At 52.0% G+C, this 56,627-nt stretch overlaps 1 protein-coding gene across 1 annotated transcript; it reads right to left on the bottom strand.

The window, feature by feature from the left end:
- Positions 1 to 25,609: 25,609 nt before the first annotated feature.
- Positions 25,610 to 30,949, bottom strand: CALML6 (calmodulin like 6). The gene is made up of 5 exons (XM_044445313.1): positions 30,881 to 30,949; positions 28,488 to 28,662; positions 27,432 to 27,576; positions 27,106 to 27,206; positions 25,610 to 25,665 (listed from the first exon to the last, which is right to left on the bottom strand). Exons 1-5 carry the CDS (start codon positions 30,947 to 30,949, stop codon positions 25,619 to 25,621), a joined length of 537 nt encoding a protein of 178 aa, XP_044301248.1. The 3' UTR covers positions 25,610 to 25,618.
- Between the last annotated feature and the right edge of the window lie 25,678 nt (positions 30,950 to 56,627).

Here is a 56,627-nt window from a genome sequence, read left to right as displayed (position 1 = left end):
GAAAAACCTGTGGGAAATTTAGCACTGGAAAAAGGAAAGGTGAAAGGGAACCGGATGCTTACTGGTCCTTCTGGATCCGGTGGGTTAAGCAACTTACGTGGGACTTCAGCGTTTACAGCCCAAAACCTAAAGTAAGCCTTTTAGAGAATTATCATCTGTTCTAATTAGCTTCCACGCACAACAGTTGTTCCCTGGCTGCAACTGTTCTCAGGAATCGCCTCTTCAGCACACAATCCTTGCCTCACACGCAGCTCACAGAGCAAATGCACTGCAGCCACAGCTGCTGCCAGTGCAAGGAACAGCTTTTAAGGAAACAAACATTCTTGAGCCACTGTGGTGTCGAGGTTAAGAGCGTGGGACTGGGACTCAGGCGATCCGGGTTCGAGTCCTCACTCAGCCATGGAGCCAGCTGGGTGACTTTGGGCCAGTCACAGACTCTCAGCCCAACCTACCTCACAGGGTTGTTGTTGGGGGGAGGAAGAGGAGGAGGAGAAGTCAGTTGCCTTGAGCCCTTTGTAGGAAAAAGGCAGGATATAAATCGAAAAATAAATAAACACGGCCCTGTCGCATCCCTGGGCACCAAGCTGTCCTTGTCTTACCTGCATGCTCCAAGCCACCGATCCCACACGTACGAGGTCACTTCCGGCCATGCCTGGTTGCCTAAAAGCGCTCTGTAGGCCGTGCCACACTGCCGTAACCCTAGTGCATGATCTCGGGAAGACCGCAGCCTGTTCTCCTGCTCGGTCGGGTGCACCTGACTCGCACCTGCGTTTATCAGAGCAACAACACCAAGGAGTCGTTTGAAGGAATGACCCGTTCATCTTTAGTTCCAGCTTTTGAAGTTTGCATGACGTGCCATCCAGTCGTCATTGACTTAGGGAGACCCAGTGAATGAACGAACGCCCTCTGAGAGGTCCTTGATGGCCCTGCTCAGCCCTTGTCAACGCAAGGCTTCAGCTTCCTTGGTAGAATCAACCCATCTTTTGTTTGCGCCTCCTCTTGTTCGGCCTTTGAATAGCCTTGTTAAAATCAACCGGACTAACTAGGGATCCAGCTGAGGGTACGTATAAATCTTTCCTGGACCACTGTAGGAATATCAGGCCCCACCTTCTGGATTTGGTTATGGACAGTTTCATCCATACGACTTTTTATCTTTAAAACAGACTCGGACTGGGTAGCCCTTTAAGGAAAGGATGCAGAGGACCGCCCTTGGTAAGCAGGCCACCCTGTAGCAGGCCACTCCAGGTTTACAGTCACAAAGGTGCCCTTGTGGATGTACATAGAGGACTGGTAAGTATTGGGATGAAGAGAACGGAAAATGCATGCGATGCGCTCTGGCCTTTAGGGGAAAGGACTGGTGAGCAGCTTACCTTTTCCTTAAAGTCGCAAATACTCTTAGGCTCTTCTGATTAAAAGGAAGCGTCGGGGAGACTAGTGCTGACTGCCTCAGTGAATGGAAAAAAGATCTCTATCAGCAACGGATGGAATATGACCCCGCTCTTTGCCGGTGTCACAGGGCTGTGAAGAAAGCTGGCTTCTGACCCCACGCAGTGCTGTCTTTAGCTTAATCTTTGCCCCGTAAAGCTCAAGGCTGGAATGTGGCCGACGGGTCGTGTGATGCAAGATACTCGCAAGCCAGAGGATCGTCTCAGCCCCAGATCTTCATTCTTGGCAAATTGGCTAGAAGGCAAACGATCGGCTCATCACTCGGTTGCGTTTACCCATAACTGGAGCTCGCCATCCATTTGAGCATCTGCAGGAGTCTAATAGGGCCTGTCACAGCCCTCTTCCCCAGTGCGATGTCCTCCAGGTATTTGGGACTTCAGTTCCCATCAGCCCCGGCCAGCATGGTCAATGGTCTGAAACCCTGGGAAATGCAGTCCAAAACTTTGCCTCTGATCTCCCCTGGATGAGCTGGCTTTGTGCCCCCGTGTGCTCCCCCCCTTGAATCTTTTTGCCTGTGGCTTTTTCCCGAAGTCAAAGGCTGCCTTCTCCCGTATGAACACAGGCGTCTTTGAGAGATGGGGCCCTTTAAAGGACCTTGGTATGTGTTTCCATGCATGTGTTGTCTGAAGTATAATATCGCATTTTTATGGTTCTGAATCTGTGGAAAGTGCCCAGAAAGCATTGAGCATCGAGCCACAAATAAATACAAGACATGAAAAGAAACGCCAGGTAGCGCTGCAGAATCTGGCTCTTTGTGATGGGAAAAGCCCCGCTTCCGCCTTCGCTTCTTTCTCCCTTGCAAGGGACTGGTCCCTGTGCTCCGATTTTTTTGGCTAGAGGCTGCTCCACATACCTGCTGGGGTTAACCTTTCAAGGGGAAAACAGGTCAGGGCTGTTGTGGCATCAAGCACAGCCCAAAACAGTCTTTCCCATCATGGTGCCTGCCAGATGTTTGAGATTAGACCAGCCTGAATGCCCATGGGAAGCAGGTAGCTCTTCCTTCGGGAGAGATCAGCGGTGCAAAAGCCACCCCCAGCCTAGTTTCAGCACCATGGAGAGCTCCCGTGAACCTCAAAAGAAAAGTTGCAATGGCTAAGGAGCTCCCCTTTACTCAACAATGCCATCTTCTTAACCTGTGTTGGTTTCTTAGGAGCAAAGCAAAGGAGGAGAAGTCATTTGGAGACCCCTAACGGTCTTTGATGCAGCTGAGCACTGGGACCACAGACCCTCCTCTGAAAAGACCCTTCCAGTGTCGTCCTATACACCTCTACCCAGAAGTAAGTCTCATTTTGTTCAGAGGGCTTTGGGATTGCAGCCAAGAGTGGAGATGGGATTGCAGCCAAGTAAACATGGGAGCCCTAATGCACAGGTACCAAAGTGCAACTTCCTTTAATCACTTCTGTGAATAGCTTATTTCAAGTTTTACTTGACTAAGCATGACTCAGTTTGCATTGGTTGTATGTAAACACCTTTGAGCTGAGAGCACACTTGGTTCATGTGTTGAGGCTATTTTGTTTCCGGTATGCTACTGAAAAGAATACTGTGCCCTTACTTTTTCCTCCAAACAGCAGGCAGCGAGTTTCATTTTATTTTAAACTCTTCCAATTCCTTTAAGTATCTTGCTGAGTCACCTTCATGGTGCCTTGGGCAGCACGTCCATGTCATGCTCCTCTTCTCCAAAAAAAAAAAAAGGTCATTTCAAAATGGCAGTCCGTGCTGGCAAGATTAATTTACTTTCGTCGAGGAAACACCAGTGCGCCTTTGTCCAACTTCCCTTGTTCGCCAACACACAAGCAGAGCATTGCAGAAGCAAACTCGTCTCTCTACGCAGCCGCCCCGCAACGCCCGCCCGATCTCCACCGCCTCTCCTGAGCCAGGTGAGTCTGTGGCCAGGCTTGGGTGATGAGCGTGAGAAGAAGGCCCAGCAGGCGCACACCACAGGATCACCTTTACTCCCCTTGTGGAACCTGTCTCCCCAGGCTGCCTGGACTCGGCCAGGTACATGGGAGGACGGCTTGCACACTACTCCAGAACCTGTGGCTTGTTACAGGGATCTGGAGAAGGGTCACTCCACGCTGCGCTGCTTGCCAAGTTCAGACAACCTGGGAATCACGCACTGTGCAGGTACTTAGGCGAAGCCCTGGCATGCAAAGAGCGGGGAAAGACTTCATGGTTTCTCTCTGGCTGGCTCTGAACTGCTCTCCTCCCCTCTTCCCTTCACTGGTGGTGCGGGGGGGGGGGGGTTTTCCACTTGCCCAGCCTCTCATGGTGTAGCCAATTCTCCCTGTCTCCAGTCCTGCCACCAACTCTCACCCCCCATTGATCGTTTTCATGATCGCTCCTCACAGGGCTTTCATTTGATTTGCTATTGCAGCTTTAAGTAAAAACAGGGTTTTAAATCTGCATTTCATTGTTCCCCCGTTAAGCATCGTTTTTTGCAGGGAGGCGTGTCTATTCAATGCATGTGTGCAAACTTACTTTCCAGGGACAGAGCAAAATAGTGCGACTTCCAGGGGGCTGAGTATAAAACCTCCTCCTTTGGACAGTCGGAGGGGAAAGATGATCTCTAGGCTTGACTGTCACCTCATGTAAATGTCAGGCTATTGTTGGGTAGTTATTCGCAACAGTGGGTCCACCTGTTCTGTTGTCGCTTCCCAAGCATCCCCTGGAGGGAGTGCCCTGAGATCGGAGGAGAAGGACAAAGACGCACTGGAGTTCGTATCCGCACTGAACTGCGAGTATCAGAGCAGAATTTAAGTATCCAGGTGGCTGTAATGCCCTTCCGCGTGCACCAGTGTTTGTTTACCTTCACGGTTCAAACCCCACCCCGAACCCGTGTTGAGGATCGTGTCTGTGTATCTGGGTTAAACAAGAGGAGATACCATCAGGATCCGGAAGAGAAGACGTGATCGCTCAATCCGGCCAGGCCAAGGCCTCCACATCCCATGGTTCACCTTGAACCTTCCCTGCGGTGACCTCTTTGCAGCCTTGTTCTCACTCGGCCCCGACTTCAGCCCGTTTTGGCCTCATGCCGTTCCTTTTGCTAGATTCGAGTGATAATGTCCCAGGAGGGTTATAACTGCTTGGCTGCCAGGGCAGAGGAATGGCACCCCCGCCCTCACACGGCTGGCTGGTTTCCTGTGGGGAGGCAGCTTTTAAAACTACTGGAGTAAACCAGCCCTTTTCTAGTAGCAGCAGAATGCAGGCAGGCAGAGCCCGGAGAGCGGCTTTGCTCTGGGCACACCGCCAAGGAGTTGCCGAGCTCCCGTGCAGCCCGTGTCCCTCGTCCCCTTGCTCTCCAACGGCACAGCTGCTGTTCTGGCCATGTGGAGCTGTCAGCCTGTGAGGGTTTGGTGTGCGTGCCATGGGGCTCTTGTGCCGGCCCTTGCTGGTGACATTTGGGATGGGGTTCCCACGGTCCTTGGTTATGGCTCAGAGCCGAAAGCATCTGGATGGCCCCATGATTCACGGGGAGGCCAGTCCCACAGCCGGGAGCCCCGGCCACCAGAGGGCGAGGAGCGTCTTTGCTCTGGGAGATGTCGGTGGACAACCTGAGGGCCTTTTAGCTCCTCCTCATGATGGGTCGTCCTCCTTAAACTAGGTCCGGACCGGACAGAACAGCCTCTCGGGCAGATGACACCCTCCAAGGGGTGGGGTGTTCGCCAGCAGCCCTTGCGATAGAGGACTGTCCACTCTGGTGGAGCGGAGGAGAGATGCACCACCACCTCCTTGGCTGGAAGGGCCCTCTTGCCAACTGCTTTTCTCAAAGGCACGCTTCCTGCTCTGCTCACTCTGCCAACCAGGAACCAAGCATTGGCGGACAATATCTCCTGGCGGTCTTCCTCATTCAGCCCGGACTGGAGAGTCCACCCTTGATGGTGTCCTCCGACTCTGAAGTCCAGCCTACCAAGGCCTCTCCTTCCTGTTCCATTTTGGGCTGCCCTTGGAACACGGAAGCCCATCGCTGGAGACTGAGGGCGCAGGCCTGTTTCCACTCACCCGAGCAGTCGGGAGCGGAAAGGGCCACATTCCACCGGGGAGCTGAGCCAGTTCTCCTGCTTCTGGGGATGGAGCGCAAGAGCCACACAGCGCGGGCTGGCGAGTTCCCTTCCGCCTCTCATGCAGTGCAGAGTTGGCGTGCGCGGGGCCATGTATCAGAGGCATTGTGAACGGCTAGGAGAGTGATAAGGGCTGCAAAGAGCAATCTAGCAGCTGGTGTCGGGAGCAATAAGGATTTCGGATAACAATGGAGTATTGTCTGCAAAGGGCCTTGGGTGAGTCACGTAGGCCAGTGCATCACCGCTCGGTCCTGATGCACCTGAGCCCTGTTTTCACCTTTGTCCAGGCTCGTTCTCTCATTCTCTTTCCTTGATCCTCTTTTGCAGATGGAGGAGTCCTCCAGAGGCCGCAAGACAGAAAAATCAGGCTCCTGTTCTGCATTGGTGGGTCCCGGGTTCTAATCCTTCTTTCTCTGGTTAGAAAAGGTTCCCACTTTGATTCCACGCAATCCTAGCTGCCTGTAAGAAACGTTAAAGCAAGTGGGATGCATAGGGCACCCTGTTCAGCAGCAAGGCAGGCGCCTACAACCAAATCAGGAGGCTCCAGCAGCAGATGGTGGGGTCAGGGGAACGTCTGAACTAGGCACTGAAAAGATGGCAGTGGAGGCAGCCGGTGGGCCTCACCGGGGAGAGCGGTCCCTAGCCAGGGGCCACCACCATGAAGGCCATGCCCTCCTACAAACCTGGGGCCAGTCCATCCATGAAGCAGAGTGAGCTGCCCTCGCCAGGTGGCAGGAGCCAAGCGCCTGGCCTCCCCCCACTCCTGGCAGTGCTTTGGAGAGCCCCCCACCTTGGCATTTGCGGCATCAAGAGGGCAGGTGGGGGACCCGTGTAGAGCAGCAGGTCACGTTCTCCTTCCTTCGTCACCTGGAGACCTGGGCACGGTGCTCTCACGAGACCTACAGGGCTCCCGTGAGAGCCCCGAAATCTCCAGGAAAGTTGGGTCTGCGTCGGGTCGATTGTGGAGTTTGGGTGGCAGAAGGGGTGGGGTGGGGTGGGGTGGGAGGATCCGTCAACACCAACACTCCCCAGGCAACAAGAGACCTCCCTGCCCATCAAGCAGGGAGTCAAGCGGTGGCCAAGGAGGGCAGGGCGCACATACAGCCGCTCGGTCTGTTGTGGCCAAAACAGAGTCTTGTGACCCGCGTTCAGGTCCTCGAGTGCATACACCGCTACCCTCCATTGACAAGTGTGAGCTGGAGGAGAAACCGTTGGGCCAAACGGTCAGGAAATGCTGCCAAACAGCCGATGGTATCTCTACTGCGAAAGCGGGAACCTGGGCCAGATAATGACCATTGCAAATTAAAAGTCGCATTCCCTCAAACAGGATCCCTTCCCTGCCCTTATCTTGAATAAGTTTGCACAGAAATGTCACGGGCCGTACTTCTCGCATCTCACGATCATATTTTGTGTTCAGTCCTCACACGTTGATCTGGTCAAGCCTTCCGTGGCTTGGTGCCTTCTTGCTTGGGCTTTTCCCTTTTCAGATTAGGGGACCCCCCTGCTCCAACGAACGGGGAGGTGGCTTTGTGAACAAGCAAGCTGCGCGTCTCCCACGCAATCGGGAAAGCAGCATGGGAGCTCTGGGTTGCCACCAGAGTGTGCTTTCCTGCCTAACGTCTCCCAGGCCGGCACTTCGGAGAAAATATTTTGTGCTTTGATGGCACAGGCACTAGCCAATCAGCACTCGTGGGGCCGGTTTCTGATGGAAACCAAGAGAAGCGAGTGACGAAAATGCCTAAATTTGAAGGTGCTGTCCATGGTCCTGAACTTAGGATCTGGGTTCAGCACCATGGAGAGCTTTAAGGTTCTGCCTTTAACATGGATAGTCCCTCCAGGGGACCTTAAGGATGCCAGATTGCCACTGAATATATGGGATGCTATTCAACAGAGACCTATCCAAGGCCACTGGACATAACACTGACCCCTGAAGACTATCAATCCCAATTCTTCACCGCATTTTGTGTCTGCAAAACACATTTGAACCTGTCCATGAGGACTAGACGCTTCGATTGGAAAGGAGCAAGAGCACCTCAGCAGAACCAGGCAGTGAACTGGAAAATTCCTGGCTCGAGATAGAGCAGGGCTGGGAATCTGCAAGTGCCACGGGAGAAGCCCGTGGCTAGCAGGAGATGTTATATTCCTACCCAACTGGGAAATCGCTGGTTCTAAAAGGGGAGAAAATAGCTCCAACTCTTGTTTACAGTCTGAAAACACAACTTTATTTTACAGAACTTTGCCCTCAAAGGCAGAGCCAGGCAGATGGGTGGTGGTGGGCCGCAGACGTCCTGTTCCCAGCCCCAAAGATGGAACAAGCCAGAAGCACTTCCGGTTGGAGGAACAGCTGGCAGGTGAGTCTTGGCACTGAAATCAGGCCGTTCCAATCCAAGCCCCTTACACTGTATTCAGGTTGCCACTGGCCAGTTAGCTAATTATGCGGTCAGGGTATAATGGTCTCTTTTTTTGGTGTGGGGGGATCCTTTTTATAGGGTAAAAGTTATTCCTTTGCATGGCAAACCAATCCTGTTGCATTTGAGCCCCTTCTGGCTGATTCCACTGAATGGCATCCTGGACTTTGGGCCAGAAGCTTAAGGGGCCCCGATGGACAGAGGGGGCATTAAGAAGCAGTCCCCTGAGGCTGGCAACCTACATCTTTCTTTGGCAGCCCTGATCTCTGGAAAGCCAGCTGGACCCGGCTGCTTGCTGAACTAAACAGAGGCCCTGAAAACCTCCATTGCATCTGATTCCCCCGGGATTAAGTTGGCTTTTCCATTCGAGGGTTTCTTCTGAAATCAAATGCCCTCTTCTTTCTTGATCATACATTCCTTTTCACAAACAAGAGTGTCCTTGGGAAACCTTTCATGACACACACGCATGTAAATGAGTGTATACAAACATGGGCATTTTGTTTGTCTGGCGGACATAACCCCAGATCTTTTCAGGAACTTGGAGATGGAAAAAGGTGTGTGGGGGGGGGGGGGAAGCAATTTTGGTGTAAGAATTTCCCCCTAGATTTGAGCAGGATTAATGTACATTCTTGAGAGTCAGGGTCCCTTTGGTCAAATGGATCAAAGTTTCTAGCCCTCATGACTGGGAAAAACATGAGTGTTAGCATGTCTGCTCAGTGTATGGGTCCACTTCTTAGGGTACTTTTTATTTAAGCTGGACTTGGATGGGAGAGACAACTGTCCTTCGTAAAGGAATAAACCACAGCAGAGGGTGGGGCTCTCCGGTGGCCCTATTTGGCTCTTTGCCTCCCCCAAGGCTTAGCAGAAGCCAAGTGAATCATGCAGAATATGGAAAAAGCAGAATGAGTTCTGCAAAGTAAGCAAAATACAACCGTCCAGAATTTCCACACTTTGCAACATTCTGCTTTTTGCGTTGCAGAATTTGGGCGGTCTTCCTGTGCGAAACTTTCCTCTAGCATCTACAAGTTTTGCACTGGGCTCGCCTGACCCACACGGATGGGGTTCCACTGCATTTAAGACCGCAGTCCTGTTTCCTTCTCCTCCGAGCAGAGAAGGACATGCCATTTCCCCTCCATCGTGTTCCTCTTCAGGAAAGAATGCTGGGTCATCAAGAATGGTCTTCTAACCCAGAAAGCAAATATTCCAGTACTTAAATAGGTGTTTTGCAAGGGGCAGGTATAACAGCCTTATCAGTTGAGGTGGCCTTATCCCAGCCTTGCAATCGCACAACGTAATGCTCCGTGAATGAACCCACTTCTTTGTGAAATGATCACTTGAGGGCTCGAACCCTGACCCTATTGGCATGCCCCAGTGGGACCGGCAAACGGGGTCTCTCAAGACATCAGGAGGCATTAAAGGGGTCCCCAACCCCACATGTTGCCCAGCTTAGAGAGCTCAAGAGATTTGACGTAGCATGCACACATTAGAGAGAGAGAGAGAGAGAGAGAGAGAGAGAGAGAGCGAGAGCGCAGTAGAAGTAAAATCTGGCAGGGCAAAACTACAGCAAGGGCGGGAGACCAGGAGTTCAAGCCTTTCCTCCCCTTTCGGAGTCCTCTTTTGCTTTGGAGCAATGGGAAGGGGGCCAGTACCTCAGCAGAGGAGGGAGGGGTTGTTATTATACTGCTAGGCTGCTGCTAATTAACAGAGGGGTGACAGACTCGTCTAATTAAATGTCCCCCCCACCCAACAACACACACACAACACATTGGATCCCCGGATTTAGAAAGCTAGCACATCAGGAAGAAGGCTAGGGTGGGCTCCTCCTCCCTGAGACACTACATTTCTAACTGCGGGGAGGGGACGGAAAAGCAGGGGTTGAGGAATGGATTGAACTGGCTGGAATTCTGAACAGCAGCGCTTCTTACCGCCAACGTTTTGTTGCAGGTTGCCTTTATGGTTCTTGCAGTACGCCACTCGGCGCAGAAAACGTCACAATCACACACCCGAGAGAGAAAGGATGTTTGCTTGTGCAAAAGCAAGCATTGCATGGCCGTGTCTCTGCGGGGCTTGAGCTGCAGTGGGTTTTCCTTACACATGATCAGCTGACGGTAATGCCATCACCACCTGATGCATGCAAAGGAAACTTCCCTCTTTGCGTCATCCTAGAAAGGGGTTGTGGTGTGCAAGGGACGTGGGCAGGCGTGAAACGTGGGCCTGGCCCCACCAGCCCCCTGCGCCAGCCCTAGTTTTACTAGATGGGTTGCGGAATTCCTTGCCAATGCTCTAGCGGAAAGTGCAAAGGCTCCCTGGTTTAATTCCAGTATTTCTAGGCACGGCTTGCAAAGATCTGTCTAAAAGCCCCGAGAAACGTTTCCAGCCAGTGCGGATTCTTCCAGCTCTTTAAGTTCCTCAAATCCTAGCAAGGGATGGGAGAAAAGCTCTCCCCATTGTCAGTTCTGAAGGAAACCAGACCTGTAATCCTTATGCCAGGAAATGGAGCAACAACCCCAAATACAAACCGAGTTGTGTTGCTGTTGTCGTTGGTTAACAATAGCGGTATTAAAAGAATGGCAGCGTTGTGCCATCGCAGCAAATTAGATTGAGAAGGTAGACAAAGGAACCCCAAATTTATGGTGGAGCACAAAACCTTGGATGGAGCATTGGAAACAGAACTGCAATCTGGATGCATCTTGTTTTGCTGTTTCTTCCTTTGCTGAACTGGAAACTTGGAAGGGTTGTGCTTGAAGATTGTCTGAGAACCCTGAGGGCCAAAATGCATATGATCTCTTCTGTTGGTGGGGGCGGTGGGGGGGGGGGGGAGCAAAGATTATTTGGAGTCCTACCTCTGCAATTCTGTGATACTGAACTCTGGAGCCAAACTGGGGGGCTGGGGGGGGGGGAGGGTTGACATGCTCCCAGCTTATCCTGATTCCTATTCATGCCCCTGGTGCTTAATCTAGAAACCTGAAGTTTGATTTTAAAAAAATCTCTTGATAAAAATCCCTCTTGGTAAAAAATCAGGGCATGAAGCACAGTTTCTCTGGAGAATGCTATCACTATTCGGGGCATGGAGGGCACAAATGCATCCAAATTTGGACATTCATTTTTTTGGGGGGGAATAGGATGCCACCCCAAATCCCATTTGCAGTTCGGTTGAATGACAGATCTATAAATGTGGCGTTGAGACAAAGTTTGGCTGAGGAGCTGGATAGCTGGCTGTGTGCACTGATCTTCTAGAAAAGGCTGGGTGTGATATTAAAAAGAAAAAAAAGAGAGAAAATGACAACATTGCAACTGGCAAGTCCAAGGTGTGAGTGTGGGGTGTTCAGAAAAAGGGGGGGGGTATCTGTATGGCTCTGGGGAATGTTTTAGGGCATTTTGACCTTGCAGGAAGGGGAGAAAAAACTACCCCAATTCATTCTGTTCTGTTCGTTTCCCACCCACCCCGCCCAATGCCAGGAAAGCATCCAATGATTACCAGGGAGGCAGAGCCACCCGGGACCCCCCACCCCCAAATTGCAATGCTAAGACTGGATTTCACACCTCCACCCCCAACACCTCTGAAGCTGGGGTTCCTCTGGAGCAGAAAGCCAGCCTCAAAACTTTCAGCAGCCATCTCTTTTCCTGGGGCATCCGCCCATCCATCGGCACGTCCATTCCCAATCCTAGCAGCCTGCCTGAGAATGACCCTCTTTGTTGTGGGTGGGGACTCGGGAGAGAAGCCAGGCATGTGTCAGCGATTCGGTCAGCTGTCCTTCGGGATCTCCGGCCGTCATCCTTCCTGCGAATCCGCCGATGATGAGAGAAGGAAGGGGCGTCAGCTCTTGCCTCCAAAAATACTCATTTAAGCAACTGGAACAAGTGATCTCATGAAGAAAGAAAATAATGTTGCGCTCAAGCAATCACGCTGCTCAAAGGTAAGAATGAGCTGGCCCAATTCAGTTCCTGATGAAGGCATAACCCTACTTGGTATTTTTCCTCCGGGCTCTACATGAGTCACCCGATTCGCTCAGTAATTCTGACACAGCAATCTTTATAATGTGGGCTGTTCTTGTTGCTCTCCCCCAAATGCACATGGTGTCTGAGCATTGCAACATCTGAGGAACTTCTGTGGCCGTTTTTCAACGGCGGGATTTTAATGGGAGATCTGGCACTAAAGTTTACCCGGTTTGCTCCTCTGATTAAGGCCATGCAGGCATCTGTTATTCCGATGCCTGGACATGTGGGTTCTTACCAACTGTGCTTTGTGAAAGGTGCTTATTTTAACAGCTATTTCGGGCACCAGCCTACCTTGCAGGGTTGCTGTGTAAGGCCAGCTGAGATAATTAAGCAACTTGTCTCAAACGCTGCAGAAACGCATCAAGTGCAGGTGGCATTGAAGTATAATAATAAAATGGTTAATGAAGGCTTTTAATCATGAAATGAGCCCTGGTTATACGTTTCCAATAGCCTCACTGGATAACCAGCAGTAACTTCTCATTGAGAGTTATATTTTTCCTGCATCTGAAGAAGTGGATTTAATCCACAGAAGGTGCTGCTATCATCATTTGTGTATTTCTAAGGTGGCCCCACAGTCCTTGCTGATCTTCCTGGACAATGTGAAAGCGAGGAGTTTTTCCCCCTTTGGGGAACTCTGTAAATCATGGCTTAATGGTTGAAATCCTGCATTGGCAAGCCAGGCCTCGGTTCCATCAGTCAAGAAGGCTGCACATTTGTTCTGCGTTCTGATGTTATCCAGAAGTTTGCCTGGGGTCAGGCTCCAACAGCGAAATCCAGCGGCAGTGGAAAAAAGCAAGAAAAAGTCTTACTCGGTGACTCCCTGAGGCCCAGTGCCAACAGCTTTTATCAGTCGCGATGGTTTCCTGTTCAGGAAAGAAAATTGCAGATCAAAGTTTACAGTGGCTCAACCAATATTCTAGAAATAATAGTGATATCGCCCCACAAGCAAAGCAAAGCAAAGCCTGCCCATGTTTTGTCAGGGTTTGGGGGATCGTCCATGTGTGCAGAGTTGTGCTGCTGTTGGAGGTGCCGGGGACTGGATGGTTTAACGACACGATCTCAGTGTTTATGCTGATTCCATCAGCCACAGGTTGCGGAAATGGGGATACTGGGGATCTTCCCACTTCCTCTTAATCCCAGCATGCTGGAAAGGTTTCAACCAGGATGCTGGAATTTGTGTGGCAGCTGTGAGATCTTCTTTCTAGAGCTTTTGAGAGGTTGGCTTTCCTTCACACGCTGCATAATCGGCTCCCGCCATGTAGCTTTTTGCCTTGACCACCTGGCCATGTGGTCTGATGTGCTGGTTTTGATGTGCTGGGTTTTGTACACACAGGGAATTCTTTTATGGATGCCCACGTGTCCAAGCCTGCACTGAGCGGGGGTTGGACTAGATGACCTCTGAGCTCCCTTCCAGCTGTGGGACTGTATCTTGCAGAGGGAGCTTTCACATCTGCCGGCTTCACTGCCGCCTTCCGGTGCAGTTCAGGCCAACCTCTGGCTTGTTCGCCCGCATTTGGAAGCGGGTCCCAATGTTGGCTTCAGGAGAGAGGATGGTCTTGTGGAGAGAGGGTGCTGGCTGGCAGCGAGTGTACACGTGTTTATCTGGGGAAGGCAGACGAGGAAAGGGATAGGAGCACATGGAGTTGCGCTGCCCTGACTCAGGCGGGCCCCAGCCTCGCACCCTGTTCAGCTGGTCTTCCTGCTAGACGATGCCAAGGGGCCAGAAGCAGCTCGTGGGGTGGGCTGCCGACGCTCAAGCCCCCGTCGCGGGGAGGCCTTTCCCCCAGCAGCCAGTGGCACCTGCAGAAAAAGGGTCCGGGGCGCTGATGCATCGCGCGCGCCCCCCCGCCCGCCGCTGCGCTGGCTTTGGCCCCCGTGCGCGGCGCCCCCGCCTCGCCTCTTTCCCCCCCGAGCTTTTTCCTGGCGTCGGCCGCCCCGCACTGCCTGTGCACGCAGCCCATTCTGCAACGGGGCGCCCTCGGCCCGCCCGCTCCGCGCGCGCGCCTCCGGGAACAAAGGGGGCGCGGGGAGCCGCGGGGGCGCGGCCGGGGCGGGGCGGGCGAGCGGGGCGGGGCCGCGGGGAGAAATAGGACGCGCCGCCCGCCCCGCTCGCTCGCCTGCTCGCTCCCCTCCCTCCGCGCGATCGGCCCGTGCGCGCTCCGCGGCGGGCGGAGGACAAAGGCGCCCGGCGTCCCCGATGGCGGCCGCCGCCCCCTGCGCGCTGCTGCTGCTGCTGCTGGCGCTGGCCCAGGTGGGTGCTCCGGTGCGCGGCGCCCCGGCGGCGGGGGGCGGCCCCCTGCCCTCCCCCCCGCGCCCCGGCCTCTTCGCCTTTGTTGCGCTGCCGGGCGCGCGGGGCCTGGCAGCCCCTGCCCGGCGCCGCGCTCGCCCGAGGCATCTCCGCGCGCCTCCCGGGACGTGCGCCGCCTTTGTCCCGCCTGCCCGGCGCGACCCGGGCTGGGAGAGCCGCAGCCCGGCCCCGCGTGGCCTCCGGGCTCCTCCGGGTGGCGCGGCCGCGGAGGATGCGGGGCAGTCCTCTCTGGCCGGGGCCCGGCGCGCTCCGCCGCCCGCCTGGCCCGCGTCCTTCGCCGCGCTCCCCGTCCGTCCGCCCGTCCGTCCGCGCAGCAGTCCTGCGAGGTAGGCGCGGCCGAGGGGCTGCGCTGGCCCGCAGTCACCCTGCGCGCTCGTGGCTGCGTCCCGGGGACCAGAGCCCGCCCGCCCGCCCGCCCGCAGTGCCCGGTTCCTGTGCTGCACCATTCGGCTGGCCCAGATGGCCCCGCTGCGGGGAGAGGAGGAAAGAGACGCAGATCTGGCGGGGATCGGTTCGCGCTCAGTCGCCCCTCGCCCGGGTTTGGCCATCCTGGCTCGAAACGGCCCGGGCCATGGCGTGCCTGCCTGGACTTTTGGCAGGACTCCATCCCGGTTTCAAAAATCGGCGCGTGTGTAAATCGAAATTCGGCGGTTTTGAACGTCCTCCTCGAACACTGTTTCTCCTTTTTTAAAATAGGGAACGAGCGGGAAGCTTCGCCCTACAGGCATTTCCAGGGCATCTGCTTAAGGGGCACGTTTTAGAAGGGCCGCCTCAAAGTTCCCCCTCTGGCTGGGAGACGAGCTGCGTCTTGCAAATGGACCCGTCCCTCGATGCCCCGTGCCCCCAACACGCATCCCTCACTGTGTGAATGCGCTTCCCTGGTTAGAACCGTGCGAATCATGCAGGTTGTACTCGCCCGTGTGTGGGGAGGTGGCGCTTATGTCCAGTCAGACAAGTTTCTTATGCTGGGACGGACTGGTTAAAGTTCTCCCTGGCCAGCTGCCGCCCTTGGCTGACTGGTTCCCCCCCTCCCATTTTAGATTAATAAAGCTAATCAGAGACTAACAGTAAATGTGTAACTCTGTTAAAGCAAACCAGTTCAATTAGCGGAGCAGCATTAAAAGAGATTTCTGGTCTGCGTCGTGCTTAAGGGCCAAACTGGGTTAAACTGGAACCGAACTTTTTTGCAGTAATTTTGCAGCTGGTAGGACTCAGCATCTCTCAACCCTGTGCTCTGCAGCTGTGTCAGCTTACAGTACTGAGGATGGATCGTTAGTGTGGCTGGGGATGAGGGGTGGTGTAGTCCAGGTTGGACTGGGCCGTTGGCAAGTGGCTCTTTTGCCTGTGTTTTGTTTTTGCTCATGGCTCATAATTTTAGACTGGGGCCTGTTAGTTTTGGATGGAACCCCAATCCTATGCTTGACTGCTTGGAAATAATTCCCAAGTACAGGAGCACAACATGCCAAGAGCAAGTGAAGAAGAGAATGATCTTCCTTGGGGGGCTTTTTGGGGGGGGGGATGGGGTGTCAATTACACAAACAGAAGTTCTGAGAAAGCAGGGCACCTCAGTTAAGGTGCTTAGACAGGAAAAGTGCTACAACTCTCAACCCAGCTGAGGGAAAATTGACTTTTTTCTGTCCAAACATTCATCAGGTTGTACTTGTAAGGAAGCTTGTAAAAGCTATCAAAGAAAATGCAGTAAAAATGAAGTTTTCAAAAGGCTAACCTGTTATGAGTGCATGTGAGCGTCTTATAGGCGCACAACGCTCCCTTCCCTGGCAACCAGCTGGCCCCCAGATGTTTTGTACTACAATTCCCATCAGTCCCAGTTAGCTTGGCTAGTGGCTACTGTTTATGGCAGTTGATGACACCATGACACACGCCTTAGTTTTTAATGTTATCTTGTGGCCTGATGTTGCTTGCCCTTTAAAGACATTGCTTTCCTTCAGCCTTACACCACCCCTGCAAGGTAGGCCAGTATTCTCAAATCACAGCCAAATAGTCTAACTTGAGAAATGTTAAATGTCAAAGCTCCCCTGATGTATTAGGCTCACATTTGAAAACAGGGTCAGAGGGTTTCTGCTTAGCTACCGCGTGCGTTAATCTCCTACGTGCAGTTACTCAAACATAAACTCCATTGTTTTCAGTGGGATGTATTCTGAATACAGATTGTAGCCTCAGTCCCTTGACTACACCAAATGTATCTAACAAAGAAGAAAACTTCTTTACAGGAAGCTTAATTTTGGTGCACAGATTGTAGCCTCAGTCCCTTGACTACACCAAATGTATCTAACAAAGAAGAAAACTTCTTTACAGGAAGCTTAATTTTGGTGCACTGATACTGGGAAACCTCTGATGGCTAAGTGCTGGTAACAATCACATGGCTGGGTAATTTTCTATCCAGGAGTCATACCTCTTCACGGGGAGCAGAATGCTGAGAGGTTGTGTCTTTTGGTGGCCACAAGGACTATTTCAGTCCTGAAGCGCAACGAACGTTTTTCTTGGCGTCTGCAGCCGCCAGTCCCTGCTCTGTGGTGGCTCCTACACGCCTGATGTGTTAGAACAACAAAAACTGCTTGCCGACTGTAGCTATTTCGCTTTCTCGGCAGGTGCAGTGTGGCATTTTGTGCTCGTTCGACCCCATTGATTTGATGCGATTTAATTTGAATCCACCACTGAAACGCAGTGGATTGGGCTGCTGCCGCTTCCCTCGCCCGCCACTCGGAGTGTGGTCGTTTGGGGGCTCGCTCAGCGGTGTTGTGGGCAGCCTGCCTTGGCTGGAGTCCTAACATTCGGGGGCTCCTCTGGATCACCCCAGGATGAGTTTTGCTTGCAGCCCCCCCCCCCCCTGCCCCCTGCTAAATCTTCCTGCCTGCAGTTCTTTTTTTCTGAAGTCACATGCTCTCTTCTCCCTTCTCCCCTGCCCATTCATCTTTTTTAGAAATAGGGGTGTCCTTAGGTAATGGGGTCCTTTAAAGGCGCACCCAAACATAGAACATTGGCAGATTTGTGCTTGCTTGCTTGTCCAGCCTTCAACCCTGAGCCCTGGATCTCTTCAGTACCCAACTCTGGCTCTGGGGTCTGGACTATGCCCCCAGGGTGGGAACGGCCCCACTGGCTGGCAATATTGTTTTATGAGTTCCCACGGGGGAATCTGTTTGAGCACTATCAGGAGAGAGCACCCCGGACACGATGGATCTTTGAACTGATCCAGCAAGGCAGCTCTTGCTCATTTAGAACCACAGTCCAAATTCCAGATACTTGCCTCTTGTTTTTACTCTTCTGTTTGAAACAACCCTTCTTTCCTTTTTACTCCAGGTAGCGCCTTCCTTTGCTCAGATTCAGTGCAACAGCAAGAACGAGTAAGTGAAAACCTTTCTTACAAGGCCTCTTTGGCAGGAATTGGCCTCTTTGGAAAGCTTTCTCTTACGGAAAGAAGGAAGCTTTAATTCATATCTCACCAGGGCCACAAACATTTTGGGTTCCCATATCTCCCAGTCCCCATCATTGTAGAGATTAAATATTGGCCTACCTTGTCTGGCTGTTGTGAGAATGAAAGCTTTGCCATGAGTCACGCTGCTTTTCTTTGTCCCCAGGTGTCCTCAGCAGGGGCCCAGCTGGACAAGCTTGTGGTATGTTTGGTGAGTTGAAACCAGTTTTGTACCATGTCCTCCTTTGCAGCAACCTTCCCAGCCTGGCTGAGGGATTATGGGAGCTGTAGTCCAAGATGCAAACAGAGTGCCAAGTTGGAGAAGGTGGCCTTGATCTGTTTTGGCAATACAGAACCTAAAAGCGTAATTCTTCCTTGTGTGTGTTGCCTTTCCTTCCAATTTTTGCATGGGAGCAACACTCTTTAAGTTTCTGTTTACTTTTTGGTCACGGTTGGCGCATTTTCCAGTCCTGTGACTTGCAGTGGCAGCTTTCATTTCCCTGTGAAAAGGGAACAAAGCAGCGATGCAAACAGGGAGATAAGTATCTGGCTTGGCCTTCCGCACCCCAAGCACCCGACCACGTCAGAAGCCATTTGTAGCAAAGGTTGCCCGACAGGTTTTGAGTTGCTGTTCAGGGGCGTGAGAGCCAAGTTTTAGAGCGAGCTAATATTTAAGGTAGATGTGATGCAGTAATCCAGAAGGGCTTCCAGTGAATTCATTCTGAGGATTCTGCATAAGAGCAGCATCTTCTAAGTCACATGGATTCTCACAAAATAATAGAGTTGGAAGGGGCCATGAAGGCCATCTGGTCCAACCCTCTGCTGTTGTAGGACACCCATTTATACCATCCCACTCAGATGGCTGCCCAGTTTCATCTTGAATGCCTCCAGTGTGGGAGAGCCCTCTACCTTTCCAGGCAGCTGGTTCCACTGCCGTATTGCTCTGACAGCGAGGAAACCTTTCCTGATGTCCAGCCAGAATCTGGGTTGTTGCAACTTGAATTGATTTATTCCGTGCCCTGCATTCTGGAATCAGCAAGGAGAGATCTTGACCTTTCTCTTTGTGACAGCCTTTGAGGCACTTACAGAGGGATATCATGTCCCCCTCAGTCTTCTCAAGGCTGAACATGTCCAGTTCTCCCAGTCTCTTCTCAGTGTTTCCAAACCCTGGATCATCTTTGTTGCCCTCCTCTGGACCCTTCCTAATTTTCCTGAATCTTTCTTAAATCCTGGTGCCCGGAACTGGACACAGTATTCCAGGTGAGGTCTGATAGGGGAAAGACTATTTCGACAGGGTTGTGGACCATTTTGTTTTCCTTCTGGAACTGTATTGTAAGGGTACCAAAATATGTCGGAAGCTATGACAGACACCTCCTTTTAAAAAGCACGGTTCCTTTGCCATGTGCAATCTGCCATTTCTGGGAGAAGTACTGCTCCTTCATTGTCCACTGAGCTAAAAAAAGGAATGCCCCAAAAGTCCCAAGCCAGTGAAAGTTGCTGAAACTGCCTTGCATCCTTCTCCAAAAGGGGGAAGCATCCGGTTATGCCAATGAACAGATGCTGGGCGATCCATGAAGCATGGGCATATGAAATGTGATTTAAGCATGTACTTGCTTGCCTTTGGTGACAGTAACTCCTCCTGTGCCCAGCAAGCAACGGTAGCGCTCTGCCCATCCCTGCCAGCCCCCAGCAGGCCAGTGAAACATGCGTGCAGGCTGAGAACATTTCTGTGGTTCCGTTTCCACGGCTGCTTCAGCGGTGCCGACCGTGGGGTGTTTTTGCGGGTGATTGTGATGGTTGAAACCAGAGCGCTGTGGATATAACGTGGTGGGAAGCGGCCTCTGTCGGGAATTGGGTCTTGGCTGCCCGGCTGAACCCATTTGTGGGTCTGTCTAGACGAGGAACGTCTCCTCTGTGCCTTCCCCAAAGTCCCCTCTCCAAATGAGGGCTCCCCGGGACGTGGCTGAGGGAGCGCATTGGGCTCAGCGGGGTGGGTGTCTGCTGGGGCGTCTTCTTTGCGCACGTTGGTGCCTTGGAAAGGCCCGTTTGCACCTTGAGCCTTGCATGTGGCGCTGGCATGCTGCCAACCCCCGCCCAAGAAAGCAGTGCGGGATCACGGCAGGCCACCGAGTACGGGACGGCAGCCACCAGCCACGGGGGAGAGCCATAGCCCAGCGGCAGAACCCCTGCCTGGCATGCAGCAGGTGCCCGGTTCGATCCCCACCGCCTGCAGCAGGGCCAGGAGAGAGACACCCGCCGGACTCCCCGGAGAGCTGGGCCATTGTTGTGCCGGAGCAAACTGTTGTATTCCCCTGATGCATCGAGCGTCCTACCTGGGCCAGGCTGGGGGCTGGACTGGAAGTCCCCTCCGTGCCATGAAAATCTTTGCCACAGATGAAGCCCTGTGCTTTGAGCTTTGAGCAGCTTGGCAGTTGGAGGGGATGCGGGCTTTAGCCCCTCCTGCGGTGAAGATCAGGAACGCCGTGCGGCTGCCCTTTGGAGACAGAGAGTTAACCCACCTCTCCGCTGGCTCCCACGCGATCTCTCCTGACCCCGTTCAGTTGCCCACGAGGGCCCACCCCAAATTGGCAGGCAGATCTTCTTTACTCCCCCGCTTGCTCCAAATGGAGCGTGTCCGTCTTCGCCCGCTGTGGGGGATGAGCCCGTGAGCCTCGCCCACAAAGGGCGGATTCTTTCCGCCGTGCCCACGATGCCGAGTTCAGTGGGTCACGCCCCGGGCTCTGGACTCCCCAAGTCCACATCCACGCAACCTGGGTGACATAGTAACTTGGAGCAGGTGCCGGCGGGCTTTCTCCGTGATGGTGAATAAGTCACAGCGATCTTGCCAAAGGCAGCGGAACTGTCAGGCGGCAACCTGAATTTTTCCTCCGGAGAACCCAGGGATGCCTCACGCTCTGGGGGTGAGGTCACACTTCCTCTCTCCTCCCTCTGGTGGAATGCTTCGTTGTACAATTCCCTCTGGCTCTGCGAGGTGATCCAGAGCCTCGGAGCAGGGGAGGACGGGGCGAGGTGCCCCCGCTTCCCTCGGGGCAAGCAAGTGAGACGGGGCTGGGAACACCTGCCAGGCCTGGCGCTGGTGGCTTCTCTCTCTCATCCCAAGGATATTCTCTCTAGAACTGGGGTCGGCAGCTTGCGGAGCCTCGGTTTGGGATTCGGGAAATCCGCATCCTGGTCCCCGCTTGGCCATGAGGCTCACTGGGGGGATTTGGGCCAGTCACGGACCCTCAGCCTAGCCTGCCTTAAGGGGTGTTGTGAAATGAGGTGGAGAAGGAAGCTCACGGAGAGCGCCTCGGCTCCTCCACCAGCTGGGGCTGGAGGGAGGAAATTGTCGTGTGCGTCTGGCTTGAGACGGCACTCTTGACTTAACTCCCACGCCGGCTGCTTATCCGTGCCAGTCCCATCCGCCCTGCAGGAGTGAATCCCGGGGCATTTCCTGGATTTCCCCATTCCAAGGCTCCAGGAAAGGAGGCAGGCCCTCGGCGGAGTCACACCGGGGAGGCTTTTCCGCGTGAATCATGGGGAAACATCCTCCAGGCACGACGCAGAGAACAGTCCTGTCCCAACCCTTCTGCAGGGTTTGCGTCGTTTGGTTTTCATCCCCCCTGTGTGGTGCTTTCCTGCCCTGTAACTGCATCGGAGGCTCTCGGCAGCTCCTGTGTAGCCTCCGGTGCCTGGCCCTGCCTAATCTTGGAAGCGAAGCAGAGTCAGGCCCGGCTGGGACCAGGATGGGGGACGCGAGTCCTGCACTGTTGGACCCGACAGCCGCCTGGGTCCCTCCCACCTCCATGATCCTGTGTTAGGAGACCTTCATAAATAAAGCAGGCAGCAGGAGAAGAAGAGTCACCAGAAAAATTGGGCACCTGCTCGAATCTTCTCCTCTCTGGACTACTCCTCCTATCCTCCCCGGGATAGATGGAGATAGTAGTGCAGCTCCATTGGAGACCAGCCGCCTCCAGAGCGAGGAGCCGCCTCCGTCTCCGCTTCACACGTCCTAGGAAGATTCTCACTGCACCAGCTAACGTGGCCCCCCCCCTCCCCTCCCCCCCCCCCCCCCCCCCCCCCCCCCGCCCCCCGGGGTGCCCCCCCCCCCCCCCCCCCCCCCCCCCCCCCCCCGAGCTCTCCTCTCCAGCGGTGGCAAGTATCCCGGCTCTCAGGAGCCAAGGAGAGCCCCCGAGCCTTTTTTGGCAACAGGAAGCAGGTGCGGGGATTGCTTAGTGCGTAACCGAATCTTCGAGAGCCATGGCAGCGGGTTTCAAACAATGCAGGAAGGGGAAATGAAGCTTGGGACTCGCGTGGCGACAGGCATGGCAGGGAGAAGGCAATCCTGGCTTCAGGAGCTTCCCAGAGATAGAAAAAGAACTTCAATAAACTTCACTTATAGATAGATCATCTATAATCTGTACCCTCAGAGGGCTGTGCGAGATTGATCGGGAGGCCCAAGGGCAAATCCGCTTGTCTCTCTCAAATCTCATTAGGGATTTGAAGCACCTAATTTTGGAGTGGGAAAACGACCTTTTGCTGCTGCTGCTGCAGTGAGGCCACCAGGTGCTGGTAACCTTTCCGCCGCAAAGCTACCAGTCCCATCCGCCGGCTCAGCACAGTCCGCCGCTCGCCCGTCTCAGCTGCAGGCTGTGCGGCATTGACAGCCCAGAGCAGGCTGCAGAAGTGCAGACCCCTGGAGTACCAGCCCAGCCCTCCAGAGCTTCCCAAAGGGCCCCCCGCCTTCCCCCACCCCTGCTGCCAGCCACGGATCATTTGGTGGCGCCCTGGCTTTCCTGCAGTCGTTCCCCCATTCTGAAAAATCAGGATCTCTCCACCGGGGCTTAGATGAGAGAATTTCGTCTAAGGCCAGCAGCTTTTCGCTTGCACCCCACCTCCCACCGCAGTCTGGCCTGTGAGCCGAAAGAGATCCAGCCGCCTTGTATTAAAATGACGCTTCTCTGCATCATCTCCCTGCAGCTTACAGTTCCTTGCAGTACCCCCAGAACCTCCTGCTTCCCTTGTCCTTCAGAGAGGGGGACAGGAACCTGGGAAGCCCTCCCGCCTACAGCCTCTACGCCATCGAAATGCCGCCGTCCTACGAGGAGGCCATTCGTATGGCCAAGCCCTCCGTCGAGGCACCGTGCGCAGGCCAGAAACTGGGGAGCGCCCCCTCTGAGCCAGCCGCCCCCATGGAGGCAAACCCGCCCCCGACATTGCCCGAGTCGTCGGAGAGCAGCGTCGAGGGGCTCCCAGAAGGCTCAGCAGTTCCGGAAGCTTCCACAGAAGAGCAGCCATAACTGTGGGTGGAGAAGAGAATGTGGACGGAACGGCTGCGGGCAAGAGAAGCTTCGCGTCTGCGCACTTGGTTAGCCAGACAGGAGGGCGAGACGCTGGTTGTTGGACCCATAGCAGCAAACTTTTGCATGGAAGGAATGTGCCCCGTGGTTTGCGATCGCTCTCCAGTGACACTTTGGAGGAACCCTGTGAGCTGGCGGGTTAAAAATAATCCTCTCTGTGAGTGTCGATCGCCGCAGGACGCCATGTGGAACAGGATGTGTGGGGCGTGCAGCCATGGGTTGGGTGGGGAGTGAAAGAGGCCCTTCTCGGGGCTGTGTGCAGCCAAGCCAGTGAAACGTGGCCAGCCCGCGCGGGCACCGGACCGACCAGCGAGGTGAGAAACTAAGTGCGACTTTGCGTCTCCTTCTTCCAAGAAGACAGAACTATCCAGCAAATTGCTGAAAATCTGGATTCGTCGCTATGTGACGACAAGCGGCCTTTGACCCCAAGGCCTGTTTTAATGCACTCTGGGATGATACGACTGTGCCAGTTGAAAGGTCAACTCCATTGTAAATAGCAGCCCCTTAGACCCAGTTTAGGAGGTGGGCTCCACCGCTGTTGCAAGTTACAGTTTTGCATTCAAGAAAAAAAAAATCTGTTCTAGGCTTAACATTGTAAATATAAGTTGGAGTAGAACACCTCTGCTATGGATTGACTGCCAGGGGAAGGAACTTGTCCAGAGCCCAAAAGCTTGCAGTTCTCTGCTGGGGGGAGGTATTGGGTGGGCTTGGGACTGCCCCATAAGTGTTGCAGGACTATAAACAATTTGTTAGAGGAAAAAGAGGCCTTTGGAATACGAATCGACAAAAGATTAGGATGAGGGAACGGGTGGAAGTACTTCAGGCTGCAACCTTTGGTCATTGCGGGACCTTTCTCCTCGCAATCCTCGCACGAGCAATCACCAGCCAACGTTTTGAGCCACGCCACCAGGTTTCTCACTATTTGTTTCTCACTATTTCGGGCCTTTCTGAGTGGTGGGGAAGTGGCTACCGAACTACCAAGACAAGCAGCATGTCAGACTGTAGCCCTGCCTCTGTGACTTTTCCCTTCTGTTTTGGGTGTTGGGAGCAACCAAAAAGCAACCCCAGCTGCTCTTTCTCCCATTTTCCATTTTCATCTGCTATTGTCCTAGCAGAGCTGTGGTTTCCTGCTGGTGTTCGTTACCGTTGGTCCTTCCAAAACAGACGAAAAGTATCTCAGCCAGGCTCTTAGAGACAAGAACCCCTCCTGGTATTTTCTGGGCCACCATGCGCTCTCCCTGTCTTCACAGCTCCTCTTGGAAGGGGCTTCCCTCCTTTCCACCCTCCAGTCTCTTAACTGCAGCCTTCCATAGATAAAGGAAGGCCTTCTTCACACAGCCGAGAGTAAGACTATGGAATTCCCTTCCACACAGTGTTGCGACGGCCACCATCTCGGACAGCTTGAAAAGGGTATCGGACAAATTCGCGGAAGAGAAATCTGTCTGTTGCTCCCAATCCAGTGGCTCTAAGCTACCTCCACAATCAGGAGCAGTCTGTCTTGTGCCCCCCAGGTGCTGGGGAACATGAGCAGGAGGGTGCTCTTGCACTCAAGTCTTCTTGCTTCTGTGTTTCCCCTTAGGCCACGTTGGACTAGACAGTCCCAAGGGGGACGCCTCAGGCCTCCTTTAGTGACACCAAAAGTCCTGGAGAGTCCCAGGGTGGGAAAGACTGCCCTACAGGAGAAAGCTTGGGCATTTCTCATCGTACTGCAAGCAGACGTGTGTCATTTATCGTGCCCTTGCACGGACTTAAGATGTGAACAAGGTTCTAGCATTTCAAGCCAGGAAATGGCTGGTGCGGGTTTGGGTGGGCCAGATAGGATCTCTGGGGCTTCCCCGTTGGCCGTGAGCTTCCTCGCCATGCCCCTCCTTGGCTCCCGGCAAGGAAAAGCGCTTCTCTCGGATTTGCAGCTGAAACCGACTGCTTTCTCTGCAGGTAAGAGGGGGCATGGCTTGGGGGGGAAACGGCAGTGTATGTCAGCCCTGTTGGCTCATTCTGCTTGCTTCTGAGTAGGCTTCAACCTGCTTGGCTCCTGTTTTGCGCTGCCTAAGCTCCCTCTAAGCTCTCTCACAGCTGAGAACGCTCCTTTCTGCCCAGTGCCAGGAATTCACACTGACTGCAAGTTTCCCTTACAAGAAACTACAAGTGGGAAGCAAAGCTGTTTGTTTACTTAAACTTTTATTGCTGCAACTCTGACACCAGGGTAAACTGTTCCGTTTCCATCTCTGCGATGCCCACAAAATGAAGCCTTCCGCGCCGCCCAGCTTGGGTAGCCACCGGAGTGGCGGAAACATCCCTCCAAGGATCCCAGGAAGTTTTGTGGCATGAGAATTCAGTTGAAGGGATGTTTGCCCTGCTGTGAAGACTCATGATCAATGTTGCACCACCATACTGCAAATCCGGGCCGAGTCAAGCTTTTCCTCACATCTCTCGGTTCACGGCGTTTTCCCAAAGGGATGCTGAGCTTTCTCGGCCAAGATGTTGTTTTTCTCTCCGAGCGAGAGGCTTGCCATTTTGTGGATTTATATTGCAAGAAGTAAAATGGTGGGAGTGGGAAGATGCGTTGAGAGAATCTTTGTTATCCACCTGAGCCTTTCTTCCGGTTGGCCTTACTGGGTCAGTTTAAAAGATTCGCCTGTCATCATCGCTACGAACTCTGGTGAGGTGAAACAAAAACAAGAAGCTAGAATCGGGGAGTGCTCTTGCTCCCAAGCCCCCATTCTCTCCTCCTCTTCTGCCTAAAAATATTCTCAGTCAGTCTTTGCCAAAATACGTCCAAGACGGCATAGCCCAAAAGAGTATTTTTACTGCCACCCAATGGAAGTTTTAAGGAGCTGCAAGAGCTCGCCTCAGTCCTATTAATCAACAAACTCAAACTTGCTGTTGGAAAGTTGTTTCAGAAAGGGGGTCTGTGGTAGAACCAGGGGCTTCTTCATTAGCAGGAATTCTGTTCATCTGCCTTGGCCCCAAATGGCAATTCCCACAGTGGCTGGTGGAAAATCAATTTCCCCAGCAGCAACGTCTCAGTATTTTAGAGTGACTTGGCTTTGAAGAGGCCAGAAAGCCCCAGCAGCTTTAAAGAAGATCTGCTTCTGCTAGAGCTGGAAAGGGTTGGAACAGGTGTGTTGATACAGAACCACTTCATCGCCCGAGTAGGCAGCTGGCTGGCGACTGGGACTAGGGGCTACTTAGCTTGGGGTTTTATTACAAAAACCCGGAATTCTGCCCATGAGAGCTGGAGGCAACATGATGGCTGGGAAGGTGGAGCTAGATTACAAATGGTGGCATGAAAAGGTGGAGCTTATACCCAAATCTACGTTGCAATTGCTTTCCAACCGTTGAACCCTGCAGTTGGTTTGGGAAATGGAAAAGTGGTGCTCTCAGCTGAAGCAGGCATGGGAAAGCTCTTCTGGCTTGGAAGGCGATGTCTCGTTTGGGAAGGGTTGTGAGTCCTGCATTCTGCAGTGGGAATGCTCATATCCAGGACCAAAGCAATGTGGGAGGGACCAGGTAGAATGCATACCTGTGTGGACACTCACCTGGTGTGCGTGTGTGTGTGCACTCACTCACATACACACCCCAAGCCTCCAAAACACACCTCAATTCCATGCATGTCTTTTCTAGGAGTAAGCATGTGTGCAGACAGTTAACCAGGTGTCCGATTATGCATTTTAGATTATTTAAACAGGTTGATCCTAATTTAGAGTCTGTCCACGTTGGCTTAAGGAACGATGGTTCCTGAACTATGATCCTGCAGTGATGAGCAGAGTGTTAAATAAAGTCTAGAAGATGCAGGAGGGGTTTTGTCCAGAGCAGTGCGTGAGGGTCTGGCTTCTCTGCGAGAAACCAAGCCTTTCTCAGCCAAGGAGACGTTACAGAATGTTTACAAACACTCCACCTTCTCCAAGTGCAAGAACCGCTCGGCAGCCCAGCGTGACTTTTATTTTCCTAGCCAGAAAATGACACAATCCTGGCTACCCGGGACTGACCCCGCTTAAATGCAACATCCCGGGGCCTTTGACCCAAGTTTGCCTCCCCGAAGTCGCTTGCCAAGACCTCCCCACCTGCTCCCTCAGCTGAATTCATTTTCCAATACCTTCATAGTCGATGGTCCCATCTCCATCCTTGTCAGCTTCCTTCATCATGAGCTCGGCTTCCTCCTCATTCAGAGGCTCTCCGGCGTTCATCAGCACATACCTAAAAGGCAGCAAGCGCCAAGGGGCGGCCGTCCAGGTTACCTGCCACTCCCCCTCCGTGCGCGGCGGCTTTGCTCACCTTGCCTGCCCAAGAGCCGCCGAGAGTATGTGTGTTGTCCCGATCAGCTCAGAACAGTCTGGGGAACGAGCCCAGGAGGGATCCCCGCGATGCCCCCACCCTCACCAAGGCACCCGCTGGTCCACCGGCAAAGTCTCCGGGGCTTACTTCAGCGTGTTCCACTCAATGTAGCCTTTGTGCTCCTTATCGAAGACTTTGAAGGCTGCTCTCAGCTCCTCATCTTGGTTCTTCGTCTTTTCGTGGTAAATGCCCATCAAGACCAGAAACGCGTCACAATTGAAGGTGCCTTTGTCTGCGGGAAGGGAGCAAGATCTTCCTGTTTCTGAATGTGTTTCTGGATTCCCACCCGCCGTGCACCAGGGATGGGGACCTTCCTTGAGGAGGGAAGGGAGTAAGCGCTACACAACACCCTGCTTTTTCAGAGTCCTGAAAGTTCCAGGAAACCTTACAAGATCTGGGCAATTCCATGCAAGATTAAGAGCTGTGTAAACATCCTCAAGACATGGCTATAAATTAGCCTTAGTTTTTCCCCTATCGTGTCCTCCTCCAGGAATAGCCCTTTAGGGGAGATGATTATATTACACTATTTCATCATCAGTATTATTGCTACACTGCTTTTATCTTCTATCCGTTTTTCCTCTTGAGAGGAACGCAAGACACCCTTTGTAGTTCTGCTCTGCACTGAATCCTCACAACCGCCCCTGAGGGTAGGTGAGGCTGAGCGTCAGCGACTGGCCCAGACCCATCACTGCTGAACAGGAAACAGAACCTGGATGTCTGGAGTCTTACACACTAACCACTATGCAACACTGCCTCTCATAACAGCTCCATCATGGCTGAGGGCTGGTAACGGGCTGGAAGTCTCCAGTGAGTTTCATGGCTGAGTGAGGACTCAAACCCAGGTCTCCTGGGCTCCAGTTCTGTGCTCTAACCGCTATTTTTTATTTATTAGGGGTATTTCTAAACCAACACAGGGATTCAAACCCAGACTTTTAAGAACAAATTGTCCCAAGCCTTGGACACATCTGTCTATTTCTATTCAGATTTCTACTCATTCAGATTTCTATTCATCACAGGGTCTTTTTTTCCTGTTTTGGGGGACTTTGCAAATTTTGGTAAATTCTTATTGAACCCGCAACAGCGTTTCAACTCTCCCTGGGTCAGCACGCTTCCGAAAATCCCGATCCAAGTGGGTGTCCTTACTCTCTTTGTCAACATCTTTTGCCATCAGGGTCAGTTCTCGTTTGGTAGGATTTATGCCGATCAGACTCATGAGTCGCTCCAGCTCACTCGTTTTCACGAGGTCGTTTCCTTCTTCGTCGAACATCTCAAAGATGCCCTTGTACTCGGTGACCTGTTCCGGCGTCAGTGTTTCCGTCTGCGGAAGAAGGGAAACGCCGCATGGGAAAGGAAGGACAGGGGATGGAAGCTACCTGCTTGCAGGTGGAGCTGGCTGCAGCAATTTCTCTGCAAGGGGGGGTGGGCTGTAGAGATCGGAGTGCTTTGGGGTTAGAAAAAAGTGAGTAAACCCGAAAGCAGGAATGAACTCCAGCACTCCTCAGGCCCTGCCTGTTATCCGGATGAGCGCTTTTGGTTAACTAGATAATGCCCTGGATGGGGGAGAGAAGGAAGCCAGAGTGCTGACGGCTAAAAAGGGGCACACCAGCTCCTAGCCTCTCTCTTCCCTGCCCCTGCACTTCCTCTTTGGCCCTCTAGGGGGCCCAGTAGCGACCTCTACAGGTGGGTAGCAGGCATGGTCTTTTCTAGCTACAAGGAGGACAGGATGGGAGCTCATCCATCAGCTGCTCAAATCACAGGATCTCAGAGGTGGGACTCTGAAGAATCCAAGCATTTTCCACATGACCTCTAGAGGCCTTCCTAAGGTGAATTTGTAGTTCCAGTGGCTAGAATTGCCCACAACCCAATTCATGACCCGTGGCTCCCCTTCAAGGCCATTTGGCTCCTTCAGCCACAGAGCCAAACCACTTTTTTGGAGAAGCTGTGGCGATTTGCACAGGAGGTGGAAAAGCAGCAGTGGAATGTACTCGTACCTTGGCAATTTCCAGGAAGAAGGCAACGCATTCCAGCCGTTTAGAATGGGGGAAGAAACCCCACAAAAGCTGGGAGACCAGCAAGGACACAGCCAGGGAGGGACAGAGGAGGGCAATCACTAGCCAGCAGCAGTGCCCACCTGTAACGGGTGATGCCCACGTGTCTGCCATTTTAATCACCCACCATGCCCCACAGCTGTAGGCTATCTGGGGCCTTGTGTGTGATGAAAAAGTGGCTGGTCTGCAGAAATAGTCAGATCTTGGGAGAGGTGAGAGTGGGTACTAGCCAGCTTTCTGGGGGGCCCAGAAATTTCCAACCCCAGTGTTTCAGCCATGGGTGTTGAGCCTCAGTCCAGGGATTCAACGCTGTTCCTTCTGGGGTCCCCATACACCGCCCCCCCTCCCCGGGCCAAAAGAAATTCAGCACCCATGCTGTACAGTTCAGATTAAGAAGACCTGGGCCCAGCTGTTCCATGTCCTTGGAATTCCATCCTTCAAATTCATAGCGCTTACAGGGTTGTTGTGCAGGCAAAACACTGTATGCAGGCTTAATTTCCACATCCCTGGGCCAATTTGGGCTTCAACCAGGGAGTTTCCAGCAGAGGGCAGTATTGTGTAGCCCATGTGCCTCTGTCTCCCCAGAATGAATTTCTCAACACCGGAGGAGCTTCCGAGGTGTCTTCGAGAGGGACTGGGGCTCTCCCGTTCATAACTGAAAATGTCGTTTGCCTAACTCAGCATCCGGGTCAGATGCGGGGGGTTTGCACCCATCGAAGTTTCCTCTTACGGGAGTCTTTCCCCTTTTTGGAGAAGCTCGCAGAAAGACGAGCTTGGAGAGAGCGCGTGTGTGTGTTCGCTTCTCGGAAAGACTCATCTAGGACTATTCAGTGAGACCTTTACAGCGGTGACAGAACCCAAGCAATGCTCCATCAGAGCAACCCTGTTAGAAGAAACCAGTGGGAGCACATGTTTTAAATATTAAACATAATCCAATTAAATACATTTCCATATTTTTCAGAAGGTCCAACTGTGCTGGATCCAAGCCAGGTACAGCTCCCAGCACCCATGTTCTCCAGCAAGTGATTTATACAGGTAAACTGCTGCTGATTCTGGAGGTGGCATTGAGCTATGAGGACTAGAAGCCTCATAGTCTATTCCTCCATGTATTCATCCAATCCTCTTCTGAGGATGACCAAGTTGACAGCCATCACTGCGTCTTGTGGGAGTGAATTGCACCGTTTCTCTAGGCTTTTTGTACCGAAACGTTTCCTTTTCTCTCTCCTTTCTCTCCTTTCCTTCTCTTTCCTAAGCTGAGGAGTCCCAGGAATGCTTGAGAGACACTGTTTTGGTTTGGCTTGGTTCTTCTGAGAAGACCCATTGATGGACACAACTCCACTTTTGGGCACTGGAAGCCCCAAGGGAGGAGGTTCTGGTGGACTTCTGAGGTCTGCGCAGGTGGCTTTCAGAAGCATTGGGCAATCACGCCCCTACCTTGTCACCAAGGAGACACCAGGAGAAACTCAGTATGGTCCTACATCCGCTCACCGATTTCGGCAGGGCCTTAAAAAGTCCTGGGCTTATCTGAGGAGTCTTCATAACCTGCAGCAAGGCCATGTTTTGACAGGGCTGCAGGCTGTAAAATCAATATTCTGAATGACAACAGTTCATTTTCCAACTGCTTATCCATACGTACTGAAAGACAGCCTTGCAAATACCCTGGCCTGATAGACCAACAAGAGGGTCCAGGATCAAAGCAAGCCGGAGCTTTCCCTGGAAGCAAAACCGACAAAACGGAGGCTGTCGTAGTTGCGACACATCATGAGAAGGCAAGACGGGGAGAACAGTCGCTGAGGGATGGTCTAAGATTTGGGGGCTCTCCCTACAAATGTCAGAGAAATCCCTCGCATTTCTAACTGCTACACCTGGGGGGTTAACGAAGTACGATAGCGATGCAATTCACAGGTCTGCTTTCCCTCTGTGTGGAAATCCCATTTCGCGAGTCTGTTAAACAGCTATTTAAGAAAATTAAATCCCCCCTCCAAACCCAACAGGTTTCCAAAGACGTACTCTGAAGACATCGAAGGGACTAGTCCTGGGCAAACTTCCTAAACTTCCTAGAGAATCAGTTTTCCTAGGTGAAGCCAAGTTCGAGGAGGAAAACCGTAGGGTTGCAGTCTTCACTTAAGGGTTGCTAAAGTAATACCTTTCCCCTGGACCATAATTCTGTGCTTCCCATAAGTCGGTTGGTAAGCAGAAATCATTCAGCTTTCACACTTCGGATTTGTCGGATACATTTCTTGGCTCCAAAAAGGAGGGAAAAATACACATTAAAAGTGTCTTCAAATATAGAATTCTGATACAAGGGTTTGTGGATAAATATGCATCTTCAGAAGACAGGTAAGGAAAGGGAACAGAATAGGACACATCTGAACTGAACACAGAGGTTGGAAACAGTTTTCCCACCCGTTCATCCGCATGAATAAGGATGACACACAGAGAGAATCCCTGGATGCCGAAAACATAACAGGGAGCCGCAATTCTGATGGGGAAAACTCACCATTTTCCTCGCTGCGGTTGTGGCTGGCTTAAGAAGAGGCGTGTGAGCTGGCTGGGGATGGAATGGTGTGTGAAGATGATAAAGAGAGTGGAGTCTCACTTTTACAGCCGGCCAGGGCGAGCTCAGGATCCCATGGGGACAAGAAATTTGGCAACCTTTTATGGAAGTGAAGGTGGAGAAGCCTATTTTTGGAGGAATATCTTAACAGCACCTGCTACGTCTTCGCTTATCTCAGAAAGAGATCCACATTTCACTTGGTGTGTATTATTTATTTACTGCACTTACACGCCACCCAATAACCGAAGTTGCCTGGGCTTACATCCCCCAAGAATGGAAATAAAAGGAATGTGGGGGAACTATACAATGCGGCCCAAATGCAATTAAAAACAACCTAAAATCCAACACAAACTTTAAAAATGAACTAAACACATTGAGCACATGTAATAAAACAGTCCAGCACCACCTCCGGTCCTGTCCATACACCCCCTTTTTACAAACAGGGACGGGTCCTTTAGAGATGCAGGATTCTGGTCAAATGCAAATTAACACCACCCTATCCCAGGTCAGATTTCGGGTGCAATCCTTGACCCCCAGGGAAACATGACCATTTTTCTGTCCTGGGCCACACTCTCTCTGGGCGAGGGGGCCATGTGCAAGGGGAGAGGGTGTCCATTGCTAACAGGAGTGGGCCACCCCTCTCTCTCTCTCTCACCCACCCACCCACCCACACCCAGAAGGCTGAGAAGGAAGAGATGCTCAGCTCCACAGGTCACAGACAGCCTCTTCCTCTGCGCCCAGGTCCACCTCCTTCGCCCTGTCCTTCGCCGTACGTGCACACCTGGGGAAGAACATGCTGTCTGGCTCCACGGGGCTCGATCTGGGCAGCCATCCGTGGGGCTGCTGTGGTTGCCGTCGCTGCTGACGGCAACCGTGACGTCCTCGTCTTGCGGACAGGAGTGCAGCCGAAGGCTTTCACGACCTCCACGGGGCACTTCTTCTGACAAAGCGATTCGGAGCGCCGTTTGCAAACGACGGAGCAGGGGGGCTCGAGGGACCCCAGGGGGAAGGGATGCGGGTGCGTGTGTGTCGCAGGGTGTGTGGGAGGGGGAAATGGAGCAAAAGGGAACCATCATGGGGTCTTTCACGGCCCCTTTCTTCAGCCCGCTGCTGCACTAGCTTTTCTTTTTTCCCTGCACTTTTCCTGCAAAGCATCTTTCAGCATGAAGTGGCATTCGGGGGAGAGACCTTCAGTCTTCTCTTTCTAAAAAGCAAAACAGCCCATGTTGTCCCATCAGAAAAACCCACTGTCAGGAAATACCTTTATTAGAACCTGCTGAAATGTCAGAAAATAAGTAGCATGCTTTTGCTTCTTTTTCAAAGCATTTTAAATGCAAGAGGGGTGATTTTCTCTCTGAGTTTTGCGATGCTGAAAAAAGCCCTGGAGTGGTGAATTAAATTAGAAATTAAATAGAAATGTGTTGCAGCATCTTAGCATGGTCCACGCTGTGGAAAACAGCATCATGGGAACCCATGTGCTGCTCAGGTGTTAGCTGTGGGTTATTCAACCGGGCTTGGAGCAGACAGGTGTTCACATATAGGACGGTCCTCTGTAAAAGAGGACGCATGGCCACTCTGCAATAAAATGCGACGGGAGCACGCACTAGACAAAATAGGAGAGGAATTATGTCATATCAGTATGAGGCAGGCTTTATAAGAAGTCCTAAATTCATTTTCCGGGACCTCGAGCGAAAAGGACAGAGGCCAGGCAATAAGAAAGATTCTTTCCTGCTGTTTAGACCCTGCCAAGCAGAGCAGACAGTACTGGCCTCTAACATATGGCTCTTGGTTTGGTCATTTGCCTTTTAAAAAGATGATTTAACTAATGCATTCTGCAATTCTAAACACTTTTATGACTTGCTCCTGCACACCCAGGGGGATTTCCTTCCTATGCAAAATCCAGTGTAAGAACTTTTGCATGCTTAGCAGCATTGTCAATCCGTTGCAATTTTTTTTTCTTTTAAAAACCTGGTCGTACTCCAGGTGTAACCCAGCCCTTCCCCCAGTAATCCTTTTTTGAAATTGCCACAAGCATCTAATGTCTGCAGAGCTCCTTAATGCAAAGAAGAGCCCAGCTTGTCAAGGAGGAAATAAACAACAGTGCCGATGAGCCGGAACAGTCTTGTGCAATTGCTAAAACAGATCGCAGAGTAATCATATTGCAAGCCTAAGGTTTCTGCGTCCTTCCCCTGTCCACTAATGCCAAGTGGTGTTCGTCCACGCAAGGCAAAGCTGTCTGCTCAGTGGCCATCAACACGCGGATTGCGAAAAACAGCTTTCAAGCCAGCTTTCGCGATCTCTCCTTCCCAAGAGCTGCAAGGATGGGGTTGGTTGCTGGGTTCAGGTGATGAATCAGGGGGCTGCTGGGTTACAAAAACTCACGCCGGTGAGCCAGCAACCTTGGGGAAAACATTCCAGGTTTGCAGAACAGGACAACTCATCAGAGGTGGCAGCCCATGGTCTTGTGGACCCAGTGCTAGCAACTCTGCGGGATTTCGGGAGAGGATTTCTAGTCTTTCCAAGCAGGAGAGGAGCCCTTTGCAAGTCTTTGCATGCAGGAGGTTTTGATTGCCTTCCTAACCCAGCAGGACTGGATAAATCCATCTCGGTTCCCTGGAGAGGCCTTGCCCCAAGTTGGCACCAGCAAAGCCGGTCTGGATGCGGAAGGGACTGGCTCATTCCATGGCAGCGTCCCACGTCACCCTACCTGGAGAAACCAGGGAATGGATCTGAGGCCTTCCGGGTGCCGGACAGGTGCTTGACTGCTAAGCTGCGATCCCTTCCTTAGTTACCAAACAAATACAGGAGGGAAGGGAGCGGGAATAACCAAAACAAGAAGGAAATGATTCCTGTCACACCCAGCCTGGCCACTGGATGGAGATGGAGATTTGCATTGTATTTGCATTTGCAAATTTCCAGGTAGAGCTACCTGTTTTGAAAGAAAGAGCAGTGCAGCATTTCCCAGCAGAGCTGTACAGAGGTGGCCTATGCACAGGGCTAGGCCCAGGATGGGCACCCTGAGGCTCTCCAGATGGACTGGCCCACAACTCTACCCTCCCTCTCAGCCGCTGTGCTGGCTGGGGCTGATGGGAGTCAAAGGCCAAGCTTTGTAGGGTGACACAAGGTCTCCACGATGAGGACTGCTCTCTGGCAATGCTGCAAAGAGAGGATTGCGCTCCCTGGTTCACGTGTTGGACCTGAGGTCCAGGAGATCTGGGTTCCAGTCCTCCCTTGGCCATGCGGCTCAGTGGGGGGCTTCCGACCAGTCACAGACCCTCAGCCCAGACTACCTCTCAGGGTTGTTGTGAAGGTAAAATGGAGCTACGGAAGATACTTTGGGTTCCTCGTAAGAGGAAAAGGTGTGGGATAGACATGCAACATAACAATAACACCTCTGGCACTGAACTTTCCAGCACCCTTGCCCAGCTGCACAGGAGGCAGGATGGGGCCCGAGCACCTGATCAGCTACAAATTTTGAGTGCCAACACACCCTTTTGATTACTGCATGTACAGGCCGCTCAAAACCTGTTTCAGAATTCCTTGGGGAAGGAACGGATCCAGACTACCGGAGCACCTGCTGCTGCCCTTAAAGATTTAGCAGACCATATCCCAGCTGGATGACCATTCCCAGGAGCAAAGAGGTTTTCGACTCGTGCACCAAATAAGGGAGGCTGCCAGAGAGCGCACATGTATTTAGAACGCCGTCAAGGGGGTTGAAAGTTAATAGCTCTGAAATCTGCTAAGTTTGCTTCTGCCAGGCCCAGGAGAAAGTAATGCCAAAGACGCCATGGGGTGAGATAGCTAACAGCCTGAGTGTTGCACAGACACTCCTCCAATTCTGGATCTGTCGAAGTCTGAAAAAGTGCCACAGATTGTGGACGCTGCTGCTTGCTCTCTAGCCATCGCCGTTGCCGGTGCAGTGGCAAAACGGGCTTCGGGACCAAAGCCAGGCCCAAAATGGCAGCTCCGTGGGCAGAGCTTTCTGCAGCTGCCCAGTAACTGGATGGGATAGACACGAATCTGCAAGTGGCCTTCCCCAACCTGGGGCCCCATCCGATGTCCAGAACTAGAACACACAGCATTCCTGACCACTGGCAATGTGGCTGATGGGAATGACTGTCCCAAAGCACTGTGCTGGGAAATGTTCTTCTCCCACATTCTTTATGCAATGCATCCTCAGAGCTGGACATCAGAGCAATTGGTTAGTATTCCCATTTTACAGATGAGAAAACTGAGGCTAAGGGTTCTGCACGGCCAGGTGTGGTGGAGGTAAGTTCTCTCCCCATTCCGCTTGCTTCCCAAAGTAGTGGGAATCCGAAGCTCTGAAAAATCTTCTGCAACTCATCCACTTGTCTGCCCGTCAACCCCAATCTCTCTCCTACTGAGCCTGGGCAACGGTGAGGTGCCAGAAAGATTTTTTTTCAATAGCGGAACAGGGAGTCATGCTTCCAAGCACAGTGGAAACTGCTCCTCCAGCTCTGCCAGCCCAAGGAAGGACATGACATGTTGAAAGGACAAAAGCAGAGCTGCGGAGCTAATTTCCCAAAGAAACAAAAGCACCGATGAGCCAAATCCGACCCAGCCTCGTGGGACTCTCTGCTGCCCACCCCCTGCACAGTTGGTTTCTTGGCAATGCTTTTGAAAGGCTGCCAACATGGGTCTGACCGGGAATATTCAGCAGCATGTGAAAGATTTCCACTTGGACTCAGTTGTCGGTTGCCACCTTTCCAGATACGTCATTTGCCGCCGCTGCTCTCTGTTTTGCTTTCGCTCTTTCACTTGTCCCCCTCAGCTCAGGGTTTTGCAGCTGCACCTGGGGATGGCAAGGGAGTCCCCTTAGGTTTCTTTCCCTAAAGGAATGCAAGGCCCCAGGCAGGACTTTTTCTAGCTCTACCTAGAGATGTAGTGGACCGAAACCAGAATCTTTTGTATGTGAAGCATGCATTTTGCCCCTGACCCCTGCCTCGTCCCCAGCTGTTGGAGCCGACACCCCCTGCACAACATCCTAGCCTATTTCCATGTATTTATGCATATGGCAAGCTTCTAGTCCTCATGCCAGTGACAAATGGCCAGTCCTTGCAGTTTTCTTCTAGCCAAATCATGGTGATTGCTTCCCTGGACTGGACAAAGTGTGTGCGCATGAGGGGGGGAACTGCCTGCCCGCCCACCCTCCCGCCCGGTTTGCTTGTAACGAAGGTGATGTTAGGGGGTGACTCGCTGGACCTGGAGCCCTCAGTGCTTCCATTGCAGCCCCAGATTTCTGGAAGGCCCTCTGGCCAGCACTCTTCTGCATCTGATCCTCCAGACTCTCCGGCTGTTCACTCACATGCGCTTCACCTCCCGTTCTTTCTGCCCAAACCCCCTTTTTTCCTGGAAGCAAATGCCCCTCTCTGTCTATGCAACCCTTCTTCCAAGGCAACAGGGCGCTCCCAGACGTGCACGCAGAAAGCAGGCAGATTAGCATATGCAAATGCACCCTTTTTCTCCCCGTGGCCCTGAGCCCCAGATGCTCGAGCGCTTGACCCCTCGCATCGCATCTCGCTCTTCTGAATCCGCTATCCTGTTGCAGCCAGTTCTCCGAGCCGCTTTGGCGCTGCTAGCAGCCACCCCGCCTTCCGCAGACCCCCTCCCCTCCCCTCCCCTCTGCCGAGGGAGGCAGCTGAATAAAATTGCATTGCGCAGAGAGAGGGATGGTGCCAGTGCACGCACAGAGAGAGACACACGCCCTACTCGCCTGCAGGCTAAAAATAGCTCCCTCTCGCCCGCTCACGCAATTACAGATTTTCCACAGCTGTAGCCTCCACTCTTCTGGTTCAGCTGGTTGGAGATATTCGCTCTTTGGGGCTTTTGAAAGATTGTGATGGGTGAATTGGGATGGAAGCACCTTGCAGGGAAGGGAGGAGAGGGGAGAGCTGTGGGGCCGAGATGCTGGCTGGGGGGGGGATGGGGGGGCTGGTCTCCCAAAAATGGCCCCTGCAAGCACCGAGGAGTCCGGCTCGCTTGTCTGCCAGGCTCCCCACACTTCTGCATTCATAGAAGCTCCCCCTCACTCTAAATTTTAGGGAGACCAGCATGCTGCAAAGAGAAGGCCCACGCCCCACGCTGGAGATCGGCTCTGCCCTTGCTTTCCAGAAAAAATGCCCCAAGAGCCACTCCGAGGAAACTCAAAATGTGGCTGCCCGCAGCCCAGGGCTTTGGTTTGACGTGTGCCCTCCACAAAGAAGACGCTGGAGCGGAAAACCCTGGGTTAGGATCTGCCTTTGGGAATTCCGAGCCCTCCTGTGCCTTGGAGGGTTCGGAATTCCTGGGCATGTTTGCGCTCTCCTTCCAGCAAGAACAAGACCAGCTACCTCTGAACTCGGAAAGGCAAGCGATGGGTGTATGAAACAAGCAGCCGGTGAAGTCAGCCATGGAAACGACCCCACATGTCGTCCCTGTTGTGTCTTTCCTCTTCCGCCAGGTGGCACCTGGAGGTGCCGAGGTGCCTCCCAGGGATGAAAGACGGAAATTCTCTGCACAAGTGATGGAGCTTGCCGGGTGTGTCTTTGTGTGTGTGTGTGTGTGGGATTCCATGTGACCAGCCCGACCTCACTGCTGAGAGCCACTCCACCAGCAGGGTGATAGACCTGCCTGGAAAATCCACTCCAGCCGCCGCTGCACGGAGGAGGAGGAGGATGCCAAACCGGTCCCTCTCGGATGTGGCGGTCCACGCTGGCTGCCGGATCGCGCCTGCTCGGGACTGGAGAAGCATGGCCCCCTTCAAGATCCGAAGAGTGGATCTTGGACTCCTCGGGCAGGCCGGGAGCATTCCCCAACCGGGCTGTCTTTCCTTCAGTGCTCGCACCCCCAGCAGGAGCCAGCAAGTGCCAAAAAGGTGCGGACCGTTTGAAAAATACACGGGGGAGCTCCTAGAAGGACTCTCCAGGCTGGGCTGGAAACCCCCATCAGTGCTGGGGAACTTCCTCCGGTGTTTGCCAGCTGAACCCAAAAGCCACGGGCCAGTACCTGCAGAACTGTCCAAGGTCCTGAACCTGTTTGAGCCATTTGAATGTGCCTGAGCCATCTCTCTCTTGGGATGCTGGAAGCCCGGATGAAATCGGACAATAAGGGATGACCTCCAGCGTTTTTCTTGCCTTGAAGAGGTTCGTCCCGCCTGCCTGCTCCCCTATCCCTCCCTCTGGAACCTCTGTGGAGGACCTGAGTGCCCAGTTCCCAGATCCTGGACTGGGTGCAGCTGTTTTGGCCTTTCTGAGAAAAGAATGGATTGGCCCACAGACCACTTGATGGCGGGTCGGTCTCCTTTTGCGGGGGGGGGGGGCAATTAAGTGGTGCAACAGAGCATGCCCCCAGGTTTTTGCCCTGGCCCAGGTGAAGCTGGGCAGTCACCAGACCCCTGCTTGGGAATAGAAAAGCTCCACGAAGGATCCAAAAGCTTCCAGGCTCATGGCTGTCAGTTTAACATCCACCAGCCAAACCCTGGTACAAAAGATACATACAAGTGAGACTTTGGAACCCGCGGATTGTCTGGGGGCACCGGAACTGAATGAAGCTCATGGTCTTTCCACGCAAACACCCATTCCTGGTGACCTTGAGCTTCCTTCCCCTCAGAAGTAGGATTTGGGGAGCAATGGAATGGCTTTATTGCTAACCATTGGGAGTCAGCAGTCCTTGCAAGCCACCGGAAATCGCCAAGGAAGTTTTTCGCTGATTCCAGTCCTCCTTCCTCTCTCTCATCACAAAAGCATCCTTCATACTCTTCCTCAGCATCTGGCGATCTCCAAAGAGCTCTCCTGGGTCCTGCAAAGATGACCCTCTCTGACCTTTGTCTCATTATGACGGAGGTACAAAATGTGCAGTTTGGCAGCCCCCCCCCCATCTTGTCTGGCCGCCCCCCAGACTCCTAGCACTTGCCTCCCCCGGGGCACTTACGAATCCGTGGGGTTCCTCGTCTTTCCCTTCACAACAGTGACAGCTGGGGTAGAGGCACAATCCTTTGGTTGCTCAGGCAGAAAAAAAGGCCTCCACCTCCCAGCATGCCCCAGCCAGCAGAGCCTTCTGGGGCATGCTGGGAGTCCGAGGCCTTCTTCTGCTGACTGGGGCAGCCTGGGAGTTGCAAGACTTTTTCCTGCCTAAACTTGCTCAGGATTGCCATCCCCTGGCATACCTAGGTGGGGGAGGGGGCATGGGGTAATTCACTGTCCCGGCTCTGGATTTATTTATTTATTTTATTTATTTAGGAAGCTTCTATGCCGCCCCATTCGCTGAAGCCTCGGGGCGGCTCACATCAATAAATAAATAATTACAATATAAATGTGGTTGAATGTCTCCAACCACAGAGCTGGGATTCTGAATGTGGAGAGCCCTTCCTGCTCCCCAGGGCACCTGGAGCAGAAATTTATTTTATTTTATTTTATTTAGAATATTTATATGCTGTCCTGTTGCGAAGGCCTCAGGACGGCTTACATAGATAAAATAATAAAAACATAGCACAAATAAATTACAGATCCACATTGGCTGCAGTTAAAAACCAATATTTCTAAACCAATATTAAAAGTTATTAAAATATTACTGGAATAAAAAGGTCTTAGCCTGGTGCCGAAAAACAAATCACGACGGCGCCAGGCGGACCTCTCTGGGGAGCGCATTCCACAGTCGGGGCGCCACCGCAGAGAAGGCCCTCCTCCGGGTACTTTGCCTCCTGATGTCTCTCACGGAGGGTTCCCGGAGGAGGGCCTCTGCTGCTGATCTCGGGGGGTGGGAGGGCAAATACGGAAGAAGGTGTTCCTTCAGGTTCCTGCCCTGGCCGTGTCTCCAAGGTCACAAATGGACCTCCGAGAGGGAACTGGTGGGAGGTGCCCCCCCCCATGGGGCCAGCACCTCCCACCACGTCCAGAGAGACTCCTGCCCTCCCTCCCTCCCTCCCACTTTGCGATGGTCCACCTGGATGGCTGCACACAGGGGTGGGGGCCCACAGGCCGTGCCCCCTCCTCTAGTGCAGCATGAACTCTGCAACACCCCCCAGGTGTGACACGGGGGAACCGTTTTGCCAACCTGCCAGGGTCTATTTGTGCGTTGGGAAGGTCAGCGACCAGTTGCCCTGCCGGGCCTGCGGAGGGGGGGGTGCGAGAGATCATGCCAATGTCACTTACAGGGCCCGCCCCTCCGGTTCTTGCACTCCTTAGTCCATCATTGCATCATCTTGCACCAGTGCCGCTCTGGCACGCAGGAGCCGTCCGTGGTGCCATCTCTCTGGCTACCCTGCCTTGCGGATTTCTCTCAGTTGAGAGGGCTGGTCAGTGGGAGCCCAAGCGAGGCTGCCATGAGCAAGTTGCCGGGGGAAGAAGAATCCCAAAGAGAGCCAAGACCCCCCCTCACAAATCGGTGGGAGCATGTTTTTCTGAGCCAAACTGCCCTGCAGAACGGCCGCAAGAAGTATAACTCTTAGATGAATGCAAACCAGCATGAGACGAGGAATGCCCATGTCTCATCACTGAGAAAAGATGGGGCTGCTTATCACCTCTGGGCACCTAATTCTACCCAGATGTTTCTCAAATGTCCTAGTTTGATCATGCTCTGGGGCTGCCCCATTGCTGAGAAGCCAGTTCCCACCACTGAGCGGCAAAACCCAGGTGAGAGGGTGCTGAAGCAGTCAAGTAACTTCAGATTATGGTGGGGCATTAATTGAAATATTTTGGCCCGCAACACCCAGCATTCCTTGCAGTCCAAAACATCTGGAAGATCAGAGCTTGCCCGCCCCTGCTTTAGACTCCGCATGCGCTGGCCTGGTGTTGAGGACAGTGGGTCTTTGGAGAGTAATGTGTAGTTCTTCCGGCTGTGATGGCCCAGGGCGCTTAGTGGGCAGTGCAGAAAGGTGTGCCTCATAAAAGTGGGGAGCAGAATATGGGTCTTGCTTGTCCTCTGCCCCACACAGGCAACGTGTGGCCTGGATAATACCTGTATTGATCCTGCGTGCGTGTTGGTGCTTTCAAGGTCGGCGCCAAAGGTGGGCCTGGGCACCTGTCCAAGGGCACCTGTCTGGGCACCTGTCAAAGGGCCTGTGCCCCATCTGGACATTCTCCTCCCCTGCACCATCTATATATTCACCTGTCTTTGAGGTGAGCCTCAGTGCTCCTTCGCCTTGACCCTCTTGCTGTCGATTTGGACAAGGGAGCAGGTAGTGAGGAGGAGGAGGAGGAGGAGGAGAGGGAGGGCCCAGGGGATATGCCAGCCGCTGTGCCGGCCCTACCTTCACTGGACGTCTGAAAAAGGCTCCTGCCTCCCAGGGGGGTGGGCTCCCCTGGCCAGCCTTGTTCTCCTGGACTGCCTGTTGCTCTCCAAGGTTTTGGCCAGAGGGCGACTCTCTGCCCAGCTCCCCTTGCTTGTGTAATGAAGCCCCAGAGAGAAGGGGGCAGCCACCCGGTTTCACCTGTCCCAGCGGCCACTGGACGCCCCTGGGCCCCGAGGAGTGCAAGAAGGCCTCTGGTTCCAGCTGGGCCTGAGTGAGGAAGGAGGTCTTCCCAGGGTCTGGCGTGTTCTTCCTCGCCACAGCTTCTCGCTTTCCTCTCAAACCTGCCTCCTGGTTCAGTTTGCCCCCCGGCCAGGGCCTCCGGCTCCCTTCACACTCCTCCACCCACCAGCCCCGACTCCCAGCTCTGTACTCTCCAGATCCGGGCAGCTCCAGAAGCAGAACAGCCACCGTGGTGCTTGCAGGATGGGCCCCAGGCTCTGCTGGAGCACTCCGCCTCCCGACGAGAGGCAGCTGGAGGCCCTGGTGGAAGAGGCTTAGAAGAGCAAACCCTTCCTCCCTTCTTCCTTCCTTCCTTCCTTCCTTCCTTCCTTCCAGAAGCCCCTTCAGCAACAGGGGTTCCCGAATTTGTGCGGTGTGGCCCAGTGCCCGCGTCCTGCATGATCCAGTTCCTTGCTGCTCCGGAACCCCACCGCATCCTCCTGCCACAAGGTACCTACTTCTTGCTCTGTTGTTTTACCAGGAATTGATTTTCCGCTTGCTTGGGAACATGCCCTGGCCCTGCCCTGCAGGACACTGCTGCTTCCTGGCCTTGGCCCGTGCCTTGACTCAGACCTCACCGCTCAGGGCTGTGTTTGGACACTGCCTTGCGTCGGGTCCTGTGCCTGGGGTCCCTTGACTGCTGCTGCCCAGACCCAGGCCAGGACCCTGGCACAAGACCTCCTTTGGACTGCAGGTGCCCAGTCTGAGACTGAGGTCTTTTGCAGGCAAGCTCGTCGCTTCAGCACTATCCCCTTCCAAGTCGAGTGCCAGCCTTTGAAACAGTGGCTCAGCCCGACCTCGGCCCTTCCCTGCAGCACCACGCTGCTGCTTTGGGTATTTTGGCTTCACCCCGTTGGTATTTGGGCCCAACCTATCCCCCCACCCCAGTAGATGCCCCCCAAGTTCTGCTTCCAACTAGAATTCAGCCCTGAAATGGAAAAATATTCACTACCTGGAAAATACGGAAACGGAAAAATATTCAGTCGCTGTACCCAGTTCTGGATTTGGGCATTTCATGGATCACAAATGTGTGACGAACATCAGTTTCCCATAAAATGAGGGGAACCTGCCAGCTGCTTTAAAAATGCAGGGGGGGTGAGGGGGGGAAGGAGGGAAGCATATGATTTAATTCCATCTCATAATAGAATGTGATCAGCCGGTACCAGAGGTGGGATTCCACCTTGCCCAGCCTTTGTTTCTGGCGTTTGCAAAACCGGTTGGAGAGGAGCGAGGCTCAGGTGCCGTAAGGAAAGGAACCCCTTTTTTGGGCGGGGGCGTTGACCGTCCCTTGTTTTCAAAAAGCCTCGCCTGCCATTTACCATTTGCGCCACCCACTCACACACGGAGAGGAGGCTAAATCGCGGGCGCACGCAGCACCTCTGAGCATGCTCCCGCTGCTAGCGCATAATAATAAATAATGCAGAAAGCCAGCAAATGTCAGGGAGCCGAGACAAGCCTGAGAGCCGCCCGGCCAGCCATTCAGGGGCGGTGCTGGGTCCCCCAGAGATCCGGGGCTCAGGCCCAGAGGGCAAAGCGGGGAGAGGAGAGCTGCTCTTGTGCAGAAAAGCCCTGCCGGTTTCAGTCTTGCTCGCTCGTGTGCTTTATTTATCTATCTATCTATCTATTTATCGATCTGGCATTTTTGTATGCCGTCGTATTCGCACAAGCCTCGGGACGGCTTCCAAAATCATAAATAAATCCGTATCAAATACATACATATAAATATAAAATCTGGAGACATCCTGGCTGAATATTATAAAACCAATCGATAAAATCAATAATCATTAAAATATCATTTGAATAGAAAGGTCTTGGCCTGGCGCCAAAAAACCACGAACGATGAGGAGCTTCTCTTCCCGTCTGTGAGAAAGGGATGCTCCGATGGGAGAGAGAGGAGGAGAGGGGTGGGGTGAGGCAGAGCACCTCCGGGGCAGCTTCCCAGGGCAGCAGGTGATGGGGCTGGGGAGTCAGTGGGCCAAGGGAGGGCCAGCCCCTCACGTCGCCTCTGCCACTGCGGCACTGGGAGGGGCAGGGTGGTGGGGCGTTTGCTGAGGCCGCACGGCCCAGCCGAGGTTGCGGGGAAGATCCGCCAGGCCTGCCCCTCTTTTTCATTAGTTCTCATATTTATAGCTCACTTTTTTCCTTCCAAGGAGCTCAAGGCAGTGTGCATAAGCCGCTTCCTCCCCTCGGGCTCCATCTCACAACAACAACCCTGTGAGGTAGGCTGGGCCGAGAGCCTGCGACTGGCCCAGAGTCACCCAGTTGGCTCCCTGGCTGAGCGGGGACTCGAACCCGGATCGTCAGTCCTACGCTCTTCACCATGACGCCACACTGGCTCTTCCTCCCCATGGCAATATTCTTGGGCTCCTCATCTGCTCAGCGGTGTGTGAAGGGGGTGCATACGAGGTCACCACTGCATCCCCAGAGGTTCTGCGCCTGGAGGGGTGAAGCACGCGGAACCCACAATGAGGAAGGGAACAGCACGAGCTCACGCCCCGGCTGCCCCTTGACGCAGCCTGGACCCCCTCAGTCCAATGCATTACTGACTGAGGCCCCATCGGTGCGGGTGTTCAAGGATAGGCTGGACATGCACATGGGGGGCATGTCGTGAGCGGAGCCAGCTGGTGCCGGGGGTCAGACTAGATGTCCCGGGAGACCCCTTCTGACTCGCTCTGTTTTCTATGTTTCTATTATCGGAAGCAGCCTTTGTCCTTCCCGAACTGCAATATCCATAATAATATGCAAATAATATGCTGTCAAAAGCGTGCAGAAAATCCGTTTAGGGTGACTTTCCCTTAAGTCCAAGAAGCAGGTGAAGAATTCATGACAGTGTGAGGGCTGTGTGGTGTAGTGGTGAGAGTTAGCCCTTGGGCTGAAGAAACCTGAGTTTGAGTCTCTATCAAGTCATGAAGCATAGTGGATGTGTTCAGGCCAGTCCCTGACTGCCCAACCTACCTTGCAGGGTTGTTGTGGGAGCCAGTGTGAGTAGTGGTTAGAATGCTGGACTTGGATTCCAGAGAACTGGGTTTAAGTCCCCACTCAGCCATGAAGCTCAGAGGGCGAGTTAGGTCAGTCCATGACTCCACATAACCTACCTTGCAGGGTTGTTGTGAGGACAAAATGAGGAAGAGGACCATTGCAAGAGGAGAAAGGCTGTTATAAATGCAATAATAATTTGAAAACTCAGGTATATCAGTAAATATTATAAACTTCCCGGATAATTCCAGCTATTGGGTTGCACGGAATGATAGCACTGATAATCACAGTAATCAGTAACAGAACTTCCCGGCACAAAGTCTATCCATATTATTGCCTCCTCCCAAAACGAGGCAGCCGTCGCCACACACACGGATAAGAGAAGCACCAGCAGGGATAGAACTGCAGCAGTGAACGGACAGGCCCTGATTAAAAAGGCCCCCGTGTCCGTGGAGCAGCCGCTGTGCTTTCAGCAGCCGCCTGGCTCTGGGGGTCGCCCCCACGCTGCGCAATGGATGGTTCCCTTGCTCCCGGAGAATGACTCATCCTCCCTTAAATAGTGAGGCTGTGAAGAGCCTGAGGACAGCCGGGACTGCCGAAAGACCCTCGCATCGCATCTCGGCGGCGTCCTGCCCACCAAAAAGGAGGGCCTCCTTCCGCGGGGCCTGCCAGGCCCCAGCTGCTAGGGGGCTGCTCAGTCCTCGGAGGGCCTGCCTTGTGGGGCTGAAGGGGGATCTCAGCGGCTGCGGCTAAACGCCAACGTCTACCAGCACCTGCTTTTTCCTGCCAGTACAAAGGTTTAGAAGAAGCATTTCAGCCATGAGAAGGGGGGGCGGATTGCATAAAAGCTGGAAAATCGCCAAATCTGGGGCCAGGTCAGAATCCCAGGCATGCCAGAATCTGGCACTGAAATAAATCTGCAGGGACTGCAGTCCTCCTAAACCCAGGCTTTAAAAAATAACCCTCTGGGGCTGAACGGATGCTTTGGCTGTTGGTCTCTCAGTTTGGGGGGGGGGTTGTGGGGGGGGCAGAGGTTCTGGTTCCACATCTGGTTGGTCACAATGGATCATTAGTGCTTGTTCTAAGCAGAATCGTTTAGCATCTTCATTACTGTTTGATAAGCTCGTTCCATTTTACTAATTAGTTCTAACTATTTTGGTAGCATGAGCATTCTTACCGATCAATTTCCTAATGCGTACCTGGCTGCAGGATGGTTGGGCATTTTTCTCAGCTTACTCATGGGTTTTCTAACAATTTTGTGATTTGTGGTTCTTGGAGGTCTTTATTGGAGTAGTGTTGCTCTTTTAAATGCCTACATCTATGTTTTCATTTTGTCCTTCATAATTTAGGGTAACACAAAAGTGTCTATATTGTGGCATATAAAACATGGCATAAAATATAGACTCTGTTGCTCTTTGTTGATAATATAATTTTAAAAGACTAAAAAGGTGTTACTATTTTACATGATGATCTGTCTGGAACCTTGCTTTGTTCTATTCAGGGCCTATTTGGGGTATAAAAGTACCCCGTGTAACTATTCCTATGGAGATTCTGAGGCTGGACCCTGGGCATGTTTGCTTCGTAGAGAGAGGAAAGCCATAAAAGCAGCAGGCTGAAATGTGGGCACCTTCATGACAATGTTTTAGAAACACAAGCCTGTATGACCACCTATGTGTAATTTATAGTACAGGTGAGTTGGGAGACTCCAGGACCCCCCCCCCCCCAATGCAGTTGAGGAAATGGCCCTTCTTGGGAAAGAGGTCCAGAGACCTTTATCTTAAGGGACTCTTGTACAGCTGGGTGTGTGAATTCTCTTTCCCAGCCCCCTTGTTTTTCTGGAGGTGGTTCTTCAAGGGAACTTCCTCCAGCAAAACACCAGAGGAACAATCTTGGTTGTTTGTAGGTGTGTCACTTGGTTACAGCATTGGGTTAGTTCGGGAAATGAAGCATGGCTTCTCTGTTTATTCTCCAATAGCTCCATTCATCTCTGAGACTCTCCCAAGGTAGGCATAAGCCAAACTCCTCCGTTCCCGCTGGGTAGCCACGTCCCCAGGCAGGCTGGGGTCTGCCAGGAGTTGGGCCCCAGACAAACCAAGCCAGGATCAGTTGCCGTGAGCAGCACCCTTTCCCGGTGGCTGCCTTCGTCCCCATCATTTTAGGAAGGAAGTCAGGGTGTGGTGGCACTTCTAAGCAGAGTGAATTACAAGAGCGTTTGACAGTAAATAGATGGAGAACTGAGTGCTGCATTTCCTGGAAGAAAACCACGGGCAAGATAAAGAGGAAGGGGCTGGAATCAGCCAGGGGGAAAGGATTAAAAAAAAAAAAACCTTCTGTCGAAATGCTGGAGAACTTAGTCTGGTAATAAAGCAAAGGTAGAGTTGAAAGGTGTTGCAGGGATCGGTGGAAAGACTCTTTGGCAATTCTTGGAAAAGTTTGGATTACTGCTAATGTCCCTTCGAAGCTAGGGTGTTGTTAGACTCCGTGGACTGCAGCCAGCATAGTCAGGGATGATGGGGGCTGTAGTTATTGGAGGAATAAGGTAAGTGGGGCAATGTATCCACTTGGTGCTTTAGCATGAAGACCTCTCCATGGTGCTGAACCCGAGTCCCAAACCAGGTTCAGGACCCTGGATAACTCCCGGGAACCTCAGGCCGCTGCCCTACTTCACCAGCCTCCACTTCTCGTTCCAACCCGGGCTTCTCACCTTTGATCTGCCGGAAAGGATCTCCATCCTAGATTAGATTTAAAGAGAAACCACTATGCAGGGAGGAGAGAGGGACTTGAACTTGCCCCTCAGCTGGACAATGGGCTATGTAGTGGTAAGCAGGCAGACCACCTGGTTACATGCACGGCAACATGGTATTTGAGCATTCCAAGAACGCTGGATTGGAATTCCAGGCACTAAGGAGAGTCTAATCCTGCAAAATCTTGGTTGAAACAAAAGAAAAAAATATTTTGGGGATGAACTGATGTTTTGATCATTGCCTTCTTAGTTCTGGTTTTTTGTTTGTTTGTTTGTTTGTGGTTCTGTTTGTTTGGCCATAATGAAAATGTCATGATTGTTTCCCTGTGGCTGTTTAATACCCTTACTTTTGTTGAATATCCTTGGTACATATTTACTAAATAGTTCTAATTAGTAGTGTGAAAAGACTTCGTGTACTCTTTACTGTTCAATGCCTTAATGCATTCTGTATCTGCTACAAAATGGTTTGATATTTTTATTCCTTACTAACTTTTCTAACACCTTCTGTGATTTACAGTTAACATATCCAAGGCAGGTTGGTCTCCATTGAGGTATTTATCAGGGCTTTGCTTGTCTCTGTTTCATTTTGTATCTTTGCAGCATTGATAAATCCTGAAATTCGGGACGGTTGTTGAAAGATGTGACTCATGTTGTCTGAACCCAGCTAAAATATTTAACATTTCACTTTTCCTTCAGAGTTCTAAGGTTTCAGCCCCTCACATATCCTGCACCCACCAAAAGATTCTGTCCTTAGTGTTACTCAGACATTTTTGATGGATCATAGAATTAAATGTCAGGGCATTATTTGTGCCTAAATTTTCATAGAATTGTGCCTTCAGTATCTCACCCTAGTGCCTGAACTGAATCCCCCTCTAAAAGCCACCCGATTGGAGGGAATACCCTTCATAATTAAACTGCAGACTTATCCACCATTGCTCCTTAAATCTTTCTCCTGCATAACGACAATCCCTATCCAGCTTCTGGAACGTCACAGCTCCTTCGCTTTGAAAAATTCCCTCTCCTAATAAGCAATTGTTTTAATGACTCCCACGGCAGTCTTGTCCAAGGGTTGAGCTAATGATCATATTTCACTACGCAACTGTTGGTTGTCCAGTCCCTTGGTGCAGGCTTCGGAGAAGGTTTTGTTCTGTGTATGGCTTGTTGCGTGGAAACACCCAATTTCTACGGGAACAGGTGCTCACTGGGGAGGCCCTGGCTGAACTGGGCTTCCCTGCGGACAAGGCCCAGCCTGTGTTGTGTTGGATCTTGGAGGAGGTGCTCTGCAAAGCACGACCTCAAGCTGGGGAGGGCAGGAAGATTCGTTGCACAAAACAAAGTCAAGGACAGCCCTGCTGTCTGTGCAGATAACATAGAAACAGAGCGAGTCAGAAGGGGCTCCCGGCCATCTAGTCTGGCCCCCGGCTCCAGCCGGCTCCGCTCACGACATGCCCACCCTGTGTATGTTCAGCCTATCTTTTGAAGATCCTCATGCTTGTTGTATTGGATGCACAACTATGTGAGGTTTGGGCCAAGACCACGGCTCATGGGTAGAGCCCAGCCTTTGCACACAGAAGGACCCAGGTTCAAATCCTGACCTCTGCAGTTAAAGAGGGTCTTTTTCTGCCAGGGATGCAGGAGCTGCTGCCAGCCAGAGCAGGCCAGAAGGAGGCCAAACTGGTGCAGTGCAAGTTCATGTATTTCAACAGAGCTGCCTTCATCTGGAAGGCATCCTCTCCTGGAAGGGCTGTCTGGAGTGAAAATGAAGGCCGGTGGGAAGTGTTGCCCACCTGCAGGCACATGGGTCATTTAGTCAGTGTCTTCCGTGGTGCGTTCCTCTTTCAGTTGCAGCCGTTCTTTGCACGCTTGCATCTCCAAAGTTGTGGGTCCTTGTCGGTCCTTCCGCCAGACTTGTGCACAGACCGGTGGCTCGCTCGCAACACCCGTGAGTTGCTTGCTGACGGCGCTGGCATCAAGGACACGGTGGTCGCCGCTGATGGCAATCCAGGGGTCCAGCAGAGGTCTTCTCCAGCCCTCCTTGGAGAAGCCAAGGGTCAACATGGGCCTCTCTGCTTACCCAACAGATGCTCTCCCGCCCAAAAGCTCCTGCCCAAGGTCCCCTTCGGTCTCAAGTTTCCTCTCTTTCTATCCCAAGCCGGGAGCAAATGATATTTGCACCCGCTCGGGAGCACCGGTGTGCGAATGTTTCATAAACAAACGAGATGCTTTGGTGTGGGGGTGTTGCTGTGTTGGCTTGCAAGGCCGGGGACTTTGTTCCACCTTTAAGGGCACTTTGTCATTAAGAGTTAGCTTTGGCCTCCTTCTGAAAGCAGTCAAATTTCCCAGGAATATGTAGGTGCGTCTGTGTGTGTTTGAGGATATGTGAAAGAGAGATGGAGCGCCAGCTTTAGGGAGGTACTCCTTAGCACCACCTCTGCATAGTCTGTTGCTGCTGCTGCTGCTGCTATTTCCCCATGGTCTCCTTGTGAGAAACCCACGGAGGAATTCATAGCTCCATTATATCCTTCCTTGAGTTTCTGCTCCCCTCCCTTTCGCTGCACCAGTATGTAGCCATGTCCATGCATCATCTGAGTTTTGCTGGGACATAGCTCAGCCCATAAAGGGCGCCATTGATGTTCCGTTTCAGTCCATAGGATTCAGGGGCATTTTCTGAGAGTTGGAAGGGACCCCGGAGGTCATCCAATCCATCCCCCTGATCAAGGCAGGGTCTTCCATTCACAGGAACACTCCCACCCATGGAGAGATGTGGCTAATGGGCAGGTTAGAAATCTAATAAACAAATAAGGGTCAGGAGACCCTTTGTCCATCGGGCCCAGACTTGTCAACTCGGACTGCCATCGCCGGCACGCGCAAACTTTTCCAGCCCTGCCTGGAGATGCCAGGGACTAAACGTGGGTTGTCCTGAATATAGAAGAAGGTCTCTGCTCCCTCACAGCTCAGACCTCCCAGCTCCCTGGTGAAGAAGCCTCGCTCCTCTCTGTAGCAAGGCTCCTTGCTCTCCTACCTGTATTTCAGGTAGGAGACAGGTGTGGTAGTCCCCTTTACATGCTGTCTCCCTCATGTACTCTCACGGGATTCGGAAAAAAACTTTCCCTGTGCAGCCTTGTTGCGAAAGCAGAGCAAGAGATTATTGTGAAACTTGGAGTGTGTATTCATGAAGTCATGTTTTGCTTGAAAAGCTGTGGACCCAATCGACACGTATGTTATTTTGTGTTGTGAGTCGCCCCGAGGCTTCGGCAAGGGGCGGCATAGAAATGTTTTAATTAATAAATAAATATGTATCCTGCATTTGAAATGCAGAAAGCAGAACTCTTTATCTTTGGCCTTCAGCAACTTTGTTAGGGTTGGAAAAAACCCTGTCTCAAGTCCAAGAGTCCCATCACTATACTGGCCTAGATACTCAGTTACAGCCAGTCTTTCTCTACAGCTCAGCTCCAAAGAAAGCTTCATGACCAAGATGCTATTGCTAATCTCTTAAATTCTCTATTTTCAGAAGGTATTTAAAATAACTCCATTGTGCCACAAAAAATAGTCAAGCTGAAAGGAAAACTGTGGAATATAAGAATGAAACTAAGGAGACTGGAGTCGATACTCCAATATTTTTTCTTCCTCTTGTGCTCATTGAATATTCTTAATCACTGAGAATTAGGGTTTAAAAAAATGTTTTAAAAGGAACCGCAAAGGATAAGCCTTATAATCTGCTTTTTGGAGCTCTTCCTAAAGCATGCTACAATTTCATTCAGTTTAGCCTATTCTGGATAGTCGAAACTCCAAGAGATGTTTTAGAAAGTGTATTTAATTTCTCTACTGCCCAGTAGACTGGGCAGTTTATGCCACTTTCCAAGCAAGACCATGATACAATAAAAGCCATAACAATTTCACATGAAGCAGAATTTTAAAACACTCTGAGTGTTTTAAAATACTGCTTGTCAGTGTTGCAGACAATACCGAGCCAGATGGACCAAATGTTTGGACTTGGTAGTCAGAAGCACTTTACCTGCATTCTTATCAGAGTTATTTGTCCATGGTATTTATTTCTTTACATCAATTTTATACTGCTCAATAGCCAAGGTTCTTTGAGCAGTTAGCAAAAGGTAAAAACACACAGCTAGAAAGAGGGGGGGATGGTAGCCATGTCTTCTGCACACTTCCCCACTTTGAGGAGTCTTCTATGGTGCTTCAGACCACGATAATGCCCAATAATAAAATGTGCTTAAGAGTTCAGTGTGGTTTTTGGTCAACAGGTCATCGTGTTTTCTTGAACCCAGCTGCTGAACAAGCAATAGCTTGTTAACCACAAACAGCCAAGGAAGAGAGCAGAAGGTTGGGTTCACACAACACGACAAACTAAGGTAGTTTATACACCAGGGGTGGCTTGCCATGCCTTCTGTAGCATGGCTTGCAAACCACAGACAAGCCACTCCGGCTGGGTTCAGACAACATGACAAGACATTCCTGGTTTATAAGATACCATGGCTTTACCTCCTTATGTGAACCTGTTGTTGGGTTGTGAATTGTGGCTTGATCACCATGCTTGGTTATCTCAGCTGGGTCCAGACAACAGGATAATATCCATGTTCCAACGACAACCCACTCTGAGCCCTAGAATCTGGGTTCGAGGTTTCTCCAAACCCCGCCAGAGTGTGGCTATTCCAGTTCCTCCTTCTTAACAGTTTTGTTTGTTGGCTTGGATTTTTTTTCAGTAAAAGAAGGATGCCCTGGGAAAACACGAGAGTGACAAACGAAAGACATTGTTGTCTGCACATTGCACAATTCAGTTCTGTGAATGGGGCTGGAGGATTGCACAATAAAAACCTCATCTGGAAATACCCCAAGTATTTACACTGAAAATAGCCCTTCTCTGTGCCACGCTGCCCTCGTACTTCACACAGGAGGTGATGAAATTGTGCTCTTCCTCGTGTGTTTTCCCTGTGCTGCTTCTGGGCTTTTTTGGCTTTAAAAAACCCTAAAACAACAATATCACAATTTACACAGAATAAATATGAATTAGTATTCATACTAACAACTTGGTATTCCAGTTAGTCATTGGACTCGTAATAGCAGAACAGAAGTTGACTAAATCAATAAAAAAAATATTGTCTTTTTCCCTGTCACCACGCACTTTTGACCCACTTACATTTTTGTTAACTTTGCACTATTAACATTCCAGTTAGCATCATTCTAGCATTTTTTTTTCTCTGTTCAAAACACCAAATATTTTAATCTACATGCATATAATGGATGTACACAAGCCCAAGTTTGTTTGTTTGCTTGTTTATTAAGTTTATGCAGAACACCAATAGTCCAATACTGTTAAACACAGAAACCTAGAAAGAGAGCGAGCCAGAAGGGGCTCTGCACACGACGTGCCTGCCATTTTAAAAAACTATTTATATTTTGGGGATAATGTTTAGACAGCTGTGAACAGTGTGTGCAAAGATCAGTCTCTTGAATTTTCATACCTCTGGTTTTATTTATTTATTTATTTAGCAGACTTATATGCTGCCCCATTCGCCTAAGCCTCGGGGGGGGGGGCTTACAAATAAATATCATTAATACAATAAAATACAGATGGAGACATCCTGGCCAAAGTTGTTAAAATCAATAAATAGAATCAACAATTAAAATGACGTTTGAATAAAAAGGTCTTGGCCTGGCGCCGAAAAACAAAAAAAGACGGCGCCAGGCGGACCTCTCTGGGGAGCGCATTCCATAGGTTTAATCTATAATGCCCTACAGGGGAACGTCAGGACCTCTTCTTCATCAGTTGAAGATGAAGGCTATGCCAACCCATGGATGGCACAGTGAGGGGTGGGAGAAATCCCCCCACCCATAATAGCCATATGTTCTCTTCCCTGCCCATCTGTTTCAGTTGCACATTGTCTCCTAGGTGAGGATTGTCAGTCTTTCTCCTCATATTAAGGGCGAGAGGACGCAGTTTTGCCTGAGTCTCCCTTCCAGAGAACAGCAGGTGAAGGTGCCCGAGTTTCTCTCTAGCTCCGACACGAGGAAGTGTCCAGTGGGGCATGAAACACACGAATGCTTGTTTCTCTTTGCCCTGATCCACTGCTGAAGCTCCTTCTGCGACTGGCAAACCCAGAGGTGGGGAATCCTTTTCCTTAATCTCCGGCTCAGTGCATGCCGTGTTTCTCTCTCCTTTCGCTCTGCGCTGACTCAGGATCCTGCGTGATCTGCCCAGATTAGATTTGAGGGAGGTCTGTTTGTTTACAGAAATGCAGTTCAGCCAGTGCTTTTGCTAGGCGTGATCAGATCCTTTGGACACACTTTCCCGACTAATTCATTGAGATTACAAGTCCCATTTTGAGAGCGGGTCTGTTCCGGGGTCTCCAAGGCCAAATGTTAGACTTTGCTGCTTTTCCCCACATGATGGAGACTGCTAGAAAAACTAAACATTTGCACATTTTGATGGAATTTTGGTTCCTTCTAATACTGGCCAACTGGGGTGTTTGGATTTGTTTCCTAAAGCAGCTCAGCTATATTTTCTATATTATTATAAATTTGTGATTGGTTATGAAATCTGTATTTTTTCTTCCATTTTGCGGGTGGCTTCCCCAGGTGAGAGTCTCCAAATAAGATCTCCAAATATTTAATTGATGGTTTATGAAGTCTCAACTGATTGTCTGAACGGGGCCTGTGCCGCATAGAAGGCATCAAGAAGTAATATGAAAACCTGCTGTAATATAATTATGGTGCTTCTTAAAGCACTGACAGATTGATTGTGGCAAAAAGAGACTGCCAGCCCTTACCATTAGACTTGGAAGCCCTTTTGCTTTCCCCGCAACCTGAAATTAGGCACCTGGTGACCAGAGAAGAGGGCCTTTTTGATGGTGGGCCCAGAGGAGTTTGCTTGGCACTGCCTTTATTTTCCTTTTCGTGTTGGTCTGAAACCCTTCTGTTTGCCCAGGTCTTTCGTTTCACTGCAGTTCTGTTTATACTGGATTTTTCACTGCTTCTTGTCAGGTCCTTACTGATTTTTATGGGTTTTATTTGGAAATGGATGAGAGTGCAAATAAATAATTTAAATAAGAAACACACGCACACACAAAGACTTTCTCACTTATGCTACAGTAATTCTGCAGTTTTTGGATGGAAATATAAACACACTTGCTATAAAGTAGGCCTCACTCAACACAGTGGGACTTTCTACTGAGTACGTTTGCATAAAATTATGCCATATTTTCTCTTACTGGTAGTTTTTCTTGCTGTAATTTTTTCTATATACTATAATAAGTTTGCAAAAAAATTGAGAGAAGTAGAGAAACAGTTCCTCCAATATGAATGCATATTTTTTTTAAATCCTGTATATTTTTGACACTGTTACCTCAGTTTCTAAACATTTAGGTTTCAAAAGCCATCAAATTATTTAGCAACCTGCTTTCTCATGATTGTCCATCAGTTCCCACCCTTTATCACATGCTTTTTACCTTGAAGTACGGCTAATTAATTTTGTGAAGCTTATTCCTGAGTAGGCACATCCTGGATTGCATTACCAACCATTGTTTTGGAAGGGGCTGGTGGGTATGAATGAACCCACCTGTGCTAACAATCATGGCTTGTTAATGAACCATGATTTGTGGCTGGCTGTTAATGAACAAACCATGATTTGTGGCTGGCTGTTAATGAACAAACCATGATTTGTTGCTGGCCGTTAATGGACAAACCATGATTTGTTGCTGGCTGTTAATGAACAAACCATGATTTGTGGCTGGCTGTTGCAGCAAGGGCGGCTCAGCCTGGTTTGTCGATCTCAGCCAGCACAGTAACCCACATTTCAACAACGCCCGCTCAGCCTTGGAGTGCAGGTTCCCAGGTTGTCTGAATCCGCCCTCCAGGTGCCCCCCTTTTCCCAATTCCCTCCTTTCCCCGCTCAGGACCAGCTCCTCCTAGTTCTCCCAGCCTGGCCGTCCTTTCCGGCCGCCCGCTTTTCTCCTCCCACTCCCTGCTCCCCTCGCCACCTGAGCGCAGTCGCCGCCCCGCAAAACAAAAACTGCAATCGCCATGCAGCGAGTGCGCGGCCCCAGTCTTGGTCGCGCTCCTCCAGCTCGTTGCAGCGCATGACGGCTCCCAGGGCGGCCCGGCCCAGCCCAGCCTTGCAAAAATAATGCAAAAGTAAGATTCCCCCCCCCCCCCAATGCGGCTGAGACCCTTGCAGACCCTGCGCAGCGCTCGCGGCACCGCGCGGCCTCCCCCGGGGCCCCGCGGGACGCCGTGCTCGCGCCGATGGGTTAGGATCGCGCGCCCCCCCTCGCGCGCAGCCGCGGGGCGCGCGCGGGAGCGGCGGCGGCGGGGCGGGGCGGAGCCGCGCGCGGGGTTTCCCTGCCCGGCCGCAGGGGCGGGGACGCGGACGCGGAGGGAGGAAGGAAGGAAGCGAGCGAGCGAGAGAGAGAGAGAGAGAGAGAGAGAGAGAGAGAGA

The sequence above is a fragment of the Varanus komodoensis genome, unplaced genomic scaffold (genome assembly GCF_004798865.1).
Source record: "Varanus komodoensis strain SLA01 unplaced genomic scaffold, ASM479886v1 scaffold48, whole genome shotgun sequence".
NCBI lineage: Eukaryota > Metazoa > Chordata > Lepidosauria > Squamata > Varanidae > Varanus > Varanus komodoensis.
Note: the sequence above shows the minus strand (reverse complement) of the source record. Positions and strands in the feature narration are given on the sequence as shown.

Excerpts from the sequence above, each read along its gene's own strand:
- CALML6 (XM_044445313.1), bottom strand. The coding sequence starts at position 30,949 with ATGGCCTTGCTGCAGGTTATGAAGACTCCTCAGATAAGCCCAGGACTT. Across the intron at positions 27,577-28,487 it reads AAAAGATGTTGACAAAGAGA|ACAAAGGCACCTTCAATTGT; the intron begins GTAAGGACACCC and ends CCCTTCCCGCAG. Across the intron at positions 25,666-27,105 it reads TGGGACCATCGACTATGAAG|AGTTCGTAGCGATGATGACA; the intron begins GTATTGGAAAAT and ends TCACCTCACCAG.